At 40.1% G+C, this 72,089-nt stretch overlaps 2 protein-coding genes across 2 annotated transcripts; both read right to left on the bottom strand.

The window, feature by feature from the left end:
• Window positions 1-16,878: 16,878 nt before the first annotated feature.
• Window positions 16,879-20,929, bottom strand: linc.pou2af1 (lnc RNA pou2af1). The gene is made up of 5 exons (XM_069721482.1): window positions 20,843-20,929; window positions 20,307-20,407; window positions 19,983-20,037; window positions 18,953-19,266; window positions 16,879-17,422 (listed from the first exon to the last, which is right to left on the bottom strand). Exons 4-5 carry the CDS (start codon window positions 19,148-19,150, stop codon window positions 17,093-17,095), a joined length of 528 nt encoding a protein of 175 aa, XP_069577583.1. The 5' UTR covers window positions 19,151-19,266; window positions 19,983-20,037; window positions 20,307-20,407; window positions 20,843-20,929; the 3' UTR covers window positions 16,879-17,092.
• Window positions 20,930-31,928: 10,999 nt separating this feature from the next.
• pou2af2 (POU class 2 homeobox associating factor 2) lies at window positions 31,929-45,777 on the bottom strand. Its single transcript, XM_069721476.1, has 5 exons — window positions 45,705-45,777; window positions 44,543-44,643; window positions 36,163-36,202; window positions 35,697-36,001; window positions 31,929-33,363 (listed from the first exon to the last, which is right to left on the bottom strand). Exons 1-5 carry the CDS (start codon window positions 45,745-45,747, stop codon window positions 32,929-32,931), a joined length of 924 nt encoding a protein of 307 aa, XP_069577577.1. The 5' UTR covers window positions 45,748-45,777; the 3' UTR covers window positions 31,929-32,928.
• Window positions 45,778-72,089: the final 26,312 nt, after the last annotated feature.

Raw genomic sequence — 72,089 nt, 5'->3', positions numbered from 1 at the left:
ACTCCTTGAATACTGGACAGAATCTGCCCTGAGGTAGCTGGTCATATTAATAAAAGACTGAGTACACTCTGTCATGTTGCCATAAAGATCAAATTTATGTCAGTGATTCAGGAGAACAGCAGTGATTAAACATTAAAATTTCTCCATTTCAACATTTCAAATTTGTTGTCTTTGGTCTGTTTTCAGTTAAATATGGATACATGTGATTTTCAAATCATCACATTCTGTTTTCATTTACATTGTACACACCGTTCCAACTTTTTTGGAAACTGGGTTGAATTTCAGTATATTATTATGCTGTTTACTTTATGAAACACCAGCAGCAGCTCTTCATTTCCATTTATTGGTGATGTAACGTTTCAATGGATAAAACCATCTGACAGGTTGTTGTGATGGGGGAAAACCCAGACAGCAACATTTCCCAGCAAAGGGGGTTAGGGTTGGGGTGAGGCATTTGTTCAGCACGGGCCTACAAAATGCATGATGTCAGTCTATCTATCAAGAACAAAAGGGCCCAAAAATGACCTGAATATCTATATCAAAGATTTCTGATGGTATCGATGGAGTGCTGGATTTTCAGAGCTTTAAGTTATAGTTTGACAATTTGAGAAATACTCTAACAGTGGCACCCAGAATTGGGCACAAGAACAATTATCACACAGGAGAGCAGGTGAGCTTTCATAATCCAGGTCACTACTCTGCAATCAGCCAGGCAAACAGAGCAGGCAAAGGCAAAGTCCAAAAACTGGTTATCTCAGGTCACGCAGGAGGAAAGGCTAACCGACCCAAGGAACACCCAACTACAGATATAACATTTCTGTGTACTTTGAAATACAGAGATGTATCTGGTGGCAGTGGATTTAATTGGCATTCTGTGAACTCACTATTAAAGGCTTGAATGGGCATTTAAAGTGTTGTAGCTGGTTACATGTAACAGAGTGATGTCATCAAATTTCAAAATAAACATAATTGTAGTCAGTAACAGTTACTGAGATAAAATATAGAATTCAATTGAAGTTACTATTTAGAGTATTGGTGTTCACAAAGTGTTTCCATCCAAACATATTCTTTTTTGGTGAAACACTTAGTAGAAAATGACATTTATTGTGTTGCTTTTCTCTGCGCAGGAATGCCTTCAGTCTGCGTGTAGATTAGAGGGGTTCAACCTTTTGACAAAATGAAAATGTCTGAGCTGCTCATGTTTAGTAATATTTATTAACATCACTGAGCTCAACCCAAATCAGCTGAATAAGCTTCTTTTAACAATAACTAATTGTTACTTTTTACACATATTATCTCAACATCTTAAATTCAACAGCATGTGCTCCTACTAGTCACATCTATCATAGAAAACAAAACAATGCTCATTACCAACTTTACTTGTCTCACTACTAACTTTACTTGTCTTGACTTTACTTTACCTAATTTTCTGTCTGTCCAGATGTCACTGCACCACATCACTTCCCTTCACATTCCCTTTGTCTGTAGTTCACACACATGAGTTATGCATTCAGTCTTTAATTTAATTTTGTTCTCTCAGAACAAAAAAAGGCTAAATTGGATCATCAAATGTACTTGGGCCGGTGTCATTATACCTGGGCAGCCTGCCCAAGTAAATCCATGCATGTGAAACCTTGCATATTGTTTGAAGCTTCTGCGAGTTGCTAACGGGTGGCGAGTTACTGGTAGCTCCCGAGCTACAGGTTGGAGACCACTGGTCTAAACCATAGACTGTAGATCAAACTAGGTGCGTAACGTATGTAGTCTCTGGGTATGAAAACTGAGGCCAATACAGAAGCTTCTTAAAGTTCAGTACCACTGACGGCCTAGGGGTGGCTCCAAAAAAACCTATGGCTCCAATAGACTCCCATTCAACTCTTCTCATGACGAACAAAGTTGATACACACAAGTCATTATGGTGTCATTCACTGAATTCCTTGCTTCTGATCTGTGTTCTGTTGGTCCCTCTGAAATCGTTAGAAGAGGAATTAAAAGAAATGAAATGTAACACGAAACATTACTTTGATGAGGTAATTAAATGGAAATTATTACATTTTTAACAGGGTAAAAAGTCATCTGTAATTTATTACATTTCAAAAGTAACTTTCCTAACACTGATTACTCCATAAATCCAAAACCCCAATGACTAGTTGTTAGACCTTAATGTCGTTGTTCCAAACATCTGACTACTTGATCAGAGAAGATGAAAATCAGAGAACACATTTGCCAATTTGGGTGCAGAAGATGTTTTTCACTGCGCACCCCCTCATAAACACTGTTTATTTATTTTAGGTGTAAAGGTCCCTCACCATATCTTTAAGCTACAGCTAGCTGTTAGTTAGCTTAGCTCAGCATAAATATTGGAAACGAGGAAACAGCAAACCTAGCTCTGTCCAATAAAAAAAAGAAAAACCGCCTACCAGCACCTCTTCAACTCATTTATTATTATTTTTTTCTTTCAATAATCTATTCTGTCCATGCAATTGCATGGACAGAATAGATTACTTCATTCAGCATTCAAAAGATGACTAGCTGTTTCCACCTTTTTCCAGTCTTACTGTTTAGCTTGACATTTAGCGAACAGATATAAAATATGTCTATTTTACATTTTGCCGTGATACTAGCATCAGTGAGATCAGTCTTTTTTAATTACTATTTTTCTAACAATTTTACCCCCAAAAAGTAGACATAGTTTTCCACATGTACAGTGAACAAACATGAGCGATCATTGTTGCTTCGGCTGCTTGCACACTGGACAATTATCTCAGTTTCCATCTGTGAGGAAAAACAGGCCTTAGCACGTGGTGCAGCATCAACAGGAGGAGGGTACTGGAAGCAGTGCAGTCATGCTGAGGCCTGTTCTGCCGAGACAACTTAACGTGAAGGTTTTCCCTAAAACAAACACCACAGATCGAGATAAGAGGCCACAAATAAACTAAACTTCAACTATTCCCACATAATAGAGGATCTCAACAGTTATTTCATAAGAGTGTCTCAATGCTAGGAATGTTGTAGTGAAATAAGGAAAGGATTAACAATGGAGTCCCACTTGGTTTCATCTGTGTATACCAGCCAGGTGAACTGGCTTTTCTTTGACTTTTTCATAGATTTTTTTTTACAATTGGTCTTTCTCTTTTATTCTGTTCTGCCATAGTGGTTACTAGCGATCATACCAGAAAAGTAAATACATGTTAATGTAAAAAAAAAAAAAAAAAAAAAATCCCCCCTTGTTTAGTAGAGAGTTGTTCCTTGGAAAGAGCAACCAGATACCAAACAGAGAAAAACAAAAGAGCTCTTCAATCACTTTATTGTTCTTTTTCCAGCAAATTGTAAAATATGGGTATAACATAGCATTAATAGTGTTGACTAACCTTTGTTCCAAACAGAAACACAGTACTGTCTCACATCAGGTGTGTTCGCCCGCCCACTAACCTCCTGTTTGATGTGTAAATAGCACCTTCATGTGACTTTTTCAGCGCGCCTGGACAGTGTGACCTGCCAAGCCAATAACTCTGTTATCAGGTCAGGGTGTGTTTTGGTGTTATGTGTAGAAAAGATGAACAAGTGTAAACATCCCTTGATTTACTCAAGAAAGAAACACCTTGTGATATGAATGCAAACAGGTGAAGGGCTCGCTTATCAGGTGTTGCGATATACAACGTGATATTATTTACACTACACGCTATTCACATTTCCTGCAGACATGGCTTTCAGAATTTAATGTCACACTGAAAGGGTAATCAATTTTTATATTCAATTCAATTTTATTTAAATCACAACACAGGTATTTGCATGGCATTTAACACATTTAAAGTCCTTACAACAGAACTTTACAATATTATACAGAGAAATCCAACAATTCCCACATAAGCTAGGAGGCAAAAAACTCCTCTTTAAGAGAGAAAAACCTCCGACAGAATTAAGGAAAAACTCTCAACAGTAAGAAAGCTCCGACAGAACCAGGCTCAGAGGTGGGCGGCCATCTGCCTCGACCGGTTGAGGTGAGGAGAGAGCAGAGACAGAAAAGGACAGCATAGAGATACAAGACATGAACTGTTGGTGGAGATGACAATCACAGAGCAGAGACGTGCAGCTCCACGACGGGACATCTGCAAAAGAAACTACACGAGCGAGGGAACTGAATAGAGGGGCAACAGACAATAAGCAAAAACTATGGGAGAGAAAAAGCATTAAATTAATGAGATGTAATGGTGAGATATGAGTCTACAGAGAGTTAAAGAGTGAGAGGAAAGAAGCTCAGTGTATAACGAGGTCCCCCAGCAGCGTCGGCCTACAACAGCATCACTGCAGGATGGTTCAGGTCCACCTGAGCCAGCCCTAACTGTAGGCTTTATCAAAAAGGAACGTTTTGAGTCTAACCTTAAAGCTAGAGAGGGTTTCTGCCTCTCGAACACAAACTGGGAGCTGGTTCCACAGGAGAGGAGCCGAAAACTGAAGGCTCCGCCTCCCATTCTAGTTCTATAAACTCTAGGAACCACAAGTAGAACAGCGTTCTGAGAGCGAAGTGCTCTTTCAGGATGATGTGGTTCTATAATTCCTAAGATACGATGGAGACTAGTCATTAAGAGCTTTGTAAGTCATCAAGAGAATTTTAAATTCTATTCTTGATTTCACAGGAAGCCAGTGAAGAGAAGCTAAAAAAGGAGAAATATGATCTCTCTTGCTAAATCCTGTCAGTACTCTTGTTGCAGCATTTTGGATCAGCTGCAGGGTTTTTAATGAGTAATTTAGACATCCTAACAGCAAGGAATTACAATAATCTAGCCTAGAAGTGACAAATGCATGAATGAGTTTTTTTGCTGTGTGGCAGTTCTGGAGACTTGCTTTATCTGGTGGCTAAAGGACAAGTCATCATCAAAGATGACTCCAAGGTTCCTCACAGTTTTGCTGGAGGCCAAGACAATGTCATCTAGAGTAACTAAGTGATTACAGAAAGAGTTTCTGAAGTGTTTAGGACCAAGTACAATAACTTCCATTTTGTCTGAATTTAAAAGCAGGACATTTTCGGTCATCCATGCCTTTATGTCTTTTAGACAGGCTTCAAGTTTTACTAACTTATTAGTTTCATCTGGTTTTATAGAAAGATATAGCTGAGTGTCATCTGCATAACTATGGAAGTTGATGCAGTGCTTCCTGATGACATCTCCTAATGGAAGCATGTACAAAGTAAAAAGTATTGGGCCTAACACTGAGCCTTGTGGAACTCCATAACTAACTCTTGTTTGTCTGGAAAACTCATTGTTGACATGGACAAACTGGACTCTATCTGATAAGTAGGATTTGAACCAGTCTAATGTAGTTCCTTTAATCCTGGTAACATCTAATCTCTGTAATAAGATTATATGATCAATCATATCAAAAGCAGCACTGAGGTCCAGAAGAACAAGTACAGAGACAAGTCTATTGTCTGAGGCTATTAGAATATCGTTAGTAACTTTCACCAGTGCTGTTTCTGTGCTATGATGAACTCTAAAGCCTGACTGAAAATCTTCAAACAGATCATTCCTTTGTAAATCATCGCAAAATTATTTTGCAATCACTTTTTCAAGGATTTTAGAAATAAACGTCAGGTTGGAAATGGGTCTGTACTTTCCTAAAACAGCTGAATCAAGAGTCGGCTTTTTAAGTAAAGGTTTAATTGCAGCCACTTTAAAAGCCTGTGGTACGTAGCCGGTTATAGTAGATAGGTTGATCTTATCTAATATGGAAGTATTAATTAAAGGGAAGACTTCCTTGAGGAGTTTAGTTGGGATGGGATCCAAGAGACAGGTAGATGATCCAGATGAAGAAATAATTGCATTTAGCTCGGAGAACTCAACAAGAGAGAAATGTTCAAAGTACAAATCTGATCCCACGGTTGCTTCCAGGGCTGCTGTGCTTAACATCACATTAGTGACAGTAACAGGAAGGGTCGGCCCGATTCTCTCCCTAATAGTGAGAACTTTATTGGTGAAGAAGTTAATGGAGTCATTACTCCTAAGACCTGAAGGAATAGAGGGCTCAACAGAGCTGTGAATCTTTGTTAGACTGGCTACTGTGCTGAAAAGAAACCTGGGGTTGTTCTTGTTGTCCTCTATTAATGATGAATAATATAAAGTTCTGGCCTTACGAAGAGCTTTCTTATATAATATTAGACTATCCTTCCAGTTGAGTTAAAATTCTTCTAAATTAGTGGAACGCCATTTCCTTTCCAGCTTTCTAGTCGCCTGCCTAGCAGAGCGTAGTTCTGAGTTGTACCACGGAGACAAATTCCTCTGGTTCATTACTCTCTTCTTCAGAGGGGTGACATTATTACTTGTCCCACACAAGTGGATCATCTTCTAAAAAACACTAAAGTCAACACACGGCATCGAAGAGGATAAGCATGTAACTGCTTCTTTAAACTTGGACACAGCATTATCAGACAAACATCTACTGTAATGGAATGTATTCCCACATGCTGTGTAGTCCATTATTGTAACTTCAAATGTTAATAAAAAGTGGTCTGACAAAACAGGGTTTTGAAGAAATACAATTCAATTTTCAGTTTCCATGCCATACGATAGAACCAGATCGAGGGTGTGGTTACCACAGTGATGGGGTTTATTTACATTCTGAGAAAAGCCTATAGAATCTAATAATGAGCTGAAAGTAGAACTGAGGCTGTCGTTGTCCACGTCAACATGAATGTTAAAGTCTCCCACTATCATCACTTTACCTGAACTCAGCACTAAATCTGATTATAAGTCAGAGAATTCAGTTGGCAACTCTGAATAAGGACCAGGTGGGCGATCATATCTGTCCTCTCCAACGATTTACCTGGCACTTGTTTTTGGGGATTCAGATGATCCTGTTGGGTAAATATTAACAAGGACAAAAGAAGCACCGTGTCTAGACACAAAGGATTCAATTCAATACATCTGATCATAAAACTTCAAAGGAGTCTCATAAATGTGTACAGCCTGAATACCATGAAGGACATTCCGTTTGAGGTTGAGCATTTTAATAGGTTATGTTCCAGATGTTCTGTGGATACATTTTTACAACTGGAACCTCAAACTGGATCAGCTGGTAAAACTTTATTTCCCTCTGTACTGTGCAATTTCCAAAGTAAAAACTTTATTGTAACAGCACATTTTATTTGGGCATGTCAATTTGCAACAATTTTACTCTTGTAACATTGTCACACTCACAATGGACAGTTTTAAAAATGGAAAAGAATCCTCTTTTCAGTTTCACGTGTTCTTTATCAAAATCTGACACTTACATTTCCCACAATGCAACCCATCCACTGACAGTTCAATCTGAGATTGAGCTACTAGTGACAGCCACATGTATTCTCTAGCCAGTTGCAGAGTTGGTTACAGAGGTGGGTTGACCACTAATCGTGAGGATGAAAGTTCAAACGGCAGATCTTCTTCGACATGCCAAAGTGTCCTTGTGCAAAACACTAAAACCATCCGGTAAGAGCTCCTTGCAAAGGTGCAAATGCATTGAGGCGCACCTCTTCTATTATGGTATTTTTTCATTATTAGAAAGTGTGAGTGGAGATTTAGACAGGAATCGATGGGCAAATCAAACCCTAGATGTTGCTATGCATGTCAGTCGTTAGGCCACTGTGTGAGGGCATTTGATATCACTTGAGGCAGTTGAGCCGACTCGATACAGCGTTCTCTTTTGCCACAAATTTCTTGATACAACGTTTTTCAAAAATGCCACACAAAATTGCAGCACAATCTGCTGTTGCGGCCGGCTCAGTTGTAGTTTATAGGTGCACAACATCTTTGGCTGAACTGGCAAAAACTAAATATCCTGCAGAATTTCACAAAAAAATCCAAACTCAAGTGCCACTTTTTTTCACAGCTTTCAAGACTGCACGAACTTCATCACCAATTGGTGTTTGCTCAGTTGCCATTGAGATGACAGCTGTAGATCATGATTTCAAACACTTTTTTGCTTCTCATCCCTGTTCGGTTTTAAAAAGCTTGCTATGTTCTTTCTATTTTAACAAGCTACCACAGAGTCTTCTTTTACATTACTATTACGCACACAGAGACCGATCCTGCAATAACCAGGTCAACAAGGTCTTGCTGTAAATTTAGCTGTAAATAAATAAATACTTCATGGAGATGTTATCCTAAAAGCACAAAGAAAAAAAAGTCATAAAGAAGATTGTTGTCTTTGTCGGCATGCTGAAATATCACTAGCAGTAAATAAAAGCCGATTGAGGAGCTCTGCTCAGGCCTGAATGTGGGCGTTTCTCCTCACTGATCAAGTGCTGCCAAGCCTCTGCAGGGGGATTTCCACAAGCAAGGGCAAAACGGACACTTGCCAACAGGATCTGGGGAACATATTATGTACGCGCGCACACACACACACACACACACACACACACACACACACACACACACACACACACACACACACACACACACACACACACACACACACACACACACACACACAATTCCCTGAGTGTGTAAATCCCAGAAATTTCTGTTGGTTTGTTTTGTTCAGACTTTCTGGATATACTCAGAACATCTCTGGCAGCCAATCTGGCAACAAGAATCAAATACATACTTGGCACTTCAAATTGTTAAAGACACGAATCACATGCCATTTTTCTCAACTAGATCCAACTTGTAATGATATACGACACCAGCAGAAAGATGTTTTACATACTTGTGCTGTTGCTTTATGTATCTGATGAGTCATGATATTGAGCAAAAGCCTGTGACAAAATTTCACAACAAAATGAAGCATTAAAGGTTGTAACTTTAAAAAGAAAAATCCAATCTGAAATATATCTCTATTTTTGTTCATTTCATGTGACCATGTGACAATGAGATAACAGGAAATTATATTTCAGGGATTTAAAGCAGACAGACATGAGTCAGCACCAGTCATACCACATTGCCCTTCTCCCTCTGCTGCAGGTTTGGGAAGGGGCACTGCCGTCTCAGTCAGCAGCTTTGTTTACTGGCGTTTGACCACTTTTCATGCACTGGTACCTTTAAGCTTTGCTCCAGTGTCCGGTCTTCAGCCTTACAGTCACTCACACGCTCTCCTTCGTGTAACTTAATGTTATAACGTTGCTTGATCAACATCCGCACCGGCATTTTTGGACTGGCATGTGCACAATTATGATGTCATCATGGACTTGAGCTGAGAGCGCACATGAAATTTTGTACCAAACTGCTTCAGAAAATCTGAAATATGACTGGGATTTGATTAAATGGTCTGTACTTGTATAGCGCTTTATCAACTTTCGGTCTCAAAGCTCTTTAACATGGTTTTCCCATTCATCCATTCACACACTAATGAGACAGATCACCATGCAAGGTGCTGCCATCAGGAGCTCATTCACACACCGATGGTACACCATCGGGGGCAACTTAGGGTTCAATGTCTTGCTCAAGGACACTTAGGCATGTGGACAGGAGGAACTGAACCACCAACCTTCTGATTAGTATGCAACCCACTCTACCGTCTGAGCCACAGCCTCCCCACTTGTCATTACTTGTCAGCTGCTACCTACTTGTATTGTGCTCATAGTGTTTTCCAAAGGATTCAGAAAGTTCAGGTGCTCCGATTCTCCAAAGAAGATGCTTTAGATCATCTGATAATCTGTTAATTTGTCAAGTCAGGAGACAACTGCCCCAGGAGTTGCAGACCCTTGGGGCCCCAAAGCTGCACATTCATCATGGCCTTAAGTTTCTAGAAGACATTTCACTTCTCATCTGAGCTGAGCTGAGCATTTGGGATCAGAGGTGAAATGTCATCAAGGACCTCAAGAACCTAAAGGACAAGACAGCTGCACCACATAGAAATACGTTTGTGGTAAATTCAAGGATTTTATAATAGTCAAATAACAATAGTTAGATGTCTTGCTTTCTGTTTTTATTGGCCAAAATAGATCCAGTCCGAACAAGCCTCCAGTGTAAGTGCAGGTCTGCCCACAGCCCTCCGTCTGGAGGAAAGCCCCCTCTTTCCAGTTTTTCTGGAGCTACAGGCTTCAGAAGTCTGAGTACAACTAACTAAGTGCATATCTGCCAAGTTTAAAGTATTTGCAGTGGTGAAAAAAGTACTGAGATAGTTTTCTTGGTATCCATTAAACATCGACTAAAAGTATTGACAATAAAAATGTACTCACAGGCGTCAGAATGACACTTTTTCATAGTGTATTATGTACAGATTGTGATGCAATGTGAAAATTTGGTGCTGAAGCCCCATTTTCAATTCCAAAAGCTTTTTGCACAAAAAAGGACAAACTGTACATGAGGTGCATGAAGGGATTTTGTCACGGCCGGTAAGAGCATCAAGAATGATAAAAGAGAGTAAAAGCCCATCTCAATATTTACATGGAAATCTGATCATTGTTTTAAGGTTTAAAACCTATTCTTGAATTCATTGCAACTGTGTACTACATGCACCAATACAGCATATTACTGATGTAATGATGTCACCTTCTACCTGTGGGGAGGGGTGCAGCAGTTGTGTTAGCTGCAGTGTTATTATTCCCGCTAGGACTCATCAAGAGTTGCATCCTTCAAGCCAGCATAAAACCTAACAGAGAGCAATTATAATGAGGCTCGAGCCTGGCTTGAACAGTTAAGGTTGATTGACAAGATGAAAAGGACAGCACAGGGAGACTTGACGGTAAATATTTGGCAGGTTGGTGGTGCCAGTAACCGTAGACCTGGATGTGATGAGAAGATTCTGATGACCTGGGCACTGGGTATTGAGACTGGAGGTAAATGGGGATAAGGAGGGAAGCGGCAGATCGCCCTGACGCGACAGAGAGAGGAGAAAAGATTTTGATTTTGACGGCAATGATTGGTTTACCGAAAACAGGTCTGATTGAACTGATGCTGAGTTTCATTTCAACAACATTTTCCATTGACACTGAAGTCAATCACGGTAACTTCTAAAATGGTCCCGATCTTCTTGCGGCTTTTCTGACTAGCCTGTTTGTCTCTGTGCGGCGGCAGGGACATATCGTAAAGTTGCGGGTAACTGCAGACTTGGTCCATTAACTTGTTTTTAAAACCTTCCGCCATTGTTGTTGCTTTTGTGCTTACTAACCCTGTCACATCTGCCCCTGCTGTTCATTTGTGTATTGCATCATATGGATGAGTAAATTCCTGAAGACGTGTACATCAGTGCTTTAAGTGGATACAGGGTATGTGAGGTAGCCAAACAAACATGAACAGACTTTCAATAAAACCAGGACGTGTTAGAAATTACTCTTTCATTTATTTACCATTCCCCACATGATACAGTGAACAGTCATAAATTTAATTAACAAATTAACAAATTTGATAATTCAGGCCAGGAATTTTGCTCCATCTCAGGACATCCTGTTCACACAAACTACTAGACTGCTTCCTTTGTTTTAAATCACTATTTAACACTGATATTGTAACCTGGGTTACACTAAGACCCAACAGCGTACTGTGCTTAAATGTAAAAATATTAATTTCCAGTCAAACATGGTACTGGAAAAGCACTCTAAGAAACAACAATATTTTACATGTAAATTACAATGTAAAAAAGCTATTTTCATCCCCAAACTTTAATCATCCTCAATTATTCATGTGGATTCCCACATAGTCTTCCAAAATTCTTCCTGGGATCCACACAAAAAAATTAGTAAGACACAAAAATGCAAGACAGGAAAAATATTCAAATCAGTAAATAGAAAAAAATTAGTTATCATAGTCACTATCATTAGTGTGTCATTAGGCCGCCTATATATTATTGTATGCTTTATTATGCCGGTTGTAGTGTGCCTGCAGATGTCACAAACGATTTTTGTCACGGCCAGTATGGAGTTTTTTTATGTGTTTTTTTTTTAATGGTAACACTTTTGCCAGTGTTTCCTTACTGGCGAACATGTCGCTTATTTTGCAGCATTTAGTTGCGTTTATAGCCACTCTGGACTTCTCCTCTGACTGTGACTGTCCATTTCTCCCGACTCAAGTGATTTGTCCATAGCAGGTAGCCGGTTGCTGCTACGTGATGACGTAATTTTCGGTGTGCGCACCTCTGCGCCAGAGACACTGATTTACCTGATTTGTGGATCCTGAGAGATTAATTTACTGCTCGCTAAATTATTGTTCATCAAGTTGACTGTTCACCCAAGGCCAGGCCAAAATTAACCTCAGGCGATGGCCAGTCTGAGTGTGACACATGTTGTGGTCAGTCCTCTGTACAGACACAGTTCTGGTATCTGGATTGGGAACTTTTCTGCAAACCGCCTGAAAACCAAAGGGTATTTTGAATTTGATTTACAGCGATTGGTTTAATTTACTAGTCCTTGCTGACTCAGATACCCTCAGAGATGGGAATGTGTGATGCTCTGATAAATGGATTGAAACTTCAGACGAGACGGTGTGAGACACTAATTCCCTGATTTTTTCGAACGAGGCTATTAGAGTCTTCTCAGACACCTGAAGCAGTAAAGCATGTTACCACACACACACACACACACACACACAGATAAACGCACACCTCATTCTTGCTGCCTGGCTGAACCATTTGCCAGTCTCAACATTACAGCCCGAGTGAACTGGAGGTAAACGGGGAGAGGGGGAGGAGGCGAGGGGGGACTTGCAGGCTTGTTTACACTGAGAGAGGAGCTGCAAACAGATTAGGTCAGGCTGGATCAGACCTTGATCTCTTCAAACTCTGCTTGTGTCGGTTAGAGCCCCACATTCCCGAGCCCTTTCACTGTAATGACTCCTGTCATCTCTGTTTGCAACAGCTCACTGCATGTGTGCCTTGCAGGGGATTACAGGTTTGACACTGTTAAGGCTCAGGGGGACAACATGATGTTAAATGGTGCTGTTATTGGGAGTTCATGAGGCCTGAAGTCAGGTACAGGACTAACAAACAAGCCACACTCCATTTGGTTCAAACAGAAATGTTGAAGCTTCTGTTCGGGTAAGAATCAGGTTTTCACACCACAGTAAACCTCGGCCAGTGATAAACATCTGGGCCCTCATTTAAGGACAATGGAGTGAAATAAAGTAATACATTGTGATATCCCCTCATAAATCATTTCACTCTCCATTTCACATCACACCACTTTCAACTAATTACAATATTTGTCAGAACATGAATATGAACATCCCTATCATCCCTTGGGGAAACATTTGTGACACCGACTGCAGACGTAGAGGCAGGAAAGTGTGGTGTCTCCAGTGCCCTCGGCCAACATCCAACATGTTGGTTCATTATTCCCAGAGGTTTTTAGATTTATTAGTCTGACGTCTCCATTCCGATAATCATCATTATTATTGTGCAGGATTCAGAAGACTTTCAGAGTCACGCTCTTTTTTATACTGTTTTTTTTTTTTAATGGATAACATAGACAAAATTTTTAGCCCATGCCAAGATTACTTTCCACCTGTGGCAAACTAAATTGAATAAACATAATTCAAGAGGAACACACCTAAAAGATCCCACAAATCACATTGCATGTCAAGACAAAAACCAAGCCATGAATTCCAAGGCCTCTGTAGGCCTCTACAAGAACACTGTGGCCAAGTATTGGTTAGGGTAAGAGCATATGAATATGTCTAAACTGTTGGGTGTTCCCAGAACACATGTGGTCTTAATCATTTTGATATGGAAGAAAGTCGGCGCCACCATGACTCACCATACTGAATAACTGAATAAAAAGAACTTTGATAAGGGAGGTGGAAGAGATTCTCCAATACAGCTCAGAAAGTGACAGAAAAAGGATCATCACAGCAGCTCTTGATCAGTCAGGCCTTTATGGTAGAGCCACACATGGAAGCCACTTCTGAGTAAATGGCACATGACGGCCCGCCTGGAATTTGCCAGATGACAATTTAAGGGAATTTGAACACAAAAACTAAGATTCTCTATGATGGGAAAAAACAATTATGTCTTTGGGTAGCACTTTAAACCCCACGTGTGCTGGAAGAGCAGGCAATGCTAATCATGTGACTGATACTATACCTTCAGTAAAGCACGGTGGTGGCAGCATCATGCTATAGCGGTGCATCTCAACAGTACGGACAGTCTAGTTGACTGGGCAAACTGGACGGAAGGATGAATGCAGCCAAATACAAAGGACCGTGAAAAAAATTCTGCTTTGGTCTGATGTGACCTCAGACTTACATGATAATTCACCTTTTGGCACCACTGTGAATGGCATTAGGACAAGTCTCTGACTGTCCTTGAATGGCCCTGCCAAAGCTTAAAGAAAATCTGCGGAGAGACCTGAACATGGCAGCTCACAGATGCTGCTCATTCACTCTGATATGATCATTGAGTGCAAATTGATGAGAAACAATGGTAGTCTAATGATCTCCACTTCAAATTAAGCACAATAAAACACAATACAGTACAATAAAGCATTTAAAAAGTGAAAGGATTTGTATGCTTAAGGATTACTTTTACTTACTCGGCAAAACACCTTTTTCCAAAAAGTAATTGAACCAGAAAAACATGCTGTCACTATACTTATGGGTTATAAGACTTTTCTATATTCCATGACATCAAATGTTGTTCCAAATGTAAAAAAGAAAATAAAATCTAAATAAAGTCGGGATACAGTGACCCTTGTTGTGCAGTAATGGATAAATATAAAATACAAAGAAGATGAAATGAAAATAAAAGTATCTTAGAGTAAGTTGATTTCTTTCTTTCATTGTTGAAATTAGAAATATATTTCTGTCTGTATGTTTCAAACTGCAAATGATGTTTGTTACAGTATTTTACAGAGTAGATATATGCTTTAGATCCACAAGTGTGGAGGGAGATTGATGGTATATTTAAACAGCCACAGATACTTTTCACATCTGGCAGATTAGTACCCTACTGATAGCGTTTTAAAACAAGTCAGAGTGTCCGGGAATCACAACTTTCTGAAGGATAAACTCAGGGAAGAAATGTCCCCACACTTGTGGTTCCATAACAGATGGGTTTCAGAGCTCATACAAGTACAGTTTAAAACATCATGCAGGAAATTCGTGGAATTAACTCATCCTTGCTCATTAACTTTGTCCTCAGGCAGCACCCCACCTATTTTGGCATTTTGGCTACCGACATCTTGGTTTTTGGGGCCTGAGATGACCGTATTTGGACATACTGGTGTGGAGCGATGGGTGGGTCCTTTTTTCACAGTGAAAAATCTGTTTTAAAGAAAATACCCACAATGTTAAAAAACTTGTTGAGTGTCATTTATACACACATATATATATATATATATATAAGTCATGGGTGTTTCTTCTCATATGAAAGAAAACAATGCAAACCCCAATGCACTGGTAAAAGTTGTGCATAAAAAATTCCACAAAGTCATTTAAAATATGTCTTCACTCAGAAAATGTCCTGAACTGTATTATTGGCTTCTTGCTACTAATAAATTAATGCGCAAGCAGCACTTTGTTGCTGTGGTTGGTTGAGGTGAAGCCAATTGTTTTACAGACTCTCTGCAAATGCAATATTTAAGAGTGAATCAGAGGTTGTCCGTTCATCACATCTTCATCTATACAGAAAATAGCTATAAAATCTGCCAGATAAATCTAGTTGACTAAAAACAGAAACATTTCCCTCCGGAAGAGTATCAAATTATTATTCATGTAAAGTACAGTCAAATTTGGTAAAATACAGTGCTTTCAAATTCGGAGTAAATTTACCATATTACATTACTGTCAAACCTCACACAAAAGTCATTCAGCCTGGTTAAACCCTTATAACGTGTACTTTCTACTGTACTTGTAATCTACTATTGTAATCTATTGTTACAATAGTTTATTTACTTTGTAAAAAGACTGACAGACTAAAATGTTTCCAAGTTTTCATTCTCATTTGCATGTGAAAACATGAGTCTTGTTGCCTCTGCTCTGTAATGCTGCCTTGTGCTAATCTGAAGTTAGTGCTCTGTAAGCAGACAGGAGGGCTGTGGCCAGCATTATAGAAATACTGACACTTTGTGTTTATCTGCCCAGGAAAATAGCTATTTGTTAAATCTGATGCTTGTGATTCCTGTTTATGGTGAAATTGCCCCATGCAGCACAACAGCCATTTCACTATGTCAAATTACATGTTCTGGTGATCTATTATTAAGGCTGGTGGACAATGCCAGATCCCTATTTATTTTTTCGTTTGTTGGTTGGATGGTTTGTTTTTCTATTTATTTAGACATCAGAATCAGCTCTGTAAGTCTTGATCTTATTCTGGACTGTGAAACTCAAACATAAATTTATGACCTCAGGGGTAGCTGCAGCCCTGACAGAAAGCAAATATTTACGCAACAACTGCCACAATTTCAGAACTTAACTGGAAGAATATTATTTGCTTTGCTCAATTATCGGCTTAACGTCAAATACTTTATGTCAAGTTTCCTTCAGTTGTTCAGGCAGCGCAGCAAATACCTCAAAGAAAAACATATGTGGTTGTTACATAAACTGAGGAGGAGTTTTACAATCAGACGTTTTGTCTTTTTATGTAACTTATAGATCCTTTAATGTTCTTGCTTTGGACACTGAAGATGTGAACTTTTGTTGAAATCCATCTGATTATGAAACCAAAATGACATTATATATAAGAGTTCATCTGCCAACACGACTCAAAGAGAAGCCCTCAGAAAATATGCATCAAAAATCTCTTCTCCGCTGGCCTCTCTTGGTGAACTTACTCTCTGCAGGTCGAGTCAGATCTTTCAGGATTCTTTCACTTCAATTATTCAACTGTTGTTTCTTAGTCTCCGCCCACATACTTACAGCTTGTTAAAGTGTGGACCTGCTGGATTAACTTGACCAAGACAATAATCACTTTGTCACTTTCTTTTTTTTAATGCTGTGAAAAAAAAGAAATCCATTTGAAGCAAATACGTAAGTTCAAGACATTTTTATTTTTTACACCATCATGTTAGTGAAAAATAAATCTAAGTAGTAAAAAAAAGATACAAAAATATCTCCCTTTCTATTCATTCGGCATTCATCATATTCACTCCACCGAAGCAAAATCACAAACTGAAATGCAGAGCAGAACATGAAGTCTCACCGGGAATCATATTTACAGTCAGTATGTAGAAGAAACGCTGAAGGGCTCATCATAGAACATTGTAGCACATTTCAGAGCTCATTGGGAAATCCCTCCTAAAATAGTTGTCTTCCACAGGGCAGGCGTATGGATAGTCTGTGGGGTTGTAGTAAGGTGCATATTCAGGGGCAGGGAAGCTCTCCTCCTGGCCGGGCCAGTACGTTGGAGGGCAGAACAAATCATGCGGTTGCTCGGAGGTCAAGCCGTGGTAACTGGGCTCCAACCTGGTGGGGGAGTTGTAGCAGGAGGAGGAAGAGGAGGAGAAAGAGTCGTGGGGGGAGTAGCTGTTGTGATCCAGGGGGTTGCAATGAGTCAGCGACTCCGAAGAGGAGCAGAGAGCCTGGAAGAGAGGAAGAAATAAGGGCGAGGATGATTTTTATTTTGCAGCTCTGTCACGTGATGAACATCAAAGGCTCACGAGGATCACCTGTGAGTGTTCCTTGAAGTGTTCTGCTTCTTGCTATGTGTGTGTATTTAGGCTGCGTTATGTCGCTATCTATCTTTGAAGAGAGCCAGCTGATATATAGCCTATTTCTATTGGATTCTTTTTTCAAGCAGAAACACATCTGATGAAGAAAAGTAAAATGAACTCCCCTAAAGTCACCTGCAGACCACACAAATATGTTTAAAACATGCTGAATTCAAGCTGCAACACAGCAGAAACAACCATGCCAAACCTCTATTTCAAAACCGTACAATTTGATGTTGCCTCAGGTGTTAGAAGACGTCAATCATTGACAGATAATAAGTTATCGTGTTTACTAGTGATTTTAAAGCACTCTATAATTCAGTATATTTTTACGAACACATTGGCATTTTGTTAATTCTCGTGATTTTTACACAAAAAAATCTTGTCAACACAATCTGTGCTTATAGTATTACTGCATAAAGTAGGCCTGTCAAACAAAACTCGCTTTTTTAATTAAAAAAATAACACGGTTCTCCTCTTCTTCTCTCAGCACAAAAACAAACTTTGGAGAAAACCAGAATGAGCAGAAAAGCCGGAAGTGACGGGGTTCGCGGAAATGTGGTCTTCACATTAAAATGATCTAATAAAATGGTTATTATCCAAGGAAGTGATTACATATTACTGTATGTTAAATTAGTTTTATACATACTACACTGCACTGTTTTTGTGCATACAGTAGCACTGTTACTGAAGGTATTTAATTAATGTTAATTCAACACATAGAGCATTTGTTGAATTAACATTAATTAAACAGTAGCTATCTAAAGCTCTTATTCTGATTGCAGATGTAGCCTTTTGTTCTATATTACATTCACAGACTGTCCATTTTGTAAAGCTATGTAACTTCTATGAGGGTTTTTTTTTTATATATAACTTTGAGCCCCATGGTTCTCTAAGTTGAATAAAATATTAAATAATAGGTTCAAACTTAAATAATCATGTGATTTGCAATACAATTATTATCACAGTAACAATGATCTGTAGGCTAATACATTCCTGTGATAATAATTGTATTGCAAATCACATGATTATTTAAGTTTGAACCTATTATTTAATATTGTTTTAAACTTGGAGAACCATGGGGCTCAAAGTTATATAAAAAAAACCTCATAGAATGCGTTAAAAAGTTTTTTTTTTTTCCCCCCCTCATTTTTTTATTTTTTTTTTATTTCCACAAACCTAAAAACCTCCTTTAAAACTACCCATATTACATCGCAATTTTTGAGAAAGTCTGCCGCAGAATTAAGCATTTTTGATCGCAACAATCACAAAAATAACTCCTCGAAATTCTGGAGGGACATATTTTCTATATAACCTATATCTATACCTAATCTATATAATAAATGTCTTTAAAAAACGCCGTTTTTTTTTTTGGATGGACTTTGGTTCGTGTCAACCTACCATCCCATGGCCATAGTAGTCCGCCTCTGATGTGGGCGCGTGGCACCATGGCAGCGGGGAGGAGGTGGGAGGGGGAGGCAGCGAAGGGTTGTAGTTGATGCCTCCGCTGGAGCTGTTGTTACTGCCACCGTAGCCGTTGCCGGGCAACATCACGTCCCTAAACTGAAGCTGGGTGTCGTTGAAAGTGCTCGTCTGCATCTGGAAGTTGCACGAGCCGTCAGGTACTGGGAGTGAGTCGGTACGCAGCTGTAGGGCTCGCGCGCAATAGCTGCTCGCGTCCGTTAGGGCAAAAGTATGGGGGGGCACGTGGCGACCTGACGGAATAAAAGGAAAAAAAAAAGTCTAAAAAAAAATAGGTCTTTATATATATATATAAAAAAGGGAAGGTCGTTTTACAGGCTGCAGGTTAATCACTTCACCTACGTAATAGGCAGATATGATAAATGTGGCTTAATATATTGAAAACAGAGACGTCCATTGTTGCAATTCAAATGAAAAAGATCTTGAAATGTTAGTAAGCCTTAAAGGATGAAAACTGTCTTCAAGTGTTCGTAGAAAATGACACTGCAGGAGTCTCTGCATGCTAACAAGCCACAGGAAGACACTTAAATAGACCTGAAAGGTTCAGAGAGTGATGTCACGACATCATCAGACACATTTGAATAGCTTACGTTTATAAGTGGGACCCAGCACAATTGGCATGGAGCAGGCAACACATGACGAGAATAGCGTTTGAAGTAAACAGTTTTCTGAGGTGGTCATGGCTGGGGCTCTCATGTGAGTATTTTGCACCCGGTTATCATCAGGGAGTGCAGAATGCTGTTTCTTTTCTTTTTCTCCATTAATCCATAGCTGCGTAATTGTTTTGCTCCAACCAGTGGGGGGTTTGGACTCGGATCATTGCAAACTGCATGCAAATTTGCACATTTTGAATCCAATTTGAAATGGTATTTGGCCAGTTTATGTGATGGCTCAAACTTGTCAATAGATCTGTAGCTTTATTTGGATGTTACTCATGGCGGGAACTTACTTTGGAAAGTGGACGCGCACAGATCCTGAAGTTCCAAGTATGCCTGGGACGTGTGCTGATCAGGGAGAAGAGAGGAGGACGGAGAGAAGACAACGTTACTAGGAATTTATTTGATTGATCGGAACATTTAGATTTCACATTTGAGTATGGTCGTTATTACCGTGTGCTGGCTTTGTTAAACAGGGTGATGATATGGAAGGACAGTGAGTGATTTTGCAGTTTATTACTTTACTCATTACTTATTATTATATGACTTTTTCTTGTCTTTTCTTCCTCCGGGGAGGACAGTGAAAAGGCAGAGTAGGGGGTGGGTGGTGGGTTTACCGTTTGAAGTATCTTGCAGTTAGCCTCCTGGGCTCTGTGCCTCTGCAGCAGCTCTTTAACAGTGGTCTTCACACGGACGCCCTGGTACACTCTCTGCTTAGCTGCACAAACAGAACAGCGTGTCACTCAAACACCCTCTATTGGAGCAGACAATAGCACTCACGGACTCCCCCTCCCCACCCACCCACCCACCCACCCCAACTCCTGCTCCCTCAGTGTAATAATGGGGGTTCTTCCCTGGAATGCGAAAACATCAAATGTAGATTAGTACAAATTCTTTGAAATCTCTCTCAATGAAGAGTCTCTACAATGTCCCTCACACACATAAATATGTTGATTGTAACACTTTAACTTAGGACAAGTTTGGAAACAAAAACATAGCATGTTTCAAGAAACAATAAACTGGAGTTTAAACCGCGTGTTGCGCATCGATGTCGCAATTTCTGTCCGAATCATCAGCGCTCTCAAGCGCATAATGAGCGCTCGCTACCCGCTGTGGCTCCAGGCATTTCCGACGGCTTTTCCCGACCTCTTACCTTCCTTGTACTACGGGTCAGTCTCCCCTGCAGCACACACGGCTCAGCGCTTCCTAATACGCCTTTAGCAGACCCTTTCAGAGCGCGTTCTGCGCTCCCAGCCACCCCGCCCAGACCAGGAACAAAGGGAATCGGCACAAAATGCGCTGCAGCAAGTAAACTACATTTCAGAACAACAACGCATATAGGAGAGATCGAAAGTTGAAATTGGACATATGGATCAACGGAGGTTGAAATACGGGTGAGATCGTTCGGTAAATTTGGATATCGTCGCTAGGTGCTTCCGCGTAAAGCGCACAACGAAAAGGCAAGGCTATCTAAAGCGATCGCGTCTGAGACGCTAAAGTTAACTTAAAGTAAAGGCGACGACGTTGCTAAACTGCGCTATAGCTGATGTGTGCAACAAACGATTCCAACTTAAAAGTTTCTTTTGGCAAACAACTATCCAACAACTTCTTCTGCTTTTCAGCTCCGCTCTCAAACCTGCGTCCGCTCTTTTCTTATAAATTCAGTTTGAACTGTTTGATCACATTGTTGACTGCTTATGAAAAGTGTCACCCTGATTTTAACCCGATACTGTTTACAAATCAAAATCCCAAGCTGTACTCCAATCTCTGTTTACTTTATTCGAATCACTTGTGCCCTCCCCCCCCCTCCATTTCGAATATATTACATTTAAAGGCTATTGTGCTATTACAGAAGATGATTGGCAGTATTTTTTTTTTTTTTTTTTTTTTCAAAAACGTGAAGCTTGATAAAGGAAACCGAAAAGAACGCCTCGTATAGGTGCGCGTAATTTAAGCCTAAAGGCGTAATTTAAAGCACTCAGGAGTGGCGAGCCTTTTGCAAAAAGGCGATTTGATGAGGGAAGAAGCATCGACTGATAAATATTCATACATACATAAATGCTACTTCATGATTTGTCTTAAATGTGGCAAATAGTGGGCCAAAATTACAAGCAGACACATCCCACTCGAACACTCATAACGCCCCGTTACGCACAGGCAGTCCGGGCAGAGGGGTTCAAATCCAATAGTAATTCGTCTTAATCGAAAATGTCTTCGAAAATGATCATCTGCATGTGCTGAGGTGTGTCAGCTGTCGGTGGTCATACGAAATAATAATAAACCCATAAACGTCGGTAAAGCTTAAACAGGAGTGTTTGAATGGAGAGATCCGACAGAGCCACCCATCAGCGAGGAAACAGGTGGTTAAACTACAAGGATTTTACAAGTGAAAGTTTAATTTAACTGTTGTTCACTCTATATTTAAATATGAGAAGAAGTGGAAATCTAAAGAAATAACCCTCACCCCCTTCTCCCTAATTTTACACATGACTCTGGTGTGCTTTTAATTTTGCCACTAAATATTAGTTTTCTTTTTCTTTTCCTCTTTTCTTTCAAACAGGGAAAATGCATCAAAATGATATCCTGATGAAAATCCGAGGTGAAACTCACCAGACATGATGGCTGTGATGAAAAGAAGATCCCTGCAGAAGACCCGTGGGACTCCACAACGTCCTTTTCTTCCAGTACAAAAGGGCCAAGAACGAAATTTCTGCAAAAGTCTCCAAAAATGTCAACATAAATGTCTTACAGCAGAGTCAGAGCATACAACAATATTGTAATATAGCTGGGGACAAATTAGTTTGAGACTTTCTGCCTCCATGCCTACTATTTAAAACCCCTAGAACTCCACGATTTGACAATGATTTGATTGCGCGTTACTTTCAATTTGAATATTCAGAAGCAACGCATTTAAATCGATTTTTCGATTAAAATCGATATGCAGTGACTTAATATAGGATCCACTTTAATATAATATAATAGTATTTCACACTTTGACCAAAAAAATCCTTACTTTTATTAATTTTATCCTCCTTTTGCAATATCAGAGCATCACACCCCCTCATTATGCTCTGCAGCTCAATGTGCTTCTTGTGCACAATTGTAATACCGCATTTCACCTTATATCTGCGATCACACGTTTACTGTGGCCTATCTTCAAGACAAAATACATTCAAACATATTTTTAAGCTTTATTTCAGAGAAAAACGCATAAAAGTGGGAAAGAAGTGGGCGTGGCAAAGGGCAGCAGCATCTTTGCCATCGGAGGCCTTCACCTCCTCTGCAAGTGGTCTCAATGCGCTCACCTGCCAGGAGAGATATGCAGGGAGAACTCAGCAGCTCTGCGTTTTTAATTGACTTCTTAGTGGCTTTTAAGTTTTTGGATAATAAACATGAATTCCACCATAATTGCACTTCCTCCCCAGTGAGGACTTACTGCTCAGCGGAGTATTTCAATAAATCAGCCTTTGGAACTATACCCAAGAGCATAAATCCCACCCATTATAATTTACCATACTTGATTAACGCTAAAATGTTTAATTATTTTAATAATTTATAAAGCTGCATGAGGTACTGGGCGCATCAGATAAGACAACTAGTTCACTGTAGCCTGCATGGATTCCTGTACCTTTTGAACATGTGGGCTGCTCATATTAATAAAATAAAGTATTAGAAATAACAGAAAAATACAAATAATTATAATAAGAAGTCACAGCAGTGGTATTAGGAACGGAATATCTCCATTTCATAAAGAACAGTAAAAAGAAAATGTAAGACTTTGACCTATAACTCCTGTGATATATAGTCGCCCCTTAAAAACCCTCTTTGCTTATTTTAAGCTCTTAAATAGTATAAAATTAGCCTCTTCGTCCCATTCCCCACTTCATCTACTTCATCCCTGTACTCTTCTCTACATTTCCCGCCTCCTCTCGCAGCACTGCTGCTGCTCTCCTCTCGCAGCAGCGGCGGCGCAGTGGCTCCACCGAGCGGCCAAACATCTGAACTATTCCCCCAAGTTCACCTGCAGCAGCAGCAGCAGCCCAGTCAGAGTGGAGTTCAAACATTTTCGTGACATTACTGAAACGTTCTGTTGTCTAACATTTTTTTCAAATGAATATTTTTATTGGAAATGTACTGCGGTGAGACTGCATCCATGAGACTGAGCCCAGGTGCAGTCACGCCTTTTCCCTCCTCGGTTAGCACCTCTGCTCTCCTCCTGCCTCCCACTGATCCCATTTAACCAGTTACATCACGCCTCAGGCCTTCTATCACGGGTTTCAAATGAGGTGTCCTGTCCTGATTGTCACTGGATGACCCGGCGGGTATCCACCCTGCAGCTTCAGCTTCAATTACCACCAAGGGACAAATGACTCGTGCTGTGTCCGACTCAGACGACCTCCTGCAGAGCGTTCTGCTGCAAACTGTACGACGCAGATCAGAGTCGAGTCTGTGCTGAAATCTCGCTATTTATTTTCCCCATCCTTGCAAATGAATGTTTTTTTTGTCTCGTTTTCATGTGGCGAAGTCTCTTCAAGTTGAAATTATGTCCTCTTTGATCATTATTAACTTTAAATTAAAGTGTATTGGGGACAGATATTCGTCATGTTTGTAACCGCGGCCTTCGGGACGTCGTGTGACTCTCGACCTCCTTCTGACCGGCTGTTTAGCAGGCTTTTTAGTACGTTTTCAATGTACAGTGTAAGTTACCTGAAACTTCATCTATGCGAACAATGACGCTAAAGCACATCCTCCTGTGCAATGTTGCATTATACAACAAGTTACCAACTACATAAGATATGCAATCAAAATATATTCACTTTGTAGGGCAATGTGCTCTCAAAATATAAAACATTTTATGCATTTTATTTGTGCGATCTCCGTTTCCATTGTATTACATGGGGTATGACTAATAACTGGAAAACAATCAGTCATGTCAGTAGACTCTTGCATAATGTATGCAATGTTAAATACTCTAAGGCAGAGGTCTTCAACAGGGGGTCCGCGGAGGTACTGCATTTAAATACACATTAACATGAATCCAACATATTGTAGCGAATGGATAAATGGAGGCAAGATAACAGGTATGTTTATGCATGGCAGTGGCACTAATAGACCATCACTCATTTTCGTTTCCACATTTATGTTTAAAATAAAAATGTCAATTTGAATAGCTTGTATGCATGATTATCATGAAATTGACAGACAATGTTGATATTGGCATTGGTATCAGTTGACAAGTTATGTTTATAAATGGCAGTGGCATGGCCACCCTACTCACTGTGCCTTGCACATGTTTAAAATAAAAACATGAATATATGAACCTGTGTATTATTTGAATATCTTAGTATTGAATGCACAATAACAAGGTATGTTTCTACATGACACTAGGCCCAGTTTAATATAAAACACAATTTTATAGGGGGTCCCTGCTCCATCTCAGTTTGGGGGTCCTTGGCCTAAAAAACATTGAAGACCCCTGCTCTAAGGAAAGACTCACTCTCGCCAAATGGGTCACATTTAATAGGTCTATAAGAAGTAAAGACAACATTATATTGCATATTATATGAAATGTAATTTCAATTACATATTTGCCATTAAAATTGGCACAGGGATGTTTTGTAGGGATGAGCACGGTGTGCTGCACACAAACCTAACAAACGTAACGGTGGTTTAGATTGTGGTGGTCGTATTCATAATTCAGGCTATACTTCAAATTACATAAATTAATGGTCCAAGGTCAACTAATTTAAACAGGTTGTGAGGCCTGAAAAGTTTGTGTCCAAAAAAACAAAAACACATTAGTCTTGAAAAGCTGTCTTTCAACGCACGGTGACATCACCTGGCACCAAAGACCAGATGGTCATGTCACTCCCTGTTCTCACTGCAGATTTTTACTCGCGGTGTCCCAGTTCCACACCATATAAACATTAGCAGACAGTGGCTTTCACATGTATTAAGAGCTTTTGCTGTTTGAAGAAGAATATATTTTTCTTTAAAAACGTCCTATTTTGGACTGACAGGATGTATGAGTGAATGATCTGTGTAAGTGCCTATAAGGAAAAATAAGAATATATGCAGTGATGCAAGTCAAACTTTGGCTTTGGAATAACACTATTAATTCCAAACAAAAAAACAAAAAGCATAATTGTCTGAAATATTAGAGCTTTTTGCCCTTGACCTTCCTGCCGCTGTCTCACCGGTCATTCTTTCATTTCCACCGGCATAACTGTATGAGACAAAATCAGAAATCAACTCAAAAACATCTGTCAGCTTTGCAGCTTAAACAGAATGCTGCTAAACAAAAGCACTTTTAAATTATTCTGTAGTTCGCTGAACTGACGGGTTCATCAGCGTTTTGCAGCGATGTGCTGCAGGATGGGACGAAGCCGGTGACGAGTGGACGACCCTGGTCAGGGCTTGTTTCTTCTTTCCTCTTTTTAGAAACTCCAGAGTATTTACTATGACGACATCTTCCGCAGTTTGTCTTGGACAGCTGGCTGACACGCCATGCTGCTCAGATGAACAATTGATTGATGAACAAATGTTTTCTGTCTAATTCTTGTTTGTTTTCTCACTTCGGTGCAGGATAGACAACTTTTTTTACACAGATGGTGCACAGATCTTATTTAAACCAATCGAGCAAAGACATCACAGTCTACAGTCTCAGATCCACATCAGGACCAGTTGTCCCCATCAGCGCTGGATCCCGGAGAACAGGTCACGCCCCACAGAAATGTAGCAGAGGACGTGTTGGGTATCTCTTCCAGATCAGACCGTGGTGGAGAAACGTTTCACGCTCCCAGGAAATTTGAGTCTTGGGAGACAGACAAGATAATTCCGTAATAAGTAAAGAACTAGTATCAAATATGATTAAAGAGAGAAGCTGGCCTACATTTGAGGTAGCCCGTTAAATTTCATTAATTTCTCCTTCTGTTGAACGGCACTCCTTCTCATTTATCAAATGAAACCATCCACACAGACTCTAACAGACACAACACTGCTCATCGTTTTACACTGACACTCCTTTATTTAAAGGTACAATGAGCTAAACTGTTTCTTCAACAGGTTTAGTTCACCGCCCTCATCTGTCTCCTCCACACCTCACACCTCCCAAACACCTCTGCTGCCCCCCATCCCCCCTCTGCCCCCCCTGGTGAACTGCATAGAGCCCTCAATCTGAAAGGGCTCTTCTTCCATTGACACCTTGACCCCCCCCCACACACACACACACCCCCCTCTCTGTGATGACTGACCAGGTTAGGAGACAGCTGGAGAGAATCCACCAGCGCAAGGCTGCAGGACCTGACGGCATCAGCCCCGTGGTCCTGAAGACCTGCGCCGTCCAGCTGGCTGAGGTCCTACAACACCTCTTCAACCTGAGCCTGAAGCAGGAGGAGGTCCCGGTGCTGTGGAAGACGTCCTGTCTGGTTCCTGTCCCCAAGAAGACGACTCCATCCGGCCTCAACGACTACCGACCGGTTGCCCTCACATCTCATGTGATGAAGGTGCTGGAGAGGCTGGTTTTGGCTCACCTCAGGCCGCTGGTGAAATTATCTCTGGACCCTCTGCAATTTGCATATCATGTGGGAGTGGACGACGCCATCATCTACCTGCTGCAACGAGCTCAGTCGCACCTGGATGGAACCGGTGACTCTGTGAGAATCACTTTCTTTGATTTCTCCAGTGCATTCAACACCATCCAACCACTGCTGCTGAGTGAGAAGCTGCGGGTGGTGGGGGTGGACGCGCCCACCGTCTCCTGGATCACTGACTACCTGACAGGCAGACCACAGTTTGTCCGTCTGGACAGTGTGCTGTCTGATACGGTGGTCAGTGGTACTGGAGCTCCTCAGGGAACTGTTCTGTCTCCTTCCTGTTCACCTTATACACCACTGACTTCCAGTACAACTCAGAGTCAAGACATCTGCAGAAGTTCTCTGATGACTCTGCAGTGGTCGGATGTATAAGGGATGGACGGGAGGATGAGTACAGGGCAGTAGTGGAGGACTTTGTGGAGTGGGCGGGAAGGAATCACCTGCTCCTGAACGTGGCCAAGACGAGAGAGATGGTGGTCGACTTCAGGAGGAAGACGACGGCTCCACAACCGCTGAGAGTTCTGGGAGAGGAGGTGGACATGGTTGAGGAGTACAAGTACCTGGGTGTGTCCATCGACAACAGACTGAACTGGAAGACCAACATCAACGCTGTCTACAAGAAGGGGATGAGTCGACTCTTTTTCTTGAGAAAACTATTTGTACTGGGCCGGCCATAATGTCGTTCTGGTTATTATTAGTTAGAAATGTGACATTTTTAATGGAATATAAAAAAAAAAATAAAAAAAAATGATCATGTAAAAATGGTAGCTTGCGGGTTTAGTGACGTCAGTAACTGTTACTAGCTCCTGTGAGCGCCCCTTTTGATAATCATAATGAAACCCAAACAGGATTTATGGCTAATCGTCATATAAGTAACAATATAAGATTGGTTCTAGACTTACTTGATTATTTAGAGTATGTAGAGTCACAGGCGGTCGTTGTATTTCTCAACTTCTACAAAGCGTTTGATACAGTGGAACACCCATTTTAGATTTTTTTTGGGGGGGGGGATTTGGTGAAAACTTTATTTCAGCAGTAAAAATGTTAGAATAGGACATCAATAGTAACTTAATGATTTACCTCAAAGAGATTTCCTGTTAATAGAGCATTAAAATAGGGTCAGCAAACTGAATTTCAGAGACTGCTGACTTTGTCCTATTGATCAGATGTTTATTTCAGCCCTCCTTGTTTTAAATTTGATAAAAATTTAGGGAAAAAGAGAAAACAGTCTCTGACATATTGATAATATAAAATAGTAAAAAGATGATTTTGCTCAAACAGTAGCAGAGGTAAAATGCATTAGATGGAATCTGCAATTGACTGTGACCAGTATATTGAAAACGTTATATTGTATAGTATATTAAAAAAGTTGTTGCAAATCAACTTTGTGATCATTTACAAAGGAATGGTCTGCTTGAAGATTTTCAGTCAGGCTTTAGAGTTCATCATAGCACAGAAACAGCTCTGGTGAAAGTTACTAACGACCTTTTGTTAGCCTCAGATAATGGATTCGTCTCTGTACTTGTTCTTCTGGACCTCAGTGCTGCTTTTGATACGATTGATCATAAGATCTTATTACAGAGATTAGAAGACGTTACGAGGATTAAAGGAACTGCATTAGACTGGTTCAAATCCTACTTATCAGAGAGATTCCAATTTGTCCATGTCAACAATGAGTCTTCCAGACAAACAAGAGTTAGTTATGGAGTTCCACAAGGCTCAGTGTTCGGTCCAATATTTTTTACTTTGTACATGCTTCCATTAGGAGATGTCATCAGGAAGCACTGCATAAACTTCCATTGTTATGCAGATGACACTGAGCTATATCTTTCTATAAAACCAGATGAAACTAATCAGTTAGTAAAACTTGAAGCCTGTCTAAAAGACATAAAGGTCTGGATGACCAAAAACTTCTTGCTTCTAAATTCAGACAAAACGGAAGTTATTGTACTTGGTCCTAAACACTTCAGAAACTCTTTCTGTAATCACTTAGTTACTCTAGATGACGTTTTCTTGGCCTCCAGCAAAACTGTGAGGAACCTTGGAGTCATATTTGATGAGGATTTGTCCTTTAGACACCATATAAAGCAAATCTCCAGAACTGCCTTCTTTCATCTACGTAATATTAATAAAATCAGGAAAATCCTTCCTCAGCGTGACGCAGAAAAACTCATTCATGCGTTTGTTACTTCTAGGCTAGATTATTGTAATTCCTTGTTGTTAGGACGTCCAAATTACTCATTAAAAACCTGCAGCTGATCCAAAATGCTGCAGCAAGAGTACTGACGGGATTTAGCAAGAGAGATCATATTTCTCCAGTTTTAGCTTCTCTTCTGGCTTCCTGTGAACTCAAGAATAGAATTTAAAATTCTCTTGATGACTTACAAAGCTCTACATGACCAGGCTCCATCATATCTGAGAGATCTTATAGAACCATATAATCCTAGCAGAGCACTTCTCTCTCAGTACGCTGGTCTACTTGTGGTTCCTAGAGTTTACAGAAGTAGAATGGGAGGCGGAGCTTCAGTTTTCAGGCTCCTCCCCTGTGGAACCAACCAGCTCCCAGTTTGTGTTGGAGGGGCAGAAACCCTCTCTAGCTTTAAGATTAGACTCAAAACGTTCCTTCTTGATAAAGCCTATAGTTAGGGCTGGCTCAGGTAGACCTGAACCAACACTTAGTTATGCTGTTATAGGCCGAGGCTGCTGGAGGACCTCGTTACATGCTGAGCTTCTTTTCTTTCCTCCTACTCTTTAACTGACTCATACCTCACCATCCTTTTCTCTCCCATATCTTTTTCTTACTGTCTGTTGTCTCCATTCAGTTCCTTCGCTCGCATAGTTTCTCTTCTTTCTTTTGCAGATGTCCCGTCATGGAGCTGCATGTCTCGGCCCTGTGCTTGTCGTCTCCATCAACAGTTCTTCTCTTCTATCTCTATGCTGTCCTTTTCTCTCTCTGCTCTCCTCTCACCCCAACCGGTCGAGGCAGATGGCCGCCCACCCCTGAGCCTGGTTCTGTTGGAGGTTTCTTCCTGTTAAGAGGGAGTTTTTCTTCCCTCTGTTGGAGGTTTTTCTCCCTTAAAGAAGCATTTTTTCCCTCCTAGCTTATGTGGGAATTGTTGAATTGTTGAATTGTTGGTTTCTCTGTATAATATTGTAAAGTTTCGCTGTAAGGACGTTAATGTGTTAAGTGCCATGAAATAACCTATGTTGTGACTTGGTGCTATATAAATAAAGTTGAATTGAAATTGAATTGACTATATGTAGCCACTGGGTGGTAGCACACACACAGACACACACACACACACACACACACACACACACACACACACACACACACACACACACACACACACACACACACACACACACACACACACACACACACACACACACACACACACACACACACACACACACGCAGACTGGTGAGCTGTACGTCTTAATCACCTTTAGGTCTGAGTTGTAACAGACACTGGAGTGCGTACTGAATGAAATTTTTATCAGTCATTGTTGGCAACTTAAATTCAGAGCTTTGATAGAGTGATGAATTTGTGTGAGCAGTCCCTGGTTGAGTCTTTAAACTGCTGCTGGGGTCTTCTATTGAGTGAGGTTAATCCTACTGTGTCTTACGTGCTGTAATTCAACTATGTGTGTAAATGTCACGTTTGTGTGCCACCTGACGTCAGGGTGGGCTAGAAGGGAAGTGTACATGTACACAAAATTCTTTACACACACATTTTTTTCTCATCAGGTTTGATCTCGACTTGATTTAATGGTTCCTCCTCCCCTGCTGTTGTCCTTGAGCAACAGTGTGCTCAGAGCTTGGTTGGTTCTTTGGCCACCTCGAGGGCTGAATTTCTTTTTTAACAACTATTAATTCCAGTTAAAGTTCCCTCTTTTTTCTAAGCGGTTGCTAAATGGCCTGGGTGCTATTTGAATATTAATTGAAGCTGAATCACATCACATACACTTTTTGTCCATCCATTATCACTCCCCATCCATCATCTATCCTGAACAGGGTCGCGGTGGAGCTGAAGTCTATCTCAGCTGACTTTGGGCACAGATGGACAGAATCACCAGTTAACCTAACATGCATGTTTTTGAGTGGTTAGAGTACCGGAGAGAACCCACACAGGCACGGGGGAGAACATGAAAACTCTGCACAGAAAGGCCCTCGCCCCAGTTAAGGTTCAAACCCTGAACCTTCTCGCTGTGAGATGATGGTGCTAACCACTGCGCCAACGTACCACCCTACCGTGTGTGTATATCATTATATTAACTTGTGTGACGTCCTTTCCCTTGACCGAGTCGAGTGCACATATTTGTTTGAAGCGCAAGACAAATGTGCTTTGGGCCTAATTTTATCACATGGATAGAATGACTGTATTTAACCCCCACTGCCTCTGTTTCTAATAACTCTCAACTGTCACAACCATTTAGGCTTTACAGGGGAATTCACCAAGGATGTCCAGACAGAGACAGAACATATAATTCCTGATAAAAGGGAACAAAGGAGGATTTTTTTTTTTCCTTTGTCAAACTAAAAGAAAACATTTGAGGTCAATAAAAGTGTTCCATCAATAGAGCTGTTAAAATGAAAACCTCCTCCAACAGGCGTGTCAATAAACCATTTATTAGTTACAGTTTTATGAATTCATTACTTAATGAGCTTTTTATTGTTTGTACGGTGCCCCCTAGTTGCTGTGAAGATGGACGCCCAGCATATCAGATCACTTTCCTTTCATCCTATTCACAAACAGCTGATGATTGACTACCCTCATGTTTTCAGTTGTTTTACTATTTTCATTTTTTTGCAACAAAATTAACTACTTCTCTTTAAAAAAAAAAAACAAAAAAAAAACAATGGTGAAAAGTCTCCTTAAATAGGGTCACACTTTGTGTCAGCCTTGTAAGAGTCATTTCAAATGTTGATTGTAAAAAAAATGAAATTGCTGGTGTCCTGCTGGTAGTTTATTGGCTCCTGTCATCCACTATTTTGATTTTGTTTATTTTTGCCTAAATAAAGTTATGTGGACATGCAGTGTATACTGTACATATTTTACATATAAAGACCCCCCTATGGAAGTGCTATGCGAGTTCACTCCTTTCCACCCACGTATGAAGCCCAACAAAGCTTCACCCACTTTAGTCACTGCAGCAGTTTCTTTATTAAATGTGCCACACTCGGCAGCCTTTCTGAAGATGGCGGGGGCTCTGTTGTGATAACAGCTACAGCCGGCTCCCTGTGATGTGTGAAGTCTGTTTCTCTGTCGGTAAACTTAACCTGAACCTTGTCCTCACTCTGACAACAGAGGGGTGCATTTAACAGGAAACACGACTGTGGTGGGAAGGACAGACTAAACGAGGGGGACTCCAATGCATGCCACAGGGAACGGGAAGGTGAAACATGCAATATGTTCACATAGTATTAAAAAAAACAACAAAAAAAACACAGATCCTCAGAACATACACTATTACAAAACACCAACCAGAAATGATCAAACTTGGAATTTTTTCTTCAAAAATGACAATTAACAAATTGTCCAACAAAACACCTCCCAGTCAATTGACCCTGGGCCGTCAAGTGTTTGTCGAGTTCATTGTCTGTGAAAACTTCTTGTCTGACTCGGGCTCCCTCATCCAGTCAGTAGGCCCTCCTGTTGTCGTAGGGCGACCAGGAGCTCACCCCGTCGTCCTTGGCCCAGGAGGAGTGACCGTCGGGGCCGGCTGGGAGGCTGCTGTGGCCTTCAGCCGCCTCCTCCGTCACCATCTTGGACACCAGGTCGCTGACGGGGCTGCTCATGTATGGAGGACAGGGGAAGGAGGAGGGGACGGGGTAGGAGCCGCTGGTGGTTAAAGGGTGGTAGTGGGCGTCCTCCAGGGAGTGCAGGGTGTAGGGCTGTCCGCTGGAGACGGGGCCCATGGAGGAGCCTCGGCTCGGGGAGCGGTACTGGGAGGGACTGGCCGGGGGCTCTGGGCTGGGCATGGGGGGGGGGACGTTGACGGAGGCCAGGCTGTCCGCACAGAGTGCCTCCACGTGGGCTACTGGCTCTGGGACTGACTGCTCCCACGAGTCTCTCTGAAACAGGAAGACATGACAGGACAGAATGTATTATTCATTCATTCATTTCATCATCAGAAGCTCCATCAACAAAGCAGATCTTTCTAGTGACATTATTTACTTTAATACTTTTCTATACATTTCTCAGTATTTCCTTTAATTACTGACATCCTGGGTTCACCAGAATTCTTTATAACATCCAGGGCTGAAACGATGCAGCATGCATCTGATCATTTCAGAATTCAGGATTTTGTAAAGGTTTAGTTTACAAAATGAAAAATTGTAACACCGCCTACTTTCACCTCTGGTATCTAGGCATGTAAGACAGTTGACTTTATTTCCTCAGGTTTAAAGACACCCCCCTCATCCCCCCCCCACCACCACCACACACACACACACACACACAAACACACGCAAAATGACACCCAATTATGTAATTATACATTACTGTAGTACTCCTGTGAGAAGTTTAAGGTTTAAGTTTTAATGTGTTCATTCAGATGATGGCTATCCCAGTCAACACACAACGATGACAAAGAAGTGTGTTTACAATACATCAGACCCCCAGGCCTCCAGGGGCCCCAGGTCTACTTCATGTTAATTGAGTCTACGAATTACAGGTTTGTTGGAAACTTCCTCAGCGAAGTCAAATATCTACTTTTCATCTTGCAGAGGCACAATTGCTGAGCTCATTTTTGACAAAGTTGCAGATTGTTTCAATTTTTTTCTGTCCAGTAATTAATACACAGGGAACAATGGGTGAGGTAGTACTTTTCCATTACACAGGTGCTGTAAAGCTGCAACCAAAACTTATTTTCATCATCAGCAACCTTTTTCTGTAAAATATCAAAAGTTCATACTTTTTATATTTTTATTTTATTTTAATTCCCGATCAAAGGCTGAATGAGACCAAAATAGAGACTCGCATTAGCTTTTATTTTATGCTCTTTATGTTCAAATACCCTAAATTTATATTTATATAAAAACAGCTGACAGAAGATTGAACTTTCACTGTAATCACTGATTGAAGGCATTGCATAAATAAATGTATCTAATATTTGCATATAAGTAGCATGAAATAGAATCTAAAGCAAGTTTCTACTTATATCATTTCCACTGTAGTTGTCAAACACCTGGTAGACAGTGTACATTAAAACGTATAACGTTTGGTCTGAGCATCAGTCCAGAAGCTGAATTGCTTTCACAGAAAACTTGGAAAACTAGCAAATTTTCCCATTTGTGAAGCTGGTACAAGTGAAATATTAATAGTTTCTTCTTCTTAAAGACTCACATGATCAATTGTTTATCAAAGGGGCTGATTATTGATCATCTCAGCTCTACTGTACCGTTGGTTTCTGGATGCTGGGGGAGTTAATAAAAATGCCAAGGACAGTGGGGAATAAAAGGGACCCAATGAGGATTTGTGCGCCGTATTCCTCAGCTTAGTTTTAAACTTCTGTAAGGCAGACTTTTGTTGTTGTTGTTTGGTCACATTTAAAAAATGAAAATACAAAATATCCTTTCAAAAGAATCTAAATTCTTTTCAATTTGATTGAACTGACTCATTAATCTTCTCTCAACAGAATTAAAAAGTAGCTAAATATTTATTAAAATGTCTTGTCCAGAGGTCGGTTGAACACATCTCAAAGTTTGTGTGCTTTCAGCCACTCTCACAGATGTTTGAGCACAGCGTGCTGTTGAGAGGAAAATTATTATTATATTGCATTATTATCATTATCCTATCGGATCTACATGGAAAATGTCATCGTGTCCCTCCTGGTTTTTAGCTCACACTTGCAGTACTTGTTTTAGTTTCACTTTTTCCACAAACACAGCCTTCTGTTTCTGTCTAATAAAGTTTGGAGGATGGACGTAGACACATGCAGTTAATTATGTAACAAGCTGGCCAACAGTGCAGTGTTGTAGTCTGTGGATGTTGCGGTTGCTAGGGAAGAGAGGGGACTACATGCCAAAACCAGACATCCACCATTAATGGGTGGTGCAACATGACCTGTTGAATACTGGTTAAGATACAGAACATAAGCACATATGAACCTCTGTTTGACTATAAATGGTCATAGCCAGATCAACTACCTGTAGGGCCCCTGAGCAAAACTGTGCCATGGGCCCCAATACACACACACACACACACACACACACACACACACACACACACACACACACACACACACACACACACACACACACACACACACTTTTTCTTCTCCCATGCAAATTTTAGGTGGATTTGCCCTTTATTCCATCCCTGGTGCTGATCTGTAAACTTGCATCCCCTCTTTGCTCATCTCTGTCATTGTCGTCATTACAGATGGTCTGATCCTAAATCCTACCAGGAATAAATGGGAGGACTCTCCGCTGAAAGGTGGCAGCAGGGAGGAGAGGGCCGACGAGGGCAGGAAGGACCCTCCGGAGCTGGAGAAGGTGGCTGCGCTGCGGTAGTCACCGAAGGTTTCTGGGTAGTAGCTGTCGATGAGGGAGGAGTAGCTGGACATGGTGGCGGGATCGCAGCCCAGCGGTTTGCCCCCGAGGGTGGAGGAGTAGACGTCGGGAGAGAACTGCTTGGTGGACGAGCAGAAGTCTGAGTCGGAGATGAAGGGACGTCTCATGCCGTAGTAGCTGGGCAGCATGTGAGATCCTGAAAGGCGACAACAGAATCATATCCTCATGGTTGTCATGGCAGCAGTGATTGTGGAAAACTGCTCTGTCTGGCCACTCGTCAGATGTGGCCAACAGGTGTATCTTAGAGGCAGAAAAGCAAGTGCATTGAGGATCTTGGAGATTTTAATTGAGTCTCACCTGGCATCTGGACAAATGAAGGTGGACTGCTCGATCCGCCCTGTGAAATAAGAGACATAAGACTTCAGATTTCCCTGTAATACGAGACCCTTTGAGTTGCAGCACGCAGACTGGATGAGACTTATCTACACATGGAAGAGGCTTCAGTCATGAGGAAACAACTCGTCATTGTTTCTGGACAGCAAAGTTTGTCATTTAGATCATGAAAGATTTGAATTTCTCACCGTCTCGCAACTTATATACATATTAAATGTTCTATTTTCTTTGTGCTTCCTTGTGTTTGATTATTTGACCTGTATATGCTCAACACTTTTAGTTTGTGAGGGGGATTTACATGGCAGTGTTTACAGAGTTTACCCATTTCCCTCATAAAATGTAAATCAATGTAATGCAGTGTGCCACTCTTTTTAAAAGGTTGTTGATCGTGGCACACTCACTGAACACGCTGCCTGGTACTACTATGACTCAAATGGAGGTTGTATTTGTTGTGCTTCATTTCTGTTGCACTACATATTGTAGAGTTTTTGGAGCATGGTCAGTAACATTAGTCTAACTCTAACCCTGTTATAGGGCTTTATCTACTCTAATTTACAGTTTTGATCAGGTGGTAAGGAAAGTTACTGTATGTCAAAATTCTCTCAAGTGTATCTGATCCATAGGACCTAAGGTTATTCATTTTGAACATATAGTTTTGCAACTGATACTGACTACATGTGGGGAGGTTTTTTCAGGTGGAGATTTGAAAAATAAATGTCCAGGGTTAACTATGAAGACAACTGAAGACAATCTACACTACGAGTAAAAGAAAAGCAACAGCAAAGTCCCAGTAATACAATCGCACTATAACAGAATCAAGTGGGAGCATATTACTCGACTACCACAGAGGTCTTAACTTTAAGACATTATTAAAGCTTTAGTGTGTGAAATTTCTAGTTTTGATGTTAAATTTAAAAAGATTTGAATTCTAAAAACTTGTTCAGTCATTATTGGAATTGACAGGCAAAATGTTGATTCTGTTCATTTTAAATCTATGAGACAACAAAGTGTACAAACTGTGAAGAGGACTGAATGCTGTCTCAATGTAGATGCACAAAAAAACAAATAATCAAAAAAGAGCATGGTAGTAGAAACCGTCTGGTGATGTCATGACAGAGTTGTAATATGCAAACAACATAATTGCAGTCCGCAGTGGTCTGACAAGAAGGCTATAAAAATGTGTTGACAACAAGAAGTGGAAAGTCACTGATGTAGCTTGGTAATGACATTTTGCTTTGTGGAGCCATAAATGCAATGAGTTAGATTTAAATTTGATTCCATGCAGTAGGATAATGTGCTTTACACACATTATACAAATGTTTTGTGACAACATTGTTAAAAGGTTTTTAGATTGTTGTCCAGAAAGTTATTGAGGAAAAACACTCTGAAACAAAACCGAAAACCTTCCCGTTGAAAACGTTGCATCATTTCTAGCCCGGTATGTTTATTTTTTATCAGACTTGTATTTGCTTTCTTTATTGGGAAGTATGACACCCTTTTTTCATCATGTTTCTAAAATGTTGAAATTATAAAAGAATTCTGAAAAAGACACTTTGTTTAAGGTTCCTATTGATGTGACGAGGGTTTGGATACATTAAGACATTGTTTTAAGGGAACAAAAGACAGAAAGATTTGAAAACTACTATTATTGTGCAATTATCTAGATCTTCCCAATGTTTGGAGCTGGACCCCACACTGGTTTACTTAATTGTAAACAGGGTTCCAGAAATAAAGAGGAGAAGAAAAATTCAGATCCTTTCCTCAAGTAAAACAATACATACATACATACACAATTCCTGAATACAGAAGTATTATCAGCAAGGTACTTAACCTTTTAAAAACACATCTATTTTTTTAGGCCTCTGCTCGAAAATTGCATACCCATAATAAAAAGAGTATATCTCTGCAACCACAATAAAAAAAATTATTTAAAAAAAAGAAGTTTTAATAATAAAGGGAACACTTGTAAGATTTGTTCAGATGTGTAAATATCAGTATATATGTCCATATTTTAATACTAGTTTTGCTAAGTCTTCTCCCTGGCCCCCAATTGGGGGCCTCTAGGGCTTAAAAGGTTCAAGTAAAAGTTATCTGCAAAATTTAAAAAAAGAAGGAAAGAAATTCCCCCTTTAATTGCTATGTTATAGTATTTTATCAGATTATCAGTACTCGTGTGAACTGCTTTTTACTGTTGTAGCTGCTCAAGATGGTCCTACACTAATTTAATGTTTAACGCCTTGAGCCCTGGGCCATTGTTGGTAAACAGGTTTAATGAGTAACACGTCTGCAACTGTAGTTGTAGTTTGGGTGGTGCACCAGAACTGCCAGGGTGGAAACGACTAACAAGGCATTTCATTTGATTATCATATACTTGTTTTTTTTATTTCATTTTTATTATTTGTTTGTTAATAGTAGACCATAATAGGTTACATAGCTGTATCAATTTGTCCCCATACTTTGATGACGCTATATAATGGTAAAATTATATATACAAAATTGAATGGCTAGAGACCATGTTTTTAACTTGACAAAATATGGTTATGTGGGTGAATTAAGACACAACTGTGATTAAAGAATATCTGTACGATTTGACTGACTACTTTTCTTGACACATCTCACAAACAAATAATACATCTTTACTGTATGATCCCTATTATTTGACCTTATTTTTTAAAGGAAAAGTCGAGGAAGAGTTTTCTCTATTTATTGTTATTTAATATTTTTACAGTAAAATTGTATTGCCCGTATTTTGACTGTAAACACAATTTTGTAAAAAGCCCTTTCATAGAATCACCACCCACTGACTGGTTTTTTTAGAAAGATCTGTCACTTTTTTGCATTAAAGTATTAATTTTCTGGGTTTTACAAACTCAACCTGGTCAAATATATTAATGAAGTATAATTAGCAGTAATAAAAAGCCTTCCATTTTTTGTCATAATATGAAATTTAGCAGGCAATGACATTTTTGGTTATAAAAAAAAACCTAGTGATGGATTCTCAAGTGGTGACCTTATTCTTGAAAGAGACTGTTTTTATTATAACATATTTTCACAGAAAATTGATGGTAGAAAATCTATCAACAGTCACTGACTGTATATTTATTACAGTTCTTTTTAATAACATTTTAAATCCATGTAAAATGAAGTAAACTTTTAAAGAGCATATGTAATATTGCATTTTGTTGTTGTTGTTGTTTTAACAGTGTACATATTTTATAATCTAATTTTGACATATGTCTTTTGGTAAGTCTTGGATCTCCACTAGTTTTGGTGAGTTCAAATGATTTTTAACTACACAGCCTGAGTTTACATATGCAGCATTTAAGATATTAAATGTCCATCACTTATAGTCTATTAGTCTGTGGTGCATCCTGGCTGCATTGTATATGATTCATTTTGCGTGTTGTGTTTTCTTATGGTTAATATTAGGATCTTGTTGACCAGCAGCTTTGATAATTTGTCGACCAGTCGGTTTCTGCTTTAAGACACAGATTCGTGCAGAGTCAGAGACATCAATGGACAGAGACACATAGGACAGGGTTTGACTGGATCTCTTGTTTGCATATTGCTAACATGAAAGAGTTGATATTAAGCCTGTGTTGGCTGGGACGCAAGCAAATTTTGAGGGTTGAATTTGAATGTGATTTGCCAGTGCCAAGACTTCCTCATGTGGCCCAGGTACGGCTCAGTGCATCTCTGAAGGCTGCGTATGGAAATCAGCTCGCTCAAGCTCAGACAGTCAGATAATGCATGTTTGTATGTATATGTGTTTGTGGTGTTTGTGTTTGTGTGTGTATGTTGGGTGGGGTAGGGGAGAGGGGGGGGGGAGGTTGCGGGGGAATGATCATGGATTTATTTAACCTTGTTCCCAGAAAAACTCCTTGCCATGCAAAATACTCATCATACTCTGTTATACAATTCGATTTTTTTTTTTTTTAACTAGTATATTTATCTATGTCATATTTGCATGGGTGAACATGCATACATTTTTTTTGTGTGCATATTCCTACATAGGCCGGTTGACTTTTCTTTCTTGATCTATAACTTAACTGTAGTTAATTTGCTTTAATTATATTCATTGTGTTCTAATATTTACATTTTGGAGTTTTGTTTTTGTTTTGTTAAAATGATCCCCTTTTTTTTTTTTTTATCTGAATACCATGCTATTTGTTTTTGAAACTCCACACTTGTCCTGTGTTGACCATTAAAGTTCAGTTGTATCTTAAACTGTCAGTTTTTGCATATTAGTTAACCTTTAGCCAAGAAAATCAAAAATTCTATTCACAAAAAGTCTCTTCAGCCTTGTAAAATTGCCAGTCTTGAATTTTCGTCACCACACACTTTAACTTCTAACTGTCCTTGTTCATTAATGTAATAGTGACATGTCAAGGCACACCACCTCAATAAAACCGCCAGACAAGAGAAGCTAATGCAGTGAAATGATGTAATATCCGTGTTCCAACATGAGGAAACTCACTCTGCGGTCAGAGTTCACTCTTCTCTCGCGTTGGCCTTTTTCTTCTCAGAGATAAAAGCTGGCATTAGCCAACATAAGGACATGGATTGCCTCAGTTATTGTGTGCCTCAGTGCCTCATTAGGTCTTAAAGCCTCATTCATACAGATACCCGCAAACAGTCTGCTGCCGTTACTACCAACATACTATATCATGTTTACATTTTTTGTACAAAAACAAATTCACTTAGATTTTACCAGAAGAACATACATGTATGCAGTACATGCTAAAACAAGTTGAGCAAAGTCATAGCTAGTAGTCAGATTCACAGCTACAGCTACCTAATGTTAGTTTACATTAGCGAAAATCATAAGCTGTCATAACCGACCAAGACTGTAGCCCTAAAATCCAAGTGATCCACAACTGATGTTACATTTACCAGTGGCTAGATGGAAAGATTATAAAGTAGCGCAACTCATTTGAATAAAAAAAATAAGAATTCAAGGACACCCTCATATAGAGCATGGCTCACTAGTAGTTCACTAAATGTAGCATGAACAATTTAAGTAGCCCACCAAGAGTAACATCTACGTATTTTTCTAAAAGCAGCATTATTTGAAATAGTTATCTAATGGTATTAGGCATATAGGTAGCTAAAAAAAACAATTGCCAAATGGTCTAAAAACGTAACTTCTACCACTAGTAGTACAAATTCAAACATGACCAAATCAACATAAACAATGGCTGTTCAATTATATCAATATATCTTGCAACAATATGTAGTTTTATATAGTTAATAGTGTATACAAATATATAAGTTAAAAATCACCACCACTTTGGTTTATCAGGCAGCTGTGGAACTGCATTCAAAAAAAGGTCTGGTCACTGCTCTAATTGTACGAACAAGAAAAGGTGTGTTAAGCTTAAGAACACTTTTAATTTGTGAGAGGAACAAAAAAAATGCCATAATGTTGGCTTCATGCTGCCTTCTGTGCTGAAGATGTCATTTTAATCTGAAAATACCATCAAAATGACAGTTGATTTAAAAGGCCTATCCATTGTAAAATAGATCTCATTTGTATATTTGGAGGTCTGGAACAATCTGCCTGCTGTTAGAGAACATGTTATTCCCAGTGACAAAAGCAGAAACTAGCTTCTTGAGCTGCTCTCTTTTTGTTGTCTCATCGGTGAACTGGCGAACCCCTGGCAGTGTCCTCTGCCTCCACCTGCTGTAGTCATGGTTTCAACCTGGAGTTTATCATGTTCCAAATATTGCATTGTTCTGCTTTGAGAATGACAAGGCTGCAGTTTTTCTCCCATTGAACTTGTGCAGGAAAGGAGTTGATCTAAAGGCCAAAACAAGCTCATCTATTTTTACAAGTTCTTCATTCTGACTGTGGTAATCAGTGTTAAGTCCATTATACTGATAATGAACAGTTTCACTCATATGCAACTTCATGACAAGAAAGTCTTGGTACTTCCCTAAACTAAATGGCAACCGTAGTTTTTAACAGACATTACTTACAGTGGCAGAAAGGGCACCCATGGGAGCTATTTTCGGAGGTGGATTAATTGTTGGTTTTGGCCTCTTTAGGAAAATTGGTGACACTAAATAAAATAAACAATATTGTCAGCCTTATCCTCTAATGACACCTAACAGCCACAGCATACCAAAGATATGCAAAGAGATGAAACTGTTTTGCAACGTTGCAGGGAAAAGTTTCAGCAGTGTGACTTGGACCGTCTCAACCAAGCGGCAATCAGCAGTGACGTCACCCGTTAGTTTGTGAACGTCCGTGATGAGGCGTCGAGGTCGGATTTTGTCCGGCGCCATCTTGCTCGTTCGGAGCAGTTTGGAGGCGGTATTGATCATATTTGGATGAGCTGGGGGGGAATCCGACTGGACACGCCCCCAAAACACGTCTTTTTGAAGCTCGTTTTCTAATTAATGACGGATTCTTTTTAGAAGGACGGCCAGAAAATAATAAGAAGGAGTGACTTTCGCTAACAACACTGAAAAAAACTTGCGGATTAATTTTATTGACTGAGATTTTATGTGACTAGTTTGAATGGGAGTCTATGGAGGCAGAGGCTTTTTGGAGCCAAACTCTAGTGGCACTTGGTGGTATTGCAGATTAAGGCACTTTCACATCAGCCTAATTTTTCAGACCCGGAAGCTACGTCCACTTTCAAGTCGTCTGCTAGTGTTGCCTGTGACTCAGTTTGTCAAATTGCAAGTGGGTAGTTTTAGAAAGTTTTGCTTATTAGAGGAGACGCCGTCCCCGTAAACGTTTGAACAGCTCCGTTGTTGTGTTAAAAAAAGACAAGAGAAATTAAGCAAAGATGGGACATCTCCTTTCTTTTCATGACATAAATCTGCATCATCATGACTAAAAATGCAATCCTGGTTCATGTTTTAAGATGTTAAAATATTTCAATCCAGTTCCGAAAAAAGCCTTAAAAGATGTCATACCATCTTGTCTTGTTGCTTACGTGAAAACTTGGAAGCTTCAGAATGTATAAAATGTGTCAATTGTCCAATAATCTCATTGTACATTTTTTCTGACCTCAGTTACCAGATAAATAATGTTAATTTTAAAGTTATTATCTGGATTATCAGGCTTGTTGAATTTTAACTTGCGGTTGCCAGTTAGCCACCTGCACTCTGAAACTGCTTCTTTTTTTTTTGGGCTTTGCCAATTGGAGCTAAACTCCACCACATGTATATTTCATCTTTCACAGCAGCTCTGCCTCCACAAATTATATGTTTCAAAAAACATCAATCAGCACCAACACAGCCAAGAACTACTCTTGTTTTACTCTCCTCTGAATGAAAACTCCCCTGAAACCGAGTACATCAACCATCTATAAAATCAAATCCTGAGCAGGATTTCCTCATAAACATTACATCCATCACATGCAACAACTCTCTGGACTTGTATCTTCTATTGTTGTCTCTCACATAATCCCTTCATTACCTGAGACCTCAGCAGCCTGCATATCTATAGAGTGGACATGCCGACGCTACACAGTCAACAAACAGTGAATACTGTCCTGAAAAAGCCTTTTGACAGGCGGTTTGTGGGAAGTGAAAAGCCAGTCTTGCTTGTGCATGCAGACGTCTAACGCAGAGCCTGGTTTATCTGACTGTGTGTGAGTGTGTGTGTGTGTGTGTGTGTGTGAGAGAGAGAGAGAGAGAGAGAGAGAGCGAGAGAGAGTGTGTGTTTATTTCCAAGACAACAATGGGAGGTTTGTTCACAGCAGAGGACAATGTCGGCTGGCAGGTGTGCGTGGATCAGACTTTGCATGGGCAGCCTCCTGCACGGCCCTCTTTCTCTATGATACCTGTCCACCTCAATCCTCCCACCCCGCCCCCTGCTCCCGCCTTCACCTCCACCTCTGGGGAGGTTTTTTGGGAGATCATGGCCGTCGCCATTGCCAGCATTGTGTCAGTGTTCTTTTGTGAGGTCAGGATGGGTTGCAGGGGCTTTGTGTCTCCCTACATACAGACACACACACACACACACACACACACACACACACACACACACACACACACACACACACACACACACACACACACACACACACACACACACTGTACACAGCTATTTACAGATTAGCTTTGGGAGCGCTCCAGGGGGAGAAGAGACAGTGGGAGGAGGGGGATGGGGTGGGTACAGGTGGTCAATGGATCAACCATGGATCGTTAGTGCACAAAAACAAGCCAAAATGTAAACAAGGAGAGGAGATTTTTAAAAGGCAGCCTCTTGATTGAGCCACCAACAGAATGTCAACTGTGGCTGCGCTGTTTGGTTTGGGAGAAAAATGAAGTGGGGAGAGACAGGACAGGACAAAAGCAGGACGGTTTAAGAGGAGAGCGTGCTTACGCTGTATCTGGGCCCGCTTGTCTGTCGGGATCGCTTCTCCGCCAGCAGGTCTTTGACTGTGTGTTTCACTCGAACGCCTTGATAAACTCTCTTGGAATACTCTGCACAGAACAGAACAGGAAGGAAACAAATAAATAATAAAAAACAAAACAATCAGTGAATTCACATTTGATACAAACTCAGAAACAGTTTGACTTCATACAAATTTTCATCCATCCCCACAAATGTGTGTTCATTTGAATATTTCACAGTTTTATGCATAGAGGCGAATGACTTTGGGATTGGTGTGTAAATGTCATGGAAATTGCCTTTGGTTTGGTCGATGCAAATGGACTGCTAAAAAGAGGCAATTAAGTGAAAACACTTGCCGAAACCTCACAGTAAGCAAACAGTGGAGGACGGGAGGGAGGAGGGGGGTTAAAAAAAACAACTATTTTTAGGGGATTGTAACAAAAATGAGAAATCCCACATGCATGCATCATAGCAGCAGCACGTTTACTGTCACATTGATCTTTACAAATCTGTGATTTGGGGACATTCCTGGGAAGCAGAAATATAAACTCAATGAAAATGCAAACTTTATTATGCAAACGGGAATTGCATGCAAAAAACTTTATGTAAAAGACCCCAGCTTTTTGAATGGATCTTTGAGATAAGCCCCAATATTGCACAGCCATGAGATTCTTGAAAATATGAAATATTCTTTGGATTAGATATATTTTTATTTTGCTGTTTGATATTGACAATACATATTGTGAGTGTTATTTCATATTCATAACTTATGCTATAAATTATATGAATTAATATACATTCAAATAGCAAACACAGATTTCTGCAAACTGCATTTAGAAAATGTTTTTGAAAACTTTATCCTTGCTAATAAATGTGCCGTACAATTAATCTCAAATTGACTTATTTTTTAAGGGAAATCAATATTAGCAAATCAGTTTAATACATATGTCATCAAATAATTGCCAAAATACAACTTGCATTCTCACAAACGTAAAGAACATCCCACTAAATTTTGTCCACAATAAAAGCATGCCATGATGAAATAAAAAATGTGGATATTCTACAAGTTAAAACTGCAGTTTTTGCAACATTTCTGTCACATCTTATAAAAATAGCAGGAGCAGCCTGTATATGAATGAGAAGGTCTTACCTGTGTCCATGGTGCTGTTGAGCAATGTGACACACACACACATACAAAATACACACACACACACACACACACACACACACACCACAGGCCTCTGTGTTCTCCCTCAGCTGTATTTGCCTACAGTAGCTAAATCCCAGTGTGCTGCACCATACTGAGTGGCGTGCCAGGATGGGAGCTTTAACCACGCTGTCAGGAGGGCAGGGACACATGGAACATGCCACCTCACACTGCAGTCATGAGCAGGCAGCTTTTCAAAATGACCTTTATCTATTTGTTTAAATGCAAATGTTTGGTGGGGACGTTTTTTAGACTATTTGCATCAGCAGTCAAGATTAGGGGTTGGAAGCATCACGAGCGTGGAGGAGAGAATAGGAAGCAGCTCGTCACTCTTCCCTGAGCCTCCACATTTATAAAGATATAGTTTCCACAGGAGTTTGCTTTGCACTGTTGGGTTTGTGGGATGGAGTCTGTTTGTGTTGGAGTTTGAGCTTTGGCATGTCTGGATTAAATCAAATCTTTACCAAGTAAAGGCTCAGACTGTAGCAAAGCATCCTTTTGTGTTTGCAGGTAGGGTGTTGGCACCTCAGGTCGGAAGGATGATAAAAGACGTTAATGCCCCCTGGCAAAAATAATCATTAAAGAAAAAAAAAAAAAACAAATTGGCATAAAAGGGCACTATTGGGTCATTTTCTGCTCAAATGGATGTGCTTTAATTTGTATAAAACACTTTGAGTAAACTAAAAACAAATGAGTCATCTCACCATGTTTAAAAAGAGAGGGGAGAATAGCTGGAGGCTCGCTTCACTAAACAACTTGTGTCTGGCGCTGGAACGAAGCTCCCGTTCGACTTTTGAAGTGTTTCCTGGCTTAAACTCAGCGCTTTGTGAAGAGTGTCAATGAAATTTTTCCTTTACTGAGTGACGCTGACATGATAAAGACGGAACCTGGTTACATTTTAACACGATTTCGTAACGTGATGTAAACTTTAGTGTAGCTCAATTTACACCTGCTTGGATTTGCAGGCAGTCTGCTGTGACCCTTTCAAACGTTGATCCTCACATTGTTTTCAGTTGTTTCCAATGATCATGCATGTTAGAAGATTTTTGCAAATTTGAACATTTCTGTCTATTGAAGCGCTAGAGGATGTTTAATTTCATAACACAGAGGACGTGTTGAGTTTTTGTTTTTTTTATCAATTCATAATGCAGTACCTTTAACAAGGCAAACAGAGACAGATCAAAATGAGGCTTAGAGTTGAAATTGTGAATTAATCAATACACCTTAAATGTCAATATGACTAGTTTCACTATTCCATATATTTTTTTGGTCTCTTTTTGCGTGAGACACTTTAGTTCCGGTGCGTTTAAGTTCACCTATATGACAACAGGAAACATTAGCTGGTTAAATAGTAACACACTGCAGTCACAGAGTACAAGTGCAGAGCAGCAACACTGAGATCAACACCGGCACACACATGTTATTCAGCAGACATTCAGCTTCCTGTCACTATGACAGACTGCTACATAGTATGTGGGTGTGGTGAGAGAGCAGCAGCGAATGGCGAGACAGCGCTGCTCTGTATTTGCAGCCGAGAGCATTATTTACCAGAAAGCCTGTTGCTGCTGTAGCCAGCTTTGTGGTGGAGCCACCCTCCCTGCTTGTTCGCAGGTATATAACACAGCACATTGTGATAAAGCCAGCTTATACAAGTTCTTTCAGGAGGAGAAGCTCACAGAAAAGTCTTTTGTTCCATTGACAAAAGATTCTCCTCAATACGTTGCTCACAAGGGGAGAAAAAAAATGAGTGCATGAACCAGAGACAGCTCTGACTCCATGTTTACATCTGACCCTGAATTTAGTATCGGAATAATTATTCAATATTTAATCTTACTCCGCTTACTGATTTGATTGAAGAAGAAATACCATCGATATAAACCTGAACTTTTAAAGTCTTAACCTCTGAAAATGCAACATTTAATATATCATGTAATGAATCAGAATGTTAAAAGCCATACAGTAGGTATAAGGGGCAATCCAAAAGTTCTGGCTGTTTCTGTTGCACGTGAACGGAGCCCAGCACTGTGACGTGTACAGAGCAGGGCGAAGACGTGACCTTTGTTATCTTTTATTTAGTCACAAAAGACTGGTAAAGGATAAATCAAATTGAAAGCTAAATTATTCACAACGACTAAACAGAGGAATTCAAGTTATAGAACAAATACAATTACATAGAAATATAATTAAGACTTATAGATATATCGAGAATGTAAACTGTGATGTTTTTCAGGCATTCGGTCTACCGCATTTTTAGTATGTTGGCAGGTCATTGTTTGCTAATTACTTTACATTTTTAATAACAATTCTTCATAATTGATATAAACTCATTTAGATGTAAATAATGTCTGTAGATTACTAGTTTTTAGACATATTCTGCAGTAGGTTTATGTGTCCTCTCGTCGGTGCCTTTGCTGTGGTTGTTAGGGTTATGGTAGGTAAAGTTGGCTGGCATAGCTGCTAACAGTGGTCTGTAGGGTTATATTCTAGGAGGATGTTCATTATTTCTCTTTGTTCTACTAAAGTCTAACAGCAAGATAAAACAAATAAAACATTCTCTTCTCACAATGCAATAAATAAATGTAGGCAGATTGACACAGATTATCAACTGGAAGGGCACTTCAGGGGTTCAATGTTACTGGAACAATAAAAACATCTGTAATCAGGGCCCAAAGGGCTTACACATTATTATGGGAATTCTCCTTTTAACATATAACAACTGGTCAATTGTATAGATAATAATGTGTAGAGCAAAAACCCTCTAGTTTCTCTGTTTAATATTGAATGTTTAAAATTTATTTATTTTAGTTTGAACTGTTGATCAGATTTCATATGAGTCCAAAAGTATTTATCAGCTGTTTTTAAAACAGAAAAAAATTAACATGTACAGTTGCGGTACTGATAACTGCATGTATTACTGCCCTCTCTGGGGATATAAACAGGCAGGCTAAACCTTCTCCAAACAGGCTTACTGTACAGACCATACTACAGAGATACACAATATATATTTGGAGACCATCAAAGGAAAACTGTGATGAAAGTTATATTCCCTCAAAGAACTATTTAATAATAAAAAAAAATGTCTCTACAAATTTTAACAAGGGCTGACTGTAAGTGTAAGTATTATGTAAACAAATAAAATGTGACATAGTAACTCCCTCAGATGTGATATCTCAGATGTTATGATACTTACTGGCACACTTCTGCTTATTTTCCACTTTCCAACTAAACACAGCAGCTGTGAGTCAGGCCTGCTGTTCCCGCTCAGTTATCAGAGCGATCTTCCCGGTCAATAGCAGTACAGTGGCTCCCTGTAATTTTGCAACAAGGTGATGTTAGGTGTGTGGAGTGCTGCATGGAGTTTTTATCAGTTAATGACTCACAGATAAGAGGGATACACAGCTATACTCTGCAACGGACGTCTGGGGCTGAAGAGGAAGGAAAAGATCCAACTGCACCAGTGGCAGGATGGGAATACATCATGTGGCCGTCCAGATGTGATCTTATGTTTTTGTATTTTTATATATTCATTTTGTGCAAAAAAGTGTTCCAAGTCATTGGCTAACAAAACTGTCAATATCACACATGCAAAGCCAGGAGAGCTTTTGCAGTTGATCTGTAAACACTACTCAGTTTGGTTTTTTTCCAGGGAAATTCCTCCGGTGAACAGTAAGGTATCTGTCACTTGTCTCGCAGTCTCTATTTCCGTGCACACACACAATGCCTGACTTGTAGGCAGTGCATTCAAATTTGATCAAACTAAAAATTGTAAATGTTAAGAATAACGTGCCACATAGAGGTAAATTTGGGTTTTAATGTAGAAATTAAAGATTAATATCACGAATGGGAATTTTCATGCCTCCGTGAGCCACATTTAAAAAGTTAATGCTTTCTATTTAAAACCTCTGTAAAACAACTTTTGAAACGTAAACATGTAAAGTCTAATGTAAAGTGAAACTAAAATTGAAAACACAATTTTTACACCAAACTTATTATTTGAATAAGTTTGGATTGCAATAATTGCTGGTTCCACCACTGATGTGAGTCAAAATGCCGTAAAAAAATCACCTCCCAAAAGAAAATGAAACAGACGCTAGTAAGGTTTTGTTTACAAAGCTGAACTAGATGTACGTATGGATGCAGGAAAGTAAAAGGAAGACCAGTAAGCTATTCGGCAAACACGTGTAAAAAGTAACTTTGAACTTGAATTTGCAAAAACTCCGAACAAATATTCCTTTAAAAAAAAAAAAAAAACAGCAACATCTGTGTAACAGTTAATAGCAACATCATGAATGACATCCACATAAACACAGATGGTATAAATGTGGCAGTATTAATATATCTCTTCTCAGCGTTGCGTCATTCTAACATATTAGACAGACTGGAAAAAATGGGTGCGACTGACTCACATTTAAATAGCAGGTGAACTCTGTTGATTGGTAACTGCACAACCAAATGCACGATACTAACATGGACTTCCTCAAGGCTTCATTCTTGGGCCTCTCTGTTCACCATCTGCATGCTGCCACCGGCTTAGATTACAGAAAACAACTAAATACATTTTCATTGATAGTCTCAGACAAGCACTGACTTGGTGTGATTAAAAAAAATGGTGACTGAAGGTGTCAAGATTTCTTACAAATAAAGCTGAAATGAAACCATTAGGGAGTCCATGATGCTTCATAGTTTGAACCACATTACTGTCCCATTCCTTCCCTTTCTTCGCGCCTTACAAAGACACAGCAGGAAGCGTTTATGTGGGCTCTAATCGTGGTCTTCCTTTTGGTCCTGATGAAAGCTAGTTTCATCACAGGTCACATGGTTTTTGTGACTGCACTGCTCAGGCTGAACTGAATTTCTTAAAGTATAATGATCTTTACTTATTTGATTGGTTCTCGTAATACTACTACAGTGGTTGAATATGGCTATTTGCTGTATACCGTGTTGGTTGGATCTCTGCCCAACTAAATTGAAGGCCTCAAATGCTTTAAGAAGGAAAGAAATTCCATTGACAGGGTTTACCTGTTTACTGAAGACCTCCAAACATTATGATGCTGTTTAAGATACTGCCAACAGTGTGCAAAGGTGTCCTCAAGGAAAACAGTGTCTTTGAGGAATCTAAAATCTGAAACAAATATTGCAATGAGCACTTTTTTTTTATCACAACATTTTGTTTAACTATTGTTCAACAATGAGGTCTTTCCAAATTTTTGATGGGAATAGGAGGCTCAACTATGCTGTCTTTACAGGTTTCTCTAAAATATCAATCAGACAGCAGCAGCCACTGATTTTCTGTTGCACTCCCTCAAATCTGCCTGGTATTGTATAGTTTAAGGCTGAAATACATCATTGACTTGCTGCTCTTTTATGAACCATTCGAACATCCCAGACACACGGGGAAAAGGGGAACAGCTTACTCTGCCCAGAGACGAAACTAAACAAACTACCAGAGAAGTGTTCCTCCAATACTCACGTCTTTTAAATCAGTGCTTAAAAAAAAAAAATTCTGCTTCTCACTTCGGTCAAATTAAATTTGGAACAATATATTTGCAAGTTGTACTGCACTATTGCTCTTATTTAATTCGTTTTTAGTTTGGTTTCATCCTATATTTGAGTTTACTCTTTATTATTTTTGTTTCTTTTCATGCCCTCATCTGTTGCGTAAAAACTTTTGTATATCCGTGTGGTTGAAAGGTCCAACACATAAACTGAGCTTCCCCTGGAAACCAGGGTCCTCACTGTGGATTCCTGTGTGTTTCTAAGCTGACCTCCAGTGGAATCCTTCAGTCATGACAGCTGAAGCACTTTGCAGTTTATCCACTAGAGGGCAGTAAAAGACAACAGACCACGTTAAAAGAGTCTGACATCAACACATGAAGTGACAGCCAAAGTGAACGGATGGAGGGAAAATACAGAATAGAACCCAAAATCAAAAACAGGCATCGGGAATTTTCAGACATCCGATGATATACACAGCAAACACACACATCTGATCAGCCAGTCCATAGACGGAGATTGACATGCAGACAGATAGGAGGAGCAGTAACAAGCTGTCTCTCATCTCTTTGCCATTGAGGACTTGTTCAAACAGCTTTTGCTTATAATGTAACACTGCTGAGTCACGATTTATCACAGGCTGGGTCTGATGGCAGATCTCCCCGGCTGCTGTGACTCTCCACTGTCAACAAAGAACACATCGTGTCCAGGGCTGATGTGTTAGCCTGAGCTCTTTATTGGAAACTGGATGACTGGCCAGTCATCACACTCATACTGCTGTTCTTAGAACTGCTGTTGTTAATAGTACTGCTTCTAATACTACTGCCATTACTGTGCCATTACCTCTGCACATATTCAACTGTACACATCTTATACAAGAGGGATATGTTTGTACTTCTTACTCCACTATATTGGTCATGTCAGAGATTAAGGAATAGTTTTACTTTTGGGGATGTATGTAGTTTGCTTTTTTGCCAGAAGTTAGAGGAGGAGATGCCACTCTGTGAGCTTAGTTTAGCATAAAGAGTAGAAAACAGAGGGAGCCTGGCTCTGGAAAAAAGTTGAAAAATGAAACAACAATTAGCAGCATCAGCATCTCTAAAGATCTGTAAACAGCACTTCATATCCTGTATTTTAATTTCTACAAAACACATGGAGAAACAAGTTGTAGTTTGCTTAGCTAATTGGCTAAGCTAATAATAATTGGGCACAAATGGTATTGTTATCTCAACCAACTCCCAGCAATAGTGCGAAAAAGGAGTCAAACCCAAACAAGTGAGGGTGCAGTTCACTAATTCCTTGAAATAATCCATTTCATTCACTGTAACGATTCAGATATATAACAGGTTATTAAACATTTTGACAACTAAAACTAAATAGGCGACTTACGCTGATGTTTGGTTTGCTCTAATATTGCTTTAATATTACATAAACGAGCCGTAACTTATTTTTTAGCACAGCTGCTATAGTCTGAAATGTGCACTGTCTTTCTACAGGTTGGGGCTGGGCAGGTAGTGTTTAAGGTTTCAGAGCATTTCCTCTGAAATCTGCTGCTAGAAATACATTTTGAAGGCGGTGAGAATAAACCAAAAACCAAAACAATAAGCTGAAAGAGGCTAAAAGAACTGGCTGAGAGAGACTGCCAAGTGGGTTTGTCACTGCAGTAGCTACAGGCGGCATCTTTCATGTACATGCTATCTACTGTGAAAATACAACTATTCTAGCTGCTTTAACTGCAGTTCTTTTTACACCACTGAAATATGTCGATTTTGAAGATTTCCCAGATGTGTATATTTGAGAGCTAGACTTGTCTACTTTTTTTACTCCCATGTTAGAAAGACACGTTCCTCAGTGTCCTCCTTTTTCCACTGCTTCCACTGCCTCTTACATAAGGCTTGCTGTAGAGGAACAACATTTTGCCTGTCTGCCTTCTGTCGCCAAACTTCAAATTTGTGACATCTTTGTTAAAAAAAAAATTATTTTCCTGAAATGCATTCTACCAAAAATGAAAAAAAAAAAAAAAAAAAATCTCACAGCAAGTCTGAAGACAACATCTGACCAAATAGAGTCTGTCCGTTTATTGTTTCTGTTTGTTATGTGAACCTGAAAGCCAAGTTAGATATATCAGTCACATTTAACAACAAATCCAGAAGAACCTTACAAACCTTTGAAAACTTTATGGATTTACAGTCTCTTAAAAAAAATATCCCAAACTGTTCTTTTCACTGTCACCATCAGCAATAATACACCTCTTATCGCGGGACATGGTCTTGGACAGCTCAGCGGAATTTTTCAGAGGACGGAGTACTCCGTCTCGGACAGAGGAGGAAGCTGTATTGGAGAGGACTCTTGGTGGGTTCCTCGTGCGTATCATGCACATATAGGGATTATTCTCATAAAACTAAATTCCAGCTTGTAAAGCTTTGGTATGTCTCTGAGCCCTGGCCACTTGCTCTTTCTTGGAAATTATAGTGCTTCGTCACACTCAAGAGAAATACTTTAAATTCTTCAGAGAGTCTGGAAAATGTATTTTGCTGAGTGGGGTAATATAAATGTTTATTCAGGCCCTGCCTGTACAGAGATTCACATCACTTTGGCACAAGGAGGACAACTCACATGAACCTGTCCCCTGGAGAAATACTTGATCTTGGGGCCCGCTATTATTTCCACCCTCAGTCACTCAACAAACTCAACATTATATTCTACCTCTGCCATTATTTAATTAGACTCGCTGCTTCAAAATAAACACCAAAGAGTTTCACCATGATTTGCTGAAGACACACTTCTGAGTCAACAACACATTTTATCACATTACTGCAAAATTGACTCATGAACGAAAACCAATGAATTTAGGCAATCAAAGACAGCCAGACTTACATTAGAGTAGTGATATATTACAGTACCCAGCTCTTGGACAAGCGCATGGAAACATATTACAGTGAAGGGAATCTAATCCCTCTCTTCAGCACTTTATAAACAATTTCTCTTCTTAAATGTGCAGGAGTGAGAGTGAGCAGGACACATTATTCAAGCAGAGACCTCTGTGGAGGATGAAGCAAGAGATGGAAATATGAGGTAAAGCACGCTGCAGGAGGGAGCTCTCCTTATCAACCTGTCACCTTCCATGATAATCTCATGCCTGTTTGTAGTTTTATTTTCTCCGTGGAAGCCTTAGTGACGACGAGTCATGTGCAGCTGCGGGCAAAGTGATGTAAACTCTTCATGGAGACGGATCTCTCAAGACCTCTGCCTGAGGCAGGAAACAGATATCCAACAAAGCCAAATCAGCTGTGCTCCAAGTGCAGGTGAAAAACCAAAAACACTGATTTCACGCACGAGGAACCTGAAGCACAACATAGACAAACTGCATGTCAATCAATCTAATATGTATTTTATAACATTTGCAGCATATTATTTAAAATGAGATTTAGTTGCTTTAGTTAAAATCCTCCTCATAGATTTTCCCAGATTGGGATTAGGTGATAAGAGAGACAAGACAACATGTTGAGTAATCATTGCTTCCCATCCTTCAGGACTTGATGTCACCAAGAAGGACGACCAACTATGGGAACCAAGAATATGAAAATCATTTTTATAATAGTGGCCCATTTCATTTGGACGGTCTTCATGTTTAGAATGAGTCTGAACCTGAAAGCGTTTGAGACTGTTTCCAACAGAGAGGATGAGCAGACACCAAACAGGGCTGAGTTAAGCTTCATTTTATATTGAGTGGCCTTTTAAACTAGATTTCCTCAAACTGGCTTTCTTAGAATGGTCCTTAATGTAAAGTAGAGTTATTCTCTTCCAGAAATGACTTTTCAAAGGGAGCAGGTTTGACCTTTGGAGTGTCAGTGTTCAAGCTATCTGGATTTGAATCCCCCATAGTCAACCGTGAACCAATCTTTCCTTATTCCTTCCCCCTCATTTCTGAATTTGACATTATTTTTTGTAGCTTTTCAAAACAGACAATGTAACATTCACACATACTTTACGCAGGTAATGTGGTGGTCATGTGAGGGTTCTTCTCACCTGAGTCACCAGCAAATGCAGCGTCGATAATTCTTTTGAGGAGAGACTATTAAAAAGTCTTTGCCATTGTTACCATTCATACACTTAACTGCACTGAGACTACAAATACAACTCTACAGATGGGATAGCCAACAATCACATCAATGTGTGTAGTGCACCTGTCAGTCCACCTTGTACCCTGGTCTCGCATCCAAGAGACCACAGTTCAAGTCAGTGAGAAAGCAATGTGGATTTCTTTAAAAGAAATCTTTTCCATACCTTAACCAAGTGTGTTTTTGTTTTTCTAAATCTCATGATACCGGGTTGGTTGGGACATTTGTGCAACATTTTGTTCATTTTGAAAAGAAAACATTGTGGAAATCAATTTGCTGTTGGAAGTCAGATTTTCATTCTGGTAACAAATAAAGCCCAAAGCTCTTTCTCATCAACCACTTATCTCTTTTGAGTTTTGGCAATGTGTTATTAAACTGGTTCTTTGTCATACGTCAAATGTTTTGACTGTTATTGGTTGACCAAATTATGAGCTTTTCGTGGTCAGCCACAGCAGAAGTGCTGAGCAAAAAAACTAACATACAGCATTCATCTTTTTCAACACATCCAGAACTCTGAAGTCAAGAAACAACTGGTTTGTTTTTATAATTAACACTGAATCAAATGAAGAGGTAATGTAAAATGAGTGAAACTTACCGCTGAACAAGCTTACTGTAAGTGACAATAATGAAGTGGATTGTGTTTTTAAAAGTGCCAGTTGAACAAAAAAACACTGGAATGGGATGAGAATGTTGCTGTGGTTCTCTGGGGTCTACGAGTGGCTATTTGTTTTGTAAGATGTCTGCAAAGTTTAGCTGGTTTCTGGAGTTTTTCTGCTCCATGGTGAAACGATTTATGCAGCTTTCTGAAAAAAAAAAAAAAAAAAAAAAACAAGACTAAAAGCTACTGCTGATTTAATTTAAATCTTGTCAGGAAAAATTACCCTCAATATTTCTGTTTTTTGTCCACCCTCTATATATTCTCTCTCAAGTGTTGGAACGCTGTGCTCGTCTCATGAAAATTCCTGTGGCCAGATTAGATCATCAGATTCTCATACACCCAATTTGGCCTAATTAGCGGATTAAGAGCGGGAGCAAACGTTTACATTCACCCCGTGACTCCTTCAGTCTGAAGCACACTGCACAGTACCAGCCGGACTCCGCTCACAGACACAAGCTGCCCTCAGTTCACAGACAGGCCAGATGCACCGCTGGACCCAGAGGTCGGCATGTGGTACAGCTAGACGTCAGTAGGCGCTGCAGGTTCAGCAAAAAGACACAAGCAGAATTAATGTATGAACTGTAGGAATGTGTGGAAGGGTGAGAGGTTCTGTGTATTGAATTGGGAGTGTGTGTGTGCTTATGTGTTTAAGAGAAAAAGGACAAGGGCAGGAGGGAGGGAGGTACAGTGAGAGTACAGTAAGCTGTGCACTCCTACACCCTAAATATTGCCTTTTCACTTACTTCAATACCCAGTTTCTTTGGCAAAGCCATTTTGACAGCTTCAGTCTCCTTGAATAGAGTTACACGCCCTCGGTGAAGGCTTTTGAAGTTGTGATTAACACGCACGCAGAGCTGTGAGGTCGGACAATAGCATGAATAGAGGGCACATTAATCCGTCAGGCCACCCAGTGTCCAGTGTTTTAGTAGACCCTGAAAACAAAGCCAAACCTGATCTGCTAACCAGGACTTGTTTCCAGCCAGATAATGGAAAAGATCTGAAGCAGCTCAGGAGAAGCCAGACTAATGAGGTGATCACAAGGTCTTCAGTAGGAGAGTATTTCTATGGGTTTGTTGACAATTTAAATCCTATGCACGTAGAATTCATGATGAAGGCATACACCAAAAAACTCTGAAAAAGATGAAGTGAATGGCATTGCATATTTTACAACAACAGTGCATTATCTGGGACATATTAAGTGAACAATCTGTTCTCAAACTCAGCATGTTGGATGACCAGATGACCCGGTGAGAACATTTCATAAATTGGAAGGTTTGTGGGGTGTGCTGGTCAACAATGGTACCGGCAGTGGACCTTTTACTGTGATAAAAGAAAGTCATGTTGTGATAACAGCAACATACCATTACCCAGAATGAATGGTATATTTAGGCACAAAAACAACAGGCATGGCTGACAGCAGTTCCACGGTGGAGGTGTTAGTTCTATAAATGGAAAGTGACTACTCCAGAGGTGTGGAAGTGGTTTGGTCACAAAAGATCACATGTACAACAAACCAGTTATGTTTTAGTTTTTACTAGACATTCTAAGGTAAAGGGTTACATTCATGCTGCCATAAACCTCTATGTCTGCTGCAATTTTAATGCTCTCGAAATGAATGAAAACATGTTTTTCTAAATTTTGTCATCAGAAATAACCCAAAATATTGTGACACACTGCTCCGACAGAAGAACGAAGATGAACGGGTGACATGGTGTTGGGCACCCACAACTTATCCATGCACAAGTTGCAGAAGTAATGTGTCACAATACAGAATCCAGCACAGCGTGCTGTGTATGGGGGCTGTAGCCACAGACCTGTCAGAGTGCTTGTGAAAACATGTCTCCACCATTCAAAGCTTCTACGATGGGAACATGAGCGTCAGAAGTGGATCTTGAAGCAGCAGAGAAGGTTGCCTACCTGGTCCGGTCATTTTTTTTTCTCACATCACATGGTCAGGTGGGTACGTGTGTGCTGTTTACGTGTGGAATTACCCGGAGGCAGGAAGAAGCCGGTGAAGCGAGTATGTTGCTCTGGGAAACCCTGGGCCCAGGCGTTCATGTGGACATCAATTCAGCACTGACCTTATCATTGTTGCAGACCATAGACTGCCAGACTGACATGGCAACAGTCCTTCCAAATGGCAGTGAGGTTTTTTCAGCATGTGCCCAGCCATCCCTGCACACATTGTTTTGCATGGACTGAAGAACATGGTGAAGAGCTCATTGTGTGGCCTCATCCTCTAAAATCTGCAGATCTCCATCGAGCATCTTTTGGGAACAATAAGTCTAATAAGTGAGGGCTCTTACGGGCCCCGAGAAGTCTGCTGCTAAAAATGTCTCGGGGCGTCCATGCCAGGTCAGAGCTGTTTTGGACCAATATATGTGGAGGGCAAATAGCATATCATTATTCGTATGGCTTTCGGCTTTGTTTGTTGCTCCACCTGTCTATTGCACACAGCATCTGTGTTTTCTATGATTATTGTCTGGAAACTACGTTTGCATGAAGGTACACTCAGCCCCGAGTTCTAATAATGGTGGCAGTTGTAGTGTTTTGGCGCACAACATACAATATATGCTGGTCACTGTTGATTAAAGGCTCATTAGGATGCAACGAGTGGAAACACTCCTTGGAGGTTTCTTCCTGTTAAAAGGGAGTTTTTCCTTCCCTCTGTTGGAGGTTTTTCTCCCTTAAAGGGGAGTTTTTTTCCTCCTATCTTACATGGTAATTGTTGGGTTCCTGTGCATAATGTAAAGTTATTTTGTACTCGTTTACTGTGTTAAGTGCTACGAAAAAACATGTGTTGTGATTTGGCGCTATATAAATAAAATTGACTTGACTTCTCAATGGGGCATGGCCAACCTATATATTCACACTGTGAATTATGATCTGGTACCAGGCTAATTGTGATCTGCATTATGCATGTCCACACTGTTGTAAAATGTATCAATATGAGTGATTACATCCCACTTATGCAGAACTGTATCTACATCAAAGCCTACCAATCACAGTATGTTTGGAAGTGAGCCTTAAGAAGCTGCAAAACTAAATGAATGAATTGTTTTGGCTTAATGAAACCAAAACAACGTTACGCATTTCAAACCAGGAAAGGGCTTTTACAACTACTTGTGGCGAGAGGAGGGTGTGCTTAGAGCTTTGAGGAAGTTAACCAATGTTATCAATAAGAGCATGACAACGCCACCTTTGGAATTTCACCTAAAGAATAAGTTTTGCCCCCCACAGTATCAACAACTCAGAAGGCACTCAGGTTCGTTATACTGATGCCCAAGAGACGTGGTTCCTTTCCAAACAAATATTCTATATTATGACAAAATTAATATTCAACACAATGATTTGTTAAAATATAATTTTAAGAACTAACTACTAATAAAAGAGCCTTAACCTATATCATTATTTAAAGAGATGTTCAGGGCTGTGACTTACCATTGGAGAGGTGGACCGTTAAAGGCGAGGATCCCAAAAAGAGAAGGACCACCGATCCCCCCCACACACACACACACACACACACACACACACACACACACACACACACACACACACACACACACACACACACACAGCACACAAAGGGAGACACCCACACCGAGAGGCACCAACCCCACCGCCTTCGGCCCTGCAGCTCCTAAAAAGACAGGGAACAGAATTAACAAGGCTCCGGTTCACAGAAAGAAAAATAAGAAAAGAAACCAAACAGACCGTCCAGCACACACTCCGCTGTTAAAGGGTGAAGTGCAGGTCTGCAACTTAATATAAACCACAAAATAAACTACACAAAGCAATATTAACTCAATTAAACAAAATCTTCTTTGAAAGAAAAGTGTTAATTGCCAGGCTTAATCAGCCAAATAAACTTCCGATCAGAACAAAGATCAAACTGAAAGGAAATAAACCTGTGGCTATAAATCAGCAACAAAAGAGAAAACAAGCCAAACAAAATAATTCACTTTAGATGATCATCTAGGTACGATGATCAGATACCCAATTTACTTAAACAAAATGACCGAGGTGGGCCGAAGCATCCCTTATCAGAGTACAGGCACAGTTAAAACAGCCAAGCTAAAATTAGTTTTCTCCATTAAATCAATTGCACAAGCTGACATGAAACAGCACGAAGCAGGGCCGCAGTGCTGTCGAGGGCAAGCAAAGCCCGGTAGATGAACAGCGTCACACACTGTAGGCAAAGCAGCGCAGGGTGAGGCGAAGCCCGGAAGGCAAAGCAGCAGCGTTCTTAAGAGTGAGCAGGGCTAGCTGTAGACACTTTCTGGCAAAGTTCTGTGCCGACCCAGCCAAAAGTCCCCTGTGATACAGGATGACCATTAAGTTAACAGAATAATAATAATTACCACCAAAGTATATAAAACTAACATAATAAAATCCCATACCAATCATGCAACGTTTGTCCGCTCCAGAAGGGGAGAGGAGGGTATGCAGCGCCGCCACCGACAGCTATGTCAACAAAAAGCGGTTACGAAACGTAACACAATATTATAATAAAACCGAGACCTGCCGAAAGTGAACCGCAGGTGAGTGACCTGTGCAGGATGAGGGGAGCCCAAGAGATCGTCTACAAAATCGCAGAAAGCCAATATAACACAAGCAAAGCACGACTGCCAGAGAAACAATACGGCAGCACTCGTGCACACCTGCAACAGCGGCGGAAATCAGGCAGACGGGAAGCGGGACATGCGTTTGACGTCAGGGGGGAGCTGAGGGGATCCCCACCGGCATTTATATGATGCCCGCTGTTATGCCCCGTCTAGGGGTGGCCGAGACATAACATGAATATAAGTGTGTCGCCCCGTTTTCCCCCCTGGTCCCAAGCAGCCACAGGATTACGTGAAGTTGGTTTCAGACAATTAACAATTTATTTACACTATTTACAAAACGGGGAATCTGAACTTAAAATGCTTTCGGGGTGAGCCAAGGCCAAAACAACAAACAAAACAAAACTAGCTTAAGAACGTAATATTCTAACCTATCCGAAAAATCTATGAAACAGAACCACAAAATCTTACCTCCCTTAACCTAACCAAACACAGGAGAAAACGGTAAACATAAATGGCAGCTCACGCCTACAAGCTCCACAACCAACGATATGCTATGCCGTGAACTGCGCAGTGTGTGTGGCCGGTTGGATTCTGGGGGGAATTCCTCCTGCCTCGAGCAACGTCATCTCTCGGCTTCAAATACTCAACGTCATCTGGCCGGAGCCCGATCACCTTCACCAGGACGCCTTCCATCAATCCGGATCGTGCACCTGCACATTAATTTGCATACACACACACTTGCCGCAACATCTCATTCATACCGCAACAAAGAAAATACACGTACACGAAACAACACCACGACCACAGTCGTAACACCGCTCACAGTGATTGGCTCGTGATAGCCTTGTGATTAAGGGATAAAACAAAGGTCCAGAGAGTGATAGAAGCTCCATTGTGCTAATATTACTGAACTGAATTATTCACAGAAGGTGTTAAGATCTCAATTTCACTCTTTGCCTCTAATATTGATTGGGTGAGTGTACGCAGAAGTGCACGGACAGTGGAACACCTGAGGCAATATCACAGCTTAATAATCGGTCGTCAGCGGCTCTGTCGATGAGGTTTTGTTCATTTGATGCTACGCAGAGCAGCTGGCCAGCACAGAAATCAAATGGGGAAAGCAATGACATATGAAGTGAGGCCTGCAAGATTGAAAAAGAATATGTCCAAACCAAATTGATGTACAACGTGTGGTCCATTTGTGAGGCCTTTTGCCATGGACACTCTGAGGCCTGATGTTGGACGAGTTGATTTCCAGATGTGTCTTCAGGCCCTGACTTATGTAAGGTAAGGAGTCTGCACAGTGGGGGCAGGCGCTGGCAGTCTGCTCTCTTGATTGAAGAAGTTTAAATGTTGATTCAGTCTCACTACACTAAGTATTTCTCTTTGCACTGCAGCAGGCATCATTAACCCGCTCCTTATTCATTCCTCTTATGCGCTTGCTTGGATAACTGCGAGTGTTTCAATGTGCTGCAGATCATCTGTTTGCTTTCCAAACTGACCTCATGAATAAAAATATATAGGTCCATAATTACTGTATTTCATAACTCTTTGGCTGACAGGAGCAGGCCTGACAACTTCAATTCATTTGTCGTGCAGAAGCACAGAGAGGTGGGCCTGTCAATCGACTTCTCTCTCCACATGAGCTGACATGAAGGATTAAAAGTAAACAAAACCCAAAGTTTGCCTAAATCCCTCCTTTATGTACCGTGTCTTCCTTCAGAGCTCAGATATGTGTATTTGGTTTACTCACCTGTGTGGACCTGCAAGTGCTCTTCAACAGGTGCTTCTGTGGTCCAGAGTTGACGTTGTGTGTGTGTATAAAACTGTTTACTTTAATAACGGCAGTGTGTGTGTGTGTGTGTGTGTGTGTGTGTGTGTGTGTGTGTGTGTGTGTGTGTGTGTGTGTGTGTGTGTGTGTGTGTGTGTGTGTGTGTGAGAGAGAGAGTGTGTGTAAGCGGGCGGGGCTGCTTGGCTCCACAGCTCTCTGAAATGACATCATTGGTGCATTGATTGAAATGCTACCAATATATTTGCTTTGCTCAGAGTGGAAGAACTGCTACTTTGCTGAAAAGTTGCTCAAGCAGAAGCAAACTTAAAGATGTCAGACGGTTCAGTAAGCAGTGAGATGTCTAGGATAACTTCAAAATTCATGTTAACAAGCTACTTAATCAAAAATGACATTGTTTCATGTGAGCTTTTCCATGTGTAGACCGGACAGAGGGTTCGGCCGAACACCTTAAAGGCCCAGTTTGTGATATTTTTGGACCAAAACAATGAATACAATTTTTGTTTGATAATTTCATCAATAATCAAGTTCTTTTGATTATTAAATCTCCTTTGTTGGCCACTGGGAGGACAGTGGAAACAACCTGTAAGCACAACATCTATGTCAGCCCAGTCTTATTCCCAGGGCGTCAAATAACGACTGTTTTGTCACCGCTGTTGGCGTCACAGAAACACGCACAAGATCCCGTATGTCTGATGCATGTCACATGACAAAGTACAAAGACGGGTAAATGGAGGATGTTGGGGATAGTTGGGTGTAACAATCCACAACTTTCACCCAGGGGAGCCATTAATGGCCATTAAAAAGCAAGTCTAGGTGGATTTCTTCTGAAAAAAAAAAAAAAATTCGAACCCACACTGAGTAGTTTGTTGCTTAAACTGAACCAAATGGCAACTGCGACACATTTAAGAGAATACAATTAATTTAAATGTCATATGCACTGTAAAAACGTAAGTGTACAATCTTACTTTGCTCGTCCTCCTTTCACCTTCAACATGAGCAGCGATCGTGGAGAGGCAGAGAACCATAGGTCTTAAAGTGAACTCTGCATTACTGCAAGCACCGTAAGAGTGTGAATCACATTTTAAAAAAAACAAAGCATGATTTTTTTTTCCTCACTATAATCATGTGCTAGTTGATGTTTAAACTGAGGCCACCCCTGTGCATCTGTACAAGACCGAAATGGATTTGAAAAAAAACAGCAGCATTTGACGCCCGGGGAATAAAACAGTGTTGACTACTGACTGTTCACCGGCTGGTTGCTAGCTTTGTCTGTTGTTTAGTGCTGTGAGTTTGTCAGAGCTTTTTCAACAAATACTGCTGCCCAATTTTGTCTAAAAACAAACTCAATGAGAGCAGTGAGTCGAAAAAAGTAGCGGGCTCAAAACCAAAACAATGAGCTGAAAGAAGCAAAAACGCTCCGTAGAAGTGCAGATGTTCAATGATAATTCTCTGTGGATTTGTCACTACAAACGAAACCTTTAAGATTACACAAACCTATTTGATCCATTATTGACATAAAAATACTGACTGCTGTAGTTTTAAGTATAATAAAACTAACCTGTTGGCATGATGGTTTATGAATTTGAATTATGTCATGCCCAGAACATTACAAACGGTATTTATAACATTTAAGACGGACGGCGGTGTGTCTTTTTCAGAAGGTCCAGGGTATTTCCTGTTGATCTGAGACAATCCACAGACATCACAAACTGTCATCTTCTTACAGAGACATATTCTGTGCACAGTTTGGCAGTGTTCTGTCAAACACAAATGATTAGTCTGGTGTTTGTTTCTATTTGTTTTTTTTGGTGAACAAATCTACTGAGAGCTCTTTTTAATGCTCTCCAGGTTCAACAACCCTGTCTGTGCCACTCACGCCTCAGCATATTTATTTGACTTGTGTTGCAGTTTAAAAAAAGGTTTAATGGTTTATCTGTGATACAAAAGAGAAAACAGCATATTTTATTTATTTATTTGACTTGTGTTGCAGTTTAAAAAAAGGTTTAATGGTTTCTCTGTGATACAAAAGAGAAAACTTCATATTATTTTAGTTTATATTGCAGTTATTGTTTGATTTGGTCAACAGTAATAAAATTAAAGCCTATTAGAGAAAAATGAAAAGTGTTAACTCAGACCAGGTGGCTTTCTGATGTGAGGGCAAATAGACAGAACACAGAAGTAGAAGGTCCAGGTACAGACAAAGAAGTAAACACTGATTTCAAACAATGCCACATCATCCAACATTATCCTCCAAATGCTGCTGTAAAGCATTCTGATATTTCAAGCCGTTGTTCAGGTCTCCAAATAAATTGTCTCATCACACAACGTCTCCATGAAATACAGTCCACTTGCACCGGGAGTCATTTGTTATTGAAACAGTTCAGCTGTATAACAGCCTATCTGTTCACCATTTTTATTATGAAGTGGCTGTTTTTAATCCAAGGCCACTCCTGACGTCAGCACTTTTGGAGAGGAACCTGCACGCATTCCTGAGATGAGGAGGGCTCCAGACCCAGACTCATTCCCCTCCCCCCTCCCCCTCTTCCCTCTCTCTCTCTCTCTCTCTCTCTCTCTCTCTCTCTCTCTCTCTCTCTCTCTCTCCCCCTCCTCCCCCCGCCCCCTGCACTTATCAGCCAGGACAAGAAGCAGAGCTCTCTACAGACTGTCTGATTGATAGCTCAATCTGAGCAAACTTACAAGTCTTTTTTTTCTTTCCAGACTGTCCAAATAAATTACAGAGTGGTGTGTTTTTCTACAAGGCAACTATGCAAGTTTATTGTTTGAAAGTCAACGTAGATTGACCTGAATGTGCCGTGCATGTGTGTGTGTGTGTGTGTTTATGAGGTCAGGTACAAACATGCTTGAATGTCAGAGCAGTGCAGACAGTGAATTATCTGCTGTATGGAAAAAACTCAAAATCGCTCAATATTATGTAGAAACCCTTGCACTGAGCATACAGAGGAGACAGCTGTCTTGGCAAAAACAGACCTTTTGCCCACTGAAAAACTATCCTTTCCTTCATTTCTAACAGTTTGCATTATTGATATATCGCAGCAACAGCTAAAACCACATTTCACTGCTTGGTTTCTTCTACCTTTCTCCCACAAATCACTTGAGAGCTGCTGTGTTTACGGTGAGGAAAATCGCCACGCTGTTTGCTTAACAACACCAAACAGCTTACACCGCTATGCAACTGTATCCCTCCTCAACATGTTCTCATTACTGCTTTAAGGAACATAAACTTTAATTATGCTCATTACAGAACCTGTAAATTTGCTTGTAAATACTTTCGAAAAAGCCCCTTCAACATACCTCCACTATCTCTGAGCTGGGAAACATGTTCACAGTGTTTGGGCTGTCTGATAATCTGGGTATTTTCTTTTAGAAATTTCACATTAGAAATGGAAGTATGGCAGCCCTGAGAGTTAAATGCACTGAGGCCTAAGAAAAAAAAAATTAATCATTAATTTGTCCACCCAGGAACCGCATTTTCAATAAAATACTACAGAAAACACAACCAAATACAGAAACAAGCAACGGTAGTGTGTTGTTGTTTTTCTACTTTGTTTGTGTTTTGTTTATTTGCATGTTTTCTCATATTTAAAGCATGGTTTGTGTGTTATTTGTTTATCATCATTAGAGCAGTCACAATTATGACATTTTAATTGATAGTAATAATTGTTGATAGTAATAATTGTGATTAAAAAGTTATTTGTATTTGTGTGTTCATTATATGCCATTATTGGAGTAAATGCCTAATCTTAGTTTAATAACACTTTATAAAGAAGAAGGTTCATTTATTGGCATTAAGCAGTGAAACATATAAATACAAATGACATTTCTATTTGCCTTCCAGGTGTTGTAAACGAAAATTGCAGAGGTGTGATATAATAAAAACTATCTAGACAAAACCTATTGTTGAACTATACAAAGAAATTACTGACAGTGACCAATAGTTCATAAAAATAGTGTACTGTGGTGGCGCTAATTCTCCACTCATGTGCCATTGATCCACAGCGGAAGAAGAAGAGGGCGCAACGAGACAACATCGTTAAAATAACCAAACGTCAAACAGGGGAAAACAACGAGGAAATATCAACGGAAATCTGACATATCTGTTAGTTTAATCCAGCTGTTTTTACCCAGATGAATGGAAATGATGCTAACAATCACGTAGAATGATCACTGTCACCTCAAATCATCACAGTCAGCCAATACATAGTAATTGTCGCCGGCAAAAACATCATATCAGTTTGAAACAAAAAAAAACGATCCACCACAGCTGAAAACTAGAGCTAAGAATGCACTTTAACCAGTATGCAGCATAAAAATTAATGCAATTCATATTTACAGATTAGCTCAAAGCTAAAGCGTCAGTTTAAAGAATCCAAATTAAGCATTTTGTCAGTCTTTTTGGACTATTTTTTACTTACCTACTGCATACTTTCCTTATTTTTAATTTGAAACTTAAATATAAAGAGGATACCCTTAATAAACTTAATAGTTTTTCATTTCCTTTATAATTAATACTAAATTGCATAGGACTTTAATGGAATCATTCTTGTGTCTTACAGCAATTTTTTTTTTTTTTAATTTGTATGAAACTTGTGAAAATGAGGCACTTTACTTTTTTCCCTCTATTTAAAATCCAAAAATTTCCACTTGATGTTTAAAGCTGATCAGAATGAAGAAAGTCAGTCTGGAAAGTCAACTGCAAAGTCAAAAACTTCACTAGCCATACGTGGAGTAAGCATGGCAATACATACAATCTGAGTAAGATATCAAGATGAAAAATTTCCCTCCATGTTCCCTGAAACTTATATGCAGTTTCTGGCTTCCACAAATGGGCCACATGTGCTGGCTGACACCAGCACTACTGGAAAATGTCACAGGTGTCACAGGCGTTTTACTGTCACTGCTGTCAGGTCGACTTTTCCATGACTTCCCAGAAATGCAATGGAAAGACTTTGCCATGAAAGAATGGAAAAAAAAACTGCTCCAGACCCTTTTCTGATGGTTGGTTGGTGGGTTGGAAATCACTGCATCGCTTCGAGAAATCCCTCATGTGCTCCAAATATTGGTCCTATTTGTCTGATATAAATTTCAACCTTCGTCTGGAAATGAAATGCAGACAATGGCTAATGAGGGAAAAAGTGAAAGCATGCTTTTAACGTCGGCAGCACGTGCCTCATGTCAGAGATCCGTCGTCTTAAGAGCCTCCTTTCAACACATAAGTGAACAGGTTGAATCGCTCCCAGCTCGGGTAAGCGAACGCGTCACAGGATGTGAATGAAACGATGATGCTACAGAGTGTAAAAACAGGCTTTGTCATATAAACATGAGCTGGAGAAAGCACCAGAGAACTCTGGGAAGATTATATGGGAAGATGAGACCAGAGTTTGACGTCAGGTTCCCTGTCAGGCAGAGATAGTGTCCCTAGCAACAGCTGAAAACAATGGATCACAAATATGACAGAGAGCGGCGCGGCCAAGAACCTCATCCCAGCACTGTTACAAGAATAACACATTCTTGGAAATTACTTTGAATAGCTCAATTGTGAGTCATCAATTTTTAACCCCCCACCCCACACACACACACACACACACACACACACACACACACACACACACACACACACACACACACACACACACACACACACACACACACACACACACACACACACACACACACACACACACACACACACACACACACACACACACAGCCCAGCACTGTAAAGCTCTGCTGATAACACAGAAATACTAAAAGGTTCCACTCTAGTGAAAAATGTATTATTATGGATATTTTGCTGGAGTTTTTTTGGGAGCATGTTGTGATGCTATTTACAGAACCTTCAATTAAAGGTATTATTTCATTGTCAACTTATTCTCCTCTGTTGTTCTCTGAAAGAGGAGGAAGATGGTGAAAAATAACAGACCTTCCCAGCACCAAAGCTGCTCAACTTAATAAAATAGCAGCAGCGCATTATATTGAGACCATTTTACTCGTTTCTCTTTGGCTAAACTCTGCAACACAATGACAAAATTGTAGTCACCTTCCAAAACAACCTCTGCACATTATCTGACCTTTCCCAGTCCTCACCTGGTATGAACATGTCAGTGTCATCTGCATTATCTGGATAATGACACCTGATCCGAGGGTAATTGGGCTCTTCTTGGAAGTGCTGTCCTACTTCAGATTTCCACCTGGCTGAAACTGTGACACTGTGACGCCCTGTCAGGTTGAGAAAACAAATTTAAGAGCGCACATTGCAGAGATGTTGAGAGCGCGAATTAGTGAGGGAGGGCGGTTGCGATTGTGCACATGTAGTGTTCTCCAGAAACTTTACGATACCAGAAATTAGGCAAAGGGATTTCAAGCAAAAACTTTGAAAACAATTTGATATTCACTATTATTATTATATTATTCGACTGTTATTCAAAGACACGCCCACACAGAAAACGAGACTCACGCTTGCCATAAACTCAGGCACATGATGTCATCGGACTTTATAAACCTTCACCTTGGACAAAGCTGACGAGAAGCTGCCTCGTCTGGATCGTTGCTATATTTTTACCTCCTGTGGTGCATTGGTCCCGCATAGCTTATCGATGCCCTCTTGGTCGATGGTAATTGTAAAAGGAGCGGTGAAGCGTGGTCACAGAACATTTATCTTATCCACAACCGCAGCTTCATCCAGCGACAGCCTCTCACTGCCAGTGACTGTCTAATGTCAGCTCGACCTTTTAAGAAGAGGCCCAAGCAATAAACACACCGTGTAAAACAGCAGTAGGCAAGTCGTGACCCATATGGCAAATCTGGTTAACCACCAAAAACAGCTTTTCCACCCAGGCAAAATGTTTTCTTCCCTTTTATACATTGGATATAAACTTTTTGCACATTTTTCACAATTCTACTAAAGTTAAAAATATAAACAAGACAGGCTCCTGTAAATAAATGTGACCTCATATAACAAATAGGTGTACAAGAGACATGTCAGACTAATATAAACCAATCTGTATACATGATTTACTTTTAGCAGAATAAGTATTAAAGGTACTATATTTGACACTTTTTATGATTTGCAATCTTGATATCCATAAGAAGATATTTGAAGGTTTTAGGTACCAAAAATCACCTCAGCATAGTTTTACATCTCCTCTTTCAAGAATAGCCTTTTGTGTCTGTCTTTATACCGAATTGATATCAGTGACCCTCTCCTCTGACTGGCTGAGTCTTTGCTGGGTGATGCACACCTCGGCCAACCATAGGTTTTCTTAAGGCTTGAAGCTTGCTAGCTCCTTGATAAAATGGCCGCTCAGTGCTTTCTTTCACATCAAGATAGGTTGTGTCGAGGGCGAATATCTGATATGAGTGTGAGTCTGTGACATCACAAACTCACAGAGGTCCAAACGGCACAGCAGCTGAATATGAGCCCTGTGCATTTCTCTGTCTACTGAGGGTTTTCACACTTTCATGGTATTGATATAGCACCTAGAAATGCTTTATTATCAAAAACAAATTGGATGTGTGAACTTATACAATATAGGACCTTTAATATAAGTCGCTCTGCCTTTGTGAAGGAAAAATCAAATCTGCTACTGGAGACAATAATGAAACAAACTGTTTTATGAATAGTTTTTTCTGGTTAAAAGAAATAAAATACTCAGTAAAGCACTTTTAAACTACAGTATATTGGTCCCTGACAGAACAACACTGAAAAACACTTTGTAACACTGCAGAGGGTTTCTAAATGGAAGTGTGTTTAAAACTGGACTGAACCAACATAACAAAAGAAGAACATCAGAGAAAAGGTTCCTCCAAGCACAACACCTTCGTTAAAGTTAGGTAAAGATGTTCAAAGCTTCATGCTTCTGGGACTCATCCAAAGTTTTTGTGGCTCTAATTTAGTTCTTTACAGACGGGAGTCATGACACGGCCGCAGAAGGTTTTTGTTAGATGAGTGTAAAAACAAATGAGAAGACTGTCTCAACTTGAAGGTTTGTTTACAACCTACTCGTCTTTCTTGACCTCCCTCTTGGACTTCTTTCTAGTGATGTGACTGTGGTCCCAGTGGTGAGCTCATAGTGCCAAAAGGTAATGGGGTACTGTGAGGAGACTGTGTGAGACAATAGACGTAGTCTCCAATTGGTTTCCTGTTTTGCTGTTTTGAACTTCAGTGTGTGTTCGTCTTAGCGGTGCCTATCTCCTGGCTAATCCACAAATGGGCACAGAGGTGGTTTGTGGATGGAGTTCAGGCAGTTTATCTGCACGGCTCTCTGTGACAGTCGTTGGCTAAAGCTTGAAAACAGCCAGTCTACTCTGGCAATATCCACCTGTCACTCAAAGAAGCTCCGCCTCCTAATTTTTGTACCTGGCTGTAAAAATGTTTGTTTGTTTGTTTTCAGCTGTGAAATTGAACATTGTAAAAGGGCTGACTATGAGGATTGAATTGCTTTTGGAGTCACCCTGAGGTGGCCGTTTGAGGAACTGCAGATTTTAGCAATTCTGCATTGCCTTTTTTTATTTTTCAGTCCTGGAGGTTACTGCATGGGGAAAACACACTATTATCACTTTTACAGCTTTATATGATGAACAAACAGTGACAGTGTAGCTAAAAGTCTTTTGACTCGTGTTACTAATAAAAAGAGAAAAACATTTTATGCTCATTTCAACAACAGACAGAAGACTTGGTAGACGAGATACATTTTTCCCCTAAAACACGAAAGAGGTTTTGGAACCTGGAAACTTTAACACCTGGCCAAGCAATCACTGAGTTACTGGTATTGATCAGTAACCCTTCGCAGACATAGCAGCGTCATCATGTTACACAGCGGGAATATGTGACTCATTGCCACTGAGAGAGAATCCCTGCAGGGGAAACTGTAATGCAGATTCAGGTGTGTTTAGGTGCATTGTTTGTGTGGCTGCTCAAAACAGCCGAGCGGCCTGATCACTGAGATCAGTCTGGAACTCAACACTGTTTCCACACGCGCAGATGGCTTGAAAGGGCATGAAGTTGAACAGTGAATCTTTTATACTTTTCTATAGCCTACAGCCTTTCCCCTATGGCTTATGTAACTTTGTTATTTGCTGCCTACTCACACCCTTGGAAAATTGCTTTTTCTCACCGGTTATAACAGAATCTGGATGAAAGTTTTCATTTCCCTTCATATTTGACTTTTATTTTAGGTCTGTAATTTAATTTTGTGTGTGGAGACCGAGTTGCTGGCAGACCAACAAAAATGATCATGAAAATGGTCTTTTAGTTAAGGAATTAGCCATTCAAATGCCAAGCGTCTCCAAAACTATTATGTTTTAGAAGCACTTTGCCAGAGAGTTGAAAATAAATTTTCCTTTTGCATAGCAAGCACGTGACTAAATACATGAGATTTGTCTCACATGGGTCGACACATGCCAGCTATCTCTTGTAGTGAAAAACATCTGATTCAATCTCTCCAAATACACTGTAATGTTTGAGTGTTTTTTAGCAGTCAAAGTCAAATAAAAGTTGTGCGTGCGTGTGTGTACTCGTCCACTATCACATGTTTGCTCTTCATCCAGCGAATCTATTAATGCAACATGTATTCTCAAAACTGAAATAGCATTTGGTACCCACATGGCAATTATGGAAATGGGTTTGTTGGATTTATTATATTATATGTCAACAAGTAAAATCTTCAAGTCATACTGTAT

Source organism: Brachyistius frenatus, unplaced genomic scaffold (genome assembly GCF_029030835.1).
Source record: "Brachyistius frenatus isolate BFR_SWC_R1_liver_20210118 unplaced genomic scaffold, ASM2903083v1 Contig_265, whole genome shotgun sequence".
Lineage (NCBI taxonomy): Eukaryota > Metazoa > Chordata > Actinopteri > Embiotocidae > Brachyistius > Brachyistius frenatus.
This window is presented reverse-complemented; position numbering and strand designations above follow the sequence as displayed.

Excerpts from the sequence above, each read along its gene's own strand:
- linc.pou2af1 (XM_069721482.1), bottom strand. The coding sequence starts at position 19,150 with ATGCAGACGAGCACTTTCAACGACACCCAGCTTCAGTTTAGGGACGTG. Across the intron at positions 17,423-18,952 it reads ACTACTATGGCCATGGGATG|GCTCTCTGCTCCTCTTCGGA; the intron begins GTAGGTTGACAC and ends CCTCTCTTCCAG.
- pou2af2 (XM_069721476.1), bottom strand. The coding sequence starts at position 45,747 with ATGTGTGTGTGTGTCACATTGCTCAACAGCACCATGGACACAG. Across the intron at positions 44,644-45,704 it reads CAACAGCACCATGGACACAG|AGTATTCCAAGAGAGTTTAT; the intron begins GTAAGACCTTCT and ends TGTTCTGTGCAG. Across the intron at positions 36,002-36,162 it reads TTCATTTGTCCAGATGCCAG|GATCTCACATGCTGCCCAGC; the intron begins GTGAGACTCAAT and ends GTCGCCTTTCAG.